At 45.0% G+C, this 72,089-nt stretch overlaps 2 protein-coding genes across 2 annotated transcripts in view; one reads left to right on the top strand and one right to left on the bottom strand.

The window, feature by feature from the left end:
• Nucleotides 1-14,535, bottom strand: part of LOC144505265 (rho GTPase-activating protein 39-like) — a 228,372-nt gene extending 213,837 nt beyond the window's left edge. The window contains exon 1 of the mRNA XM_078231318.1: nt 14,440-14,535. Coding sequence (XP_078087444.1) covers nt 14,440-14,450 — 11 coding nt within the window. The 5' untranslated portion in view covers nt 14,451-14,535. The remainder of the gene's footprint in view (nt 1-14,439) is intronic.
• A 33,169-nt stretch (nt 14,536-47,704) lies between these two features.
• c2h8orf82 (chromosome 2 C8orf82 homolog) lies at nt 47,705-71,235 on the top strand. Its single transcript, XM_078231305.1, has 3 exons — nt 47,705-47,992; nt 63,945-63,993; nt 69,738-71,235. The coding sequence occupies exons 1-3, from the start codon at nt 47,861-47,863 to the stop codon at nt 70,184-70,186; spliced, it is 630 nt and encodes a 209-aa protein (XP_078087431.1). The 5' UTR covers nt 47,705-47,860; the 3' UTR covers nt 70,187-71,235.
• Nucleotides 71,236-72,089: the final 854 nt, after the last annotated feature.

Below are 72,089 nucleotides of genomic sequence, written 5' to 3'. Positions count from 1 at the left end.
CGTTTTTCCTTCCTCTGAAACTCATTCTGCATTGCTTCTTGAAATGTTAGTATTTCATAGAAATCCCACAATGCTGAAGGCGGCCGTTCAGCCTATCCCGTCTGTGCTGATTCTCCGAAAGAGCATCCCACCCAACACCCCCCCCATCCCCAAAACCCTGCTCATTCACCATGGCTAATCCAACCACCTAACCTATACATCTTTGGAGTGTGGGAGGAAAAAGTACTAAGAAGAAAATCTAGATTTACATTATAAAACTCATAAGGTGCTACATTCCATCCGCTTTCCTGTCTCCCTCATAAACCTGGCCAGTAAGTAAAGATCTGTGGAAGAAAATCAAGGCTTTGGAAATGTAGATGTCAAAATGTTTGCTAAAAATTCTGTTCTTATAATTCCATTTCCAGAGAAGACAAATGAAGAGGTGCTTCACAAGAGCAAAGAAAAAAACTGCAAAATGTGACATTCAGAAATTCAGTATTTCAGCTGTTTGATCTGTGAGAAGCTATAGAGATCTCTCCTAGAAGAGAAAGTAGAGGGCAGCAGAAACAGGGGTCAATCCCACAGGGACCTGAGTTTGAATTCACTACATACTCATGGCATTAAAGTCTCATCTTCAGACAATATTGGTCCAATATCAAGAATGGATGATGGACGTCACAGCAGACAAACTACAGTGAGCACAAGAGGATGACACAAGACACATGAGGGTGACTACCATGATAGGTAGGGCCTGGGTGGGATTGTGGTTGGTGCAGACTCGATGGGCCGAATGGCCTCCTTCTGCACTGTAGGGTTTCTATGATTCTATGATAGCAGATCTCCTGCTGGCAGTAGCTACAAGCAGCAGAATAGAAGTTATGAGAAGACTAATCTGATCAAACATTTGGGGCAGCACAGTGGTTAGTACTGCTGCCTCACAGCACCAGGGACCCAGATTCAATTCCAGCCTCAGGTAACTGTGCAGAGTTTGCATTCTCCGTGTCTGCGTGGATTTCCTCCGGGTGCTCCGGTTTCCTCCCACAGTCCAAAGATGTGCGGGTTAGGTTGATTGGCCATGCTAAATTGCCTTAGTGAAAGGTGGATTAGCAGGGTAAAGATGTGGGGTTATAGGAATAGGGCCTGGGTGGGATTGTTGTCGGTGCAGGCTCGATGGGCCAAATGGCCTCCTTCTGCACTGTAGGAATTCTATTAAAAAAACTGACTCAATAGATTGCCTTCAACTTAAAAATGGAATACATATTGCTAATATTGAAACCTACAGAGAGAATAAACACAACACAATTTAGGTATTAATCTAACAAAGCTCAACTTGGGTACTATTAGCTCGAGAATAATCATATTCCAGGCTCTGCAGTAATTTATTCAGTGATTGTTGGAGCAAGGATTTCCTGTGTTATGGTGGATGAATAAGAAACAGTCTTGGTTGACTCCCAGTTTGTAGGGAATGATTTATGAAGGCGCAATTGGTTTCACTGACCCAGGCTAGAGAATTGGGATATCAAAAAGGCAATAGCTATCTTCAGACTCATAGCCTAAAACATACTCATGGCTTAAGTCAGGTGAAGAGAAGGAGTTAGGATAGACGCTCCAACATTGCTGACAGCCGAGGATCCTTTTATGTTACTCAGGGTAGTTTTGAAGAATAGGTACAGGTCTTTTAAAAAACAGTCTAGTGGAATGTTGAAAGCAGTTGGAAGGTGCACTGTCCATCCTAACTGCTGCTCTGCTCAAGCAGGCCCTTCAAGTATCCACTGCACTATGGACAGAATACAAATGAACATTTATTGCCCGAACTCATCTTTAATTTTCAGCCTCTCTTCACTGCAACCTTCTTGGGCACTGTTTTATTATAGAAACCCTACAGTGCAGAAGGAGGCCATTCGGCCCATCGAGTCTGCACCGACCACAATGCCACCCAGGCCCTACCCCCACATATTTTACCCGCTAATCCCTCTAACCTACACATCCCAGGACTCTAAGGGGCAATTTTTTAACCTGGCCAATCAACCTAACCCGCACATCTTTGGACTGTGGGAGGAAACCGGAGCACCCGGAGGAAACCCACGCAGACACGAGGAGAATGTGCAAACTCCATGTTTTATTCATGCATGATATTCTGTTGAACTCTTCTCTTGCTTAATCTAAACAGCAAACACATACTCTTATAAAAGCAAATTACTGCAGATGCTGGAATCTGAAACCAAAAGAGAAAATGCTGGAAAATCTCAGCAGGTCTGGCAGCATCTGTAGGGAGAGAAAAGAGCTGACGTTTCGTGTCCAGATGACCCTTTGTCAAAGCTTTGGTCCAATATCAAGAATGGATGATGGTCATCTGGAGTTGAAACGTCAGCTCTTTTCTCTCCTTAGAGAGGCTGCCAGACCTGCTGAGATTTTCCAGCATTTTCTCTTTTGGAAACATATACTCTTCCTCCATCAATGTGCTGTAATCGAGGCTTGATTTTGATTTGATTTATTATTGTCACATGCATTAAGATACAATGAAAAGTATTGTTTCTTGCACGCTATGCAGACAAAGCATACCATTCATAGAGAAGGAAAGGAAAGAGTGCAGAATGTAGTGTTAATCATAGCTAGGGTGTAGAGAAAGATCAACTTAATGCAAGGTAAGTCCATTCAAAAGTCTGACAGCAGCAGGGAAGAAACTGTTCTTGAGTCGGTTGGTACGTGACCTGACTTTTGTATCTTTTTCCCGACGGAAGGAGGTGGGAGTCCTTAATTATGCTGGCTGCTTTGCTGAGGCAGAGGGAAGTGTAGACAGAGTCAATGAATGGGAAGCTGGTTTGCATGATGGATTAGGCTACATTCATGACCTTTTGTAGTTCCTTCCGGTCTTGGGCAGAGCAGGAGCCATTCAAGCTGTGATACAACCAAAAAGAATGCTTTCTATGGTGCATCTGTAAATGTTGATGAGAGCCGTAGATAACATGCCAAATTTCCTTAGTCTTCTGAGAAAGTAGAGGCGTTGGTGGGCTTTCTTAACTATAGTGTCGGCATGGGGGGAACCAGGACAGGTTGTTGGTGATCTGTGAACTTGCTATGAGCTTGCTATGCCTTCACAGTCCACCTCCCCCAGGTTTTCAAAGCTGGGAAGTTCCTTACCAACTTTCCTCCTGCAGGCTTTAAGCCGTAACTTTGATGCCTCCTAGCTGCTGCTCCTCAATTTGCCTGACCTACACTCCAATCTTTTCAATTTTAGTGACTTACACCTGGCCCTTCAGGCAGGTTTTTCAATTTCTTTAAAGAAAATCTACAAGAAAAAGACCAGATTCTATTAGTTATCTAGAGCCTAAGTGAAGTTGTTTTATTCAAATCAATAACTGTCAGAGGAATTGGAGCAGTTGATGTACATCTGCATCACTCCCAGGTCAATGCATACGCCAACAAGATGAGATGATTGGTGCCACCATCAGATTCCAGAGAGTATGCAAATACACTCACTACACTGCTCACAGACACATTAGTAAATCCACAATTCTCTTAACCTCAAACCATCACTGAATCTGAAGTCAACAGTTGACCATGTTGACAAAATATCATGATGTGGAGATGCCGGCGTTGGACTGGGGTAAACACAGTAAGAAGTTTAACAACACCAGGTTAAAGCTGGACTTTAACCTGGTGTTGTTAAACTTCTTACAAAATATCATACCAGTAATTCAATTCATTGAGCATGCAAGCAACGGCTTGTTTGGAAACAGCCCTTAAAAAAATATGTAGAAAAACATCTTCCAATTCCACACATCAATTTTCCACATTTGTTGCTGTCTCCCTGGTGTTCAGCCCCACGGGGTATTCTGCAGTAGCATTCATGAAATACACACAACTGTCCTAAGATGTCAATATTTGAACTCCGGAAAATTTAATAAAAGGCTATGTGTATTTTGCATGCAACACGAGGCTCTCTGTTCAAAGGATTACTGTTAACACATTGCTCAGTCAGCTGTACATGACAAAAAAAAAGCTAGGAAGAATATAGACCATAGCACATTATTCCGGTCACCTTGACAAAATAAAACAAAAAAAAAAGGTAAGCATTATTAGGAGAGCGGCAGGACAGAATATTCCCTCTCCTATGGATAGTCGATAGTCAAAAGCCTTTTCCCCAGGGTGAAAGAGTCAATTACTAGTGGGGGATAGGTTTAAGATGCGAGGGGCAAGATTTAAAGGAGGTGTATGGGACAAGTTTTTTTTAAAACACAGAGGATGGTGGGTGCCTGGAACTCGCTGCAGGTGAGGTAGTGGAAGCAGATACAATAGTGACTTTTAAAGGGCATCTTGACAAATACATGAATAGGATGGGAATAGAGGGATATGTCCCCGGAAGGGTAGGGGGTTTTAGTTAAGCCGGGCAGCATGGTTGATGCAGGCTTGGAGGGCCAAAGGGTCTGTTCCTGTGCTGTAATTTTCTTTATTCTATTTGCTTAAAAAGTCCTTCAAATTTGTGGACTGCAAAATGTGACAGAAGATACAAAAAATGAAAAGAAAATATGGAAACTAACGACAGGCTGCAGTCAAGGTAGCTCTCTGATTTTTTTTAAAAAGAGAAGGAACTTTTAATTAGCAATTTAATCTTCCACATTCTAATTAGTGAATTACTGTAACACAAATTATAAAGCCAGCTGGGAGAAGAAGAGTTAGCACCTTATAGGATGTTCTAAAAGTAACATTTCAAAGGTATTAAAGTAATGACGAAAGTTCAGACATTTATTACCTTAATCTATACAGTGGGACATTTAATTAGATACCCAGTTTCCAGTAGTAGCCTAGCTTTAGACTCCAAGGGTTTTTAAGTAAAGAGTGATCTTTGTCATGCCACGTTCAATTAAAAGAACTATGCACCATAATTAAAAGAAATGGTAGCAATTTGAAATCCACATCTTGCCTCAATAAAAAAGGTTTCTAAACTGAATGATTTCACTGACCCGCCGTCTCCCCCTCATTACCAGGCAGACTGCCTTGTAATCCAAATGACTAGACTATCCCCATCGCGTGGTTCCTATTTCGGGGAGGTTAACGACTACACCAATACAATAGTGTCGTCAGTGGAAACTGAAAGGCCTATCTGGTTAATATCACATCGTGATGTGGAGATGCAGGCGTTGGACTGTGGTAAACACAGTAAGAAGTCTCACAACACCAGGTTAAAGTCCAACAGGTTTATTTAGTAGCAAACGCCACTAGCTTTCGGAACATGCTGCTCCTTCGTCAGGTGGAGTGGGAGGTCTGCTCACAAACAGGGCATACAGAGACACAAACTCAATTTACAGAATAATGATTGGAATGCGATTCTTTACAGCTAATCAAGTCTTAAAGGTACAGACAATGTGAGTGGAGAGAGCATTAAGCACAGGTTAGAGAGATGTGTATTGTCTCCAGACAGGACAGCTAGTGAGATTTTGCAAGTCCAGGGAAGTTGTGGGGGTTATAGATAGTGTGACATGAACCCAAGATCCCAGTTGAGGCTGTCCTCATGTGTGCGGAACTTGGCTATCAGTTTCTGCTCAGCCGCCTTGGAGAACGCTTACACAGACGCCATCATCTCACGTGTGAATACCATCCACGAGGTACACGGTAGATAGTCTTGCAACTCGGCCAACATTGTCTACCTGATACGCTGCAGGAAAGGATGTCCCGAGGCATGGTACATTGGGGAAACCATGCAGACGCTACGACAACAGATGAATGAACACCACTCGACAATCACCAGGCAAGACTGTTCTCTTCCTGTTGGGGAGCACTTCAGCAGTCACGGGCATTCGGCCTCTGATCTCCGGGTAAGCGTTCTCCAAGGCGGCCTTCACGACACACGACAACGCAGTCGCTGAGCAGAAACTGATAGCCAAGTTCCGCACACGAGGACGGCTTCAACCGGGATCTTGGGTTCATGTCATACTAACTGTAACCCCCACAACTTGCCTGGGCTTGCAAAATCTCACTAGCTGTCCTGTCTGGAGACAATACACATCTCTTTAACCTGTGCTTAATGCTCTCTCCACTCATTGTCTGTACCTTTAAGACTTGATTAGCTGTAAAGAATCGCATTCCAATCATTATTCTGTAAATTGAGTTTGTGTCTCTGTATGCCCTGTTTGTCATGATGTGGAGATGCCGGCGTTGGACTGGGGTAAACACAGTAAGAAGTTTAACAACACCAGGTTAAAGTCCAACAGGTTTATTTGGTAGCAAAAGCCACACAAGCTTTCGAGGTTCTAAGCCCCTTCTTCAGGTGAGTGGGAATTCTGTTCACAAACAGAATTTATAAAGACACAGACTCAATTTACATGAATAATGGTTGGAATGCGAATACTTACAACTAATCCAGTCTTTAAGAAACAAAACAATGGGAGTGGAGAGAGCATCAAGACAGGCTAAAAAGATGTGTATTGTCTCCAGACAAGACAGCCAGTGAAACTCTGCAGGTCCACGCAACTGTGGGAGTTACAAATATTGTGACATGAACCCAATATCCCGGTTGAGGCCGTCCTTGTGTGTGCGGAACTTGGCTATCAGTTTCTGCTCAGCGACACGCAGAGTCGCTGAGCAGAAACTGATAGCCAAGTTCCGCACACACAAGGACGGCCTCAACCGGGATATTGGGTTCATGTCACAATATTTGTAACTCCCACAGTTGCGTGGACCTGCAGAGTTTCACTGGCTGTCTTGTCTGGAGACAATACACATCTTTTTAGCCTGTCTTGATGCTCTCTCCACTCCCATTGTTTTGTTTCTTAAAGACTGGATTAGTTGTAAGTATTCGCATTCCAACCATTATTCATGTAAATTGAGTCTGTGTCTTTATAAATTCTGTTTGTGAACAGAATTCCCACTCACCTGAAGAAGGGGCTTAGAACCTCGAAAGCTTGTGTGGCTTTTGCTACCAAATAAACCTGTTGGACTTTAACCTGGTGTTGCCCTGTTTGTGAGCAGACCTCCCACTCCACCTGACGAAGGAGCAGCACGCTCCGAAAGCTCGTGACGTTTGCTACCAAATAAACCTGTTGGACTTTAACTTGGTGTTAGACTTCTTACTGTAATATCACATCACCAGACTCCATCCCCGTCTCAGTATCCCTCATCCAAGTCCTTATTACCTCTAAATTGGACTATTCAAAGGCATTTAGAGCGGCACAGTGGTTAGCACTGTTGCCTCACAGCTCCAGGGACCTGGGTTCAATACCAGCCTTGAGTGACTGTGTGGAATCTGCACATTCTCCCCGCGTCTGCGAGGGTTTCCTCCAACAGTCCAAAGATGTGCAGGTTAGGCGGATTGGCCATGCAAAATGTTCCAAGTGTTCCAAGATGTGTAGGTTAGGGGGTTAATGAGATAAATGCATGGGGTTACAGGGATGGGGTGGGCCAGGACAAGATGCTCTGTCAGAGCGTCAGTGCAGACTTGATGGGCCAAATGGCCTCCTTCTGCACTGTAGGGCTTCTATGATTTCTGGCTGGTCTCCTACATCGTTCCAAAAACTTGAGGTCTAACACTCGAGTGCCTGTGCTCGAAGTCACACCAAATCCCATTCACCCATAATTCTGCTTACTGACCCAAATTGGCTCCCATTTAAGCAACATCCAATTTTAAAATTCTCCTCTTTATTTACAAATCCTCCCATGGCATTGCCCCTCTGCTCTGTAATCTGCTCCAGTCCCACAACCCCAGAGATATCTGCACTCCTCTAATCCTTGCCTCTCAGGCATCTCCAATTTTAATTGCTTCAGTACTGGTGGTTTGTGCCTTCAGTTGTCTGGACCCCAAGTGCTGGAATTCCTGCCACAAAACACTCGTGTTAGTTAAACCGGAGCAGCAACATTTAGTGCCAAAACTATTTAATTTTTCCTCATGCAACTTGGATCATAAAACATTCAGCTCCTTAATAGAAGCAATTTATTCTAATATCATTTCCATATCTTTCATTCCTGCATATTCTTCCTTTTTAAATACTGACCCTTAATTTATCCAATTCCCTTTTAAATTATCATCCTTATTTCAACAGACACTTTTAAAGAATAATCTTTATGAAAAAAATCTTCAATCACCTTGAATCAACTCATGATGATCTTTGTAACTGAGTCACCAATCTATTGTTATTGATTGCTTCACAATTGTAAGCCCCTGCTATATTCCCACCACTTAACCTTGCAGCTTCCAGTAAATAAATCACCAATTGCCTCTGTAACTGCACCCTCACATTCCTGTATAGTTCTAGTGGATCTTCGCTGAATCTTTTTCCTGACTGTTATATCCTTCCTATAGTGAGTACACAACACGCAAACCGAGGGGGTCAGCAGGCCTTGGCTCAGCAGCTGCCCTTTTGCCTCAGAATCTAACTCAAAATATCCAACGGCAGGGATTTGAGTGCATACTGACGGCCAACACCCACCTTGGCAGAGGGACCATCTTTCAGATGGGACATCGAACCAGCTCCTCACCTTTTCCTCTCGGATAGATGAAAAGGATCCCACCTCACCTTCAAAAAGCAGGAGAAAACTGGCCAATATTCATCCCTCAACTAAACAGAACTCAACAGTCGTTAATCCCTGTGGTTTGTAGGGGCTTGCTACGCACAAATTGGTTGCTGCATTTCTTGCAGTGAATCACTTCAAAAAGTATGTCATTGGCTGCAATGCTTGAGGACATTGAGATTGTGAAATAAATATAAATGCAAATCATTTGATGCCTAGTACGAATTCTACTTTTTAAAAAAATATTCAATGCCTCCTCCATATAAAATCCAGAATCCCAGCTATTTTTTAATGCCATTACATACCAAGTGTCCAATGTGTTGGAGGGTCTGATGAAGGATTAAACCTGAACAATTTTACAGTAGGTTTTTCCACAAGGTTCACCCACAAGCTTGAATTTTAACAGGTGGATTGGGACAGATGATAAAATTTGAACCTTGAGCCCAACCCATCTACTTCCAGGTTAAATGGAGTCAGGGCAAAGTGCAGACAACCAACCCACTCCCAGAAAACAGGTTGGAAAGTTCACATTTTCACAAGTGGGTAACGTGTTTTCTTCAGAATTTGGAACACTGGCAGCCCAAGGGAGGCGAGCCCAGATTTGAGAAGGTAAGCATCTTTACAGCACTGCTTGTGGGCCAAGAGGAGCGGGAATATATCCCCCAATCCCCAAATAGACAACCTCAGACAGAGACTCCCAGGATCAGACATTCCCTCAGGGCATGTCTGTTAGTGCAACCTACGCCACAGTCCTCCCTGCCTGACTGGAAGGTGACCCTGTCAGTCAGGCTGACTCTGGAGTGGGGAACCTTTCAATGACAGAAGACATATCCTGTGGAGTTCAAATTCTACAGTGTGTGGGGAGCTCAGAAATTCCCACTCAAAACTCCGCCCCGCCAATAACATAACCAGCCCAGTTATATCCAGGCCATTATTTCCACAGGAACAATAAGCAGTGCAGATACAAAATGTCATTCTTCTCTTTGAAAGATGTATTTTGACTTGCTTGCAACACTCCTGTCATTTGTCAGCAGAAGCCAGTCGCAGAACAGTAGACAATAATTGTCTTAACCAACACCCACTTTAGAAATTTGCAGAGACTGCATTGAACAAAGGACACTCGTACTGAAAGACAAGTATTCTGTTCTCAAAACGCTCCAGTCTCACATCACATTAATTACACCTTCAGCACTTAATTATCATTTTAAAATTAGCGATGAAGAACCATTCACTGATGCTTTCACACAAAGCACTGGATTCTCCCAAATAACCCACCGTAAGCAATTTGCTCACTACACTTCAAATAATGAGGTGAGAATTCCTCAAAATTCGAGATAAAGTTGCACAAATCTAATACTGAAGGAACACAGGAAAAAAAACTGTACAAACAAACAGAGATACAGATTATGGAAATAAATCACCTGCAAAATATAGTCCATTGTGATTGAAGGCAACAACTTGCATTACAAATGATCTAGGCGTATGCTGCACCAGCGTGTCGTGGAAAGACATTATTTTCATCAATCCTCTCCCAGTATAAGGGCCTTGCACAAAAACTCAACTATACTCACATCATAAGCACGCTTTAACTGTGCACAAATTATGAATTCAAAGAGGCTACTGTACAAGAAAGGAGGTGATCAGCGGTGAGGTACAGTCAATCTAGCATTGTCCTATCTATTTACACCCACAAGTTGTAAAGCTGGATGAATAAATTGGCACACTCAACAGCGATTGACCCTGGGACAGGTTGGCACAAGCAACTTACTCACTGAACCTTCCAGCGAGATGCTTTCTCCACTGGTTATGTCAGACATAAAAGCAGTTGCTCCTCAGCCTGGATACAAGAAAAGTCATAAAGTGCTCCTTTGCCCAGCAAACTCATTGGAATACAAAGCTGTTTTCAAGGCGACATTTGTATAAAAGCACGTTACATTTAAATGAATAAAAGAACAGCACTGCAGCACACAGAATCTCAACTAGCTTGCTAATGATGCGACACAGCACAGTCCAAAACTACAACGCAATCAGGGAGAAGAATACACTACCAGAGACATACCAAGATACAGTCAATATGAAACATTGGCTACTTATTTCACCCACATTTAAAGTCCCTTAAACAATGGTAGATTACATTTTTACTCCATTAAACAATTTACTATTGAAGATGTGACATTTATAAAACAAAATTCTTAAAAAACTAAGATGTAGAAAAAATAAAGCAAGTGTTTACAAGTGAATATTTTTATTGCAGTGATATATTTTTTATTTGGTCTTAAACTAAATACAATATTTCTAATACACCCCACAGAATCCAATTCTAGCTACTGTGAGGGAGAATGCTTGCTGGAACTTCATGCATTGATCAGTTATACACACAGTATAACTGTACTACAATTACACAGAATATTTTAACCACACAGAGGAGGCGAGAATTAATCAAAAATGACATCTCATTTCAAAACTCCGAAAACTCAGTCACATCAGTTGGGAACACCCGAGTCAGAGTATTCTGGCTCAGCCCAGGCGACAGCAATGTTTAATTCCATGCCGAGGAAGTGGGGCGTTATCTATCCAGTTGATGCTGAAAATTGGCAGTGTCTGAATAGCAAGGCGTTCTCGCTGTCCAGGCCAACATTCCTCCCTCGGCAAACAACATTAAAGGCACATCAGCCGGTCATTAATTTCATTACTGTTATGTTTGCCACGTAAATGCACGTTTATGCCTGTGAAGCACTTGGAGATGTCAGCAAGAGATGGTGAGGCACCATATAAATGCAAATGCAATATTTATTTTCCTTTTATCATTAGGCAGATCACAGAATGGGGACACAAGCAGGAAGCTAACGAGAACATTATGTACAAAGCTGTGTGGTTACAATTGTAACATAAATGCTTAAAGTACTCAGATAATGACGACTTTGGCCACAGAAAGCAACAAAAAAAAATCAACCAGCTATAATAAACTGGATTAAACAAAAAACTCACACCACATAAAGTACAATTAGAACCATCAATCGTCATGGACAAACCAGAATTTATGTAACCTGTCTGCGTGGGTTTCCTTCCACATTCCAAAGATGTGCGGGTTAAGTGGATTGGCCATGCTAGATCGTCCCTTAGTGTCAGGGGGACTAGCTAAGGTGAATGCATGGGATTATGGGTATAGGGCCCAGGTGGTCGGTGCAGACTCGATGGGCTGAATGGCTTCCTTCTGCGCTGTAGGATTCTATGAAAGTTAATAAATGTGTCGCAAGGAGGCTTACATTGACGCTGCAATGAAGTCACTGCGAAAATCTCCTCGTCGCCACACTCTGGTGCCAGTTCGGGTACACAGAGAGGATTCAGCATGGCCAATGCACCTAACCAGTACGTCTTTCGGACTGTGGGAGGAAACCGAAGGACCCGGAGAGAACTCACACAGACACGAGGAGAACGTGCAGACTCCACAAAGACAGTGACCCAAGCCAGGAACCATGGTGCTGTGAGGCAGCAGTGCTAACCACTGTACTGTCCTGAAGAGCTATATAAAGTAATGCATTTTGGAAATAGGGAAGAGAATTACACCATGAATGGATAAAAGGTGTGTAAATATACAGATCATTAACAGCAGAAGCACAAGTACATAAGTCCATCAGAAGGCAAAATACGAAGACACCCTTGGCATCACATGAAAAGACAGTGTCAGCAATGAAGCAGGCCTTTCTGGGACAAACATGCCAAGCAGGCTACCATTCATAAAGCATAGGCAGCTTCACTGGCATGGACATGTGCACAGGATAGATGATGGCTGTATCCCCTAGGATATAATATGTGGGGAGACAGGCCATCAGGACTAGCAAAGCACCAAACTCCAGTTCAAGGACATTCTCAAAATAGACAATAAAGCCCTCAACATCAATTATTGACAAGTGGGAAACTAGCTGACAACCGACACCGGCTGTGAGCAGAAATTCACCAACGTGAAGTCGTGTGGCGCCAAACCAGACACCAGCCAGCCCTGCAAACAAGATGTCAGCAGAGATCATCCTGCACCACTGGCAAGCGATACCTCACATGTGGCAGACTTTGCCTTTCCAGAATTAGCCACCAATAGAAGTGCAGCAGATGATCTCGCCTAACCTTACCAAAGTTCTGAGACTGCATTCCCATCAATCTCAGAGGCCAATCAAGGAGGCAAAATGAATCATTGGTTTTGTGTCTAAAACACTTTGTACGAATACAAGGAGATGGTATTGAAGTGAGGCTGGAGTATCTTCTACCATTTTGAGCATTCCATTATATACTCATATTGGAAAAGAATGACAATGTGTAGATCTGACCAGAGATGAACAGTTACAGCTATAGAGACTTGATGAATTCAGGCTTCCCTTTGTGCCTCTCCCACCCCACCCAATAGAGCGGAGAAAGTTTACAGACAAACCTGATGCAGGTCTTCAAGTTTTGGAAGATTTAACAATCAGGCAAATTGTGATAACTGATTTAGACCAGAGTCACAGGAATCAAAGAGTACAAATCAAAGACAATCACAAAAAGAACAGAAATCTTTACATGGACTGTTAAAAGGTTCAATCCTCTTTGAGAAGGGTGAAGAGATTGGATTATGGGGAAGTGATCCCTATTACTGGGAATCTAAAAGGATCAGATAATATTGACAATGAAAGGCTGCTGGACCAGACCAGCAGATGCAGCGGACAAGACTTACACTTGAAAAATGGGACAGATTCAGTATTAATCTGCAGAAACATTTCAATTGGGGTCCCCTCAAGGTCTGGCAGTACTGATGCCTTCAAATACAAATTGGATATATATTAACTTCATTTTGGGATATACGAGTAATTTGGGACATGATATGCTCAGTGCAGTGTGTGTGGCAGGAATAGGTAACTTTGGACCTGGGATCCCAAAGCGCTCAGCCACTGGGATTCCCTTCCCCTCGTGTCTGGGTTTGTTGCAGAGCAATGGGTTGATTGCTAAGACTCGTGAACAAATCCATGATCATTACACCACCATTAGGTGGCTTTTGGACTGATTAGGGCTCCGATGAAGGCATTGTTAACTCTATTTCGCTCTACAGATGCTGTCTGACCTGAGAATTTTCAGCATTTTTCTGATTTTATTTCCGATTTCCAGCATGTGCGGTACTTTTACTTTCCCAATGCACAACAGGGTCAATTTGTTCTTTTTGTTCAAAAGGGAAGGTACATAGGATTATGCCAGGTGAAACCACATGGCACTTGGCTTGGGTTCAATGGCCTGTTCCAGCACTGTGATGTTCCATTACAGATCAACATGCATGTTGCAGTTTGGAGCTACAGACAGCGATAGTAGAGTCTGCAACATGTTTTCTATCATACAGCTGACCAGGAATCTCTTCCTCTTACCAACTGCGCTGAAAAGGTTTGCACCACCTGCTTTCCCGGGTAGGACTCGAACCCGGAGCCTCTGGCTCGGAGGCGGGGGGGGGGGGGCGCTACCCACTGCACCACAAACCCCCAAACCCTCATCCTGCAAAACAATCCCATTCATAACCAGCGGAACCCTGGCGCAGGCGCACTCTACTGCACCTGTTGCCAGGCCACGCATGCGCCGTATGGGAGGGGGGTGAGTATTTGGCAAGCCCGCGCCTGCGCACTGCCTCTCCCGCAGCCCAAGCCGGGGACAGGCTGCTGGCTGCACCGTTGGGGCACACTATTAGGCAGCGGGCACCGACTCCCAACATCACCAGCAATCCGAGAGCTGGGGAGGAGGGCTGCATCCCACAGCACTGACCAGCTGGGAATATATAATAAAAAATAATACCCGGCTCAAATCGCCTCCAAAGTCAGTCAGAAAACGCGTACACAAGAAGAGAAAAAATAAAATCACCTCACAGGGGAATGAAAAAATATAACATTCAACGAAAAATATTTTTGGAAAAATAAGAGGGTTTATTTTGAATTGAAATTGACCGACCTCTCTGCCATCTTGTGAGGGGGGGATACTCAGCGTGTGTAAGGTTGAGCACTAAGCAGGAACGGCTCCATCCGATGCGAAGCGCTCACCGGCTCGAGCATCATTAATATTGGAGCCGCGTTTAACCGCCGTCCCTACAACCGCCTGACGTCAGCGCGCCAGCCCCGCCCCCACACGCCCGATGTCAGCGCGCCAGCCCCGCCCCCACACGCCAGACGTCGGCGCGCCAGCCCCGCCCCCACACGTCCGATGTCAGCGCGCCAGCCCCGCCCCCACACGCCCGATGTCAGCGCGCCTGCCCGCCCGCCCCCTCCCGCCTGATGTCAGCACGCCAGCCCCGCCTCTTGTGTTACGTCAGCACGTCTGCCCGCCCCAACCCGTCGGCCGTCAGCGCGTCTGCCTGTTCCCCCACCTGACGTAATGTGCCGCCCCACCACTCCCCCGGCATCAGCGTGCCGCCCCGCCCACTCCCCCTGACATCAGCGTGCCGCCCCACACCGCCCGCCCCCGCGCCTGACGTCGGCAGGCTGGCGTTCTCTCTGTCCCGCACACAGCCTGATGCCGACGCGTCTCCCGGGGCACGCCGGGATTTGTAGTCTTTGTCCACTGTGAGCTGATCAAGCCAGAGTGCGCCCCTGCAGGCCAACATTACACCCAGCCACATTGACCAGCCAAAAGACGATTGGGTACCAGATGCATGGGAACACCACCCTGCAAACCACATACCATCCTGATTTTGAACTAAAAAGCAAAATAATGCAGCTGCTGAAGGTCTGTTGAAAGCAACTCTGGTAGCATCTGTGAAGAGAGAAACAAATTTAATTTTCTGAGTCCGCTTCAGAGGACTTTGGACTTGGACACAGTCTGAAAGACGTGCTGGTTAGGGTACATTGGCCATGCTAAATTCTCCCTCAGTGTACCCCAACAGGTGCTGGGGTGTGGCAGCTCAGGGATTTTCACATCAACTTCATTGCAGCGTTAACGTAAGCCAACTTATAACTAATAAATAAACTTTAACTGCAATGTTAACTCTGATTCTCTCTCCACAGATTCTGCCAGACCTGCTAAGTTTTAACAGCACTGGAAATTGGGAAATTTGCTGTATGATTGACAGTCAAGCATTATGCGATTGGGCAATGAATCTTTTAGTTTTCCAATCAGCGTAGGAAGGCAGTGTGCCTCAAGGATGGATGTGTTGATCGAATAATGGCTGGTGTGTAGGGGCAGACCATGCAATAATCCATTTAATCGCAGTTAGCAACCAGTGGGGGTAACCACACCACATGAACTGCAACGGTTCAAGAAGTGGCAATTAGAGATCAGCAATAACAGGGTGTCTTAGCCATGCCGTGTGAAAGAATAAATATAGTAACAGTTTTGACAACACCAGGTTAAAGTCCAACAGGTTTATTTGGTAGCAAATACCAAACCTGTTGGTATTAATAAACCTGTTGGACTTTAACCTGGTGTTGTTAAAACTGTTACTGTGTTTACCCCAGTCCAACGCCGGCATCTCCACATAAAGAATATACCAAAAATTGGGTCCCCCCACCCCATCCCACCCACCCTACCTTCACCTGCCACTTGCTCTCACCCAGATTAGCAACTTCACACATACTGGAAAGGTTGCAAACCCTCTGGAATCGTCCTCACCAGCATCTCCAGGGACTGAACCGCAAGGATTATCATAGAAATCATAGAAACCCTACAGTGCAGAAGGAGGCCATTCGGCCCATCGAGTCTGCACCGACCACAATCCCACCCAGGCCCTACCCCCACATATTTACCCGCTAATCCCTCTAACCTATGCATCTCAGGGGCAATTTTAACCTGGCCAATCAACCTAACCCGCACATCTTTGGACTGTGGGAGGAAACCGGAGCACCCGGAGGAAACCCACGCAAACACGAGGAGAATGTGCAAACTCCACACAGACAGTGACCCAAGCCGGGAATCGAACTCGGGACCCTGGAGCTGTGAAGCAGCAGTGCTAACCACTGTGCTACCGTGCCGCCACGGTAGCACAGTGATTACATTTCGTACATTTCATTTATAGTGAAAGTAAACAGCAACATATTTGTAATATCTGTAGGTTGGAATGAGATTTTTTTGAGTTGGGAACTGACAGTGTATGTGGTGGGATCGGTGGGGGGAGGCGGGGGTCCATGGGATCTTTCGCTCTGCCTAAATGGACCACAAATGAGAATCAATGATCGAATTGACTGGCAACGCATGCTTATGGGGCTGAATGCTGTAGCCTTGTTACCCCCGCTGCTTCCCCAACCCTTCCAGTGCTCTGCTGTATCTGAAGGCAGTGACTTCTCACTGGGGTGTAGTTCCCTTGGTAGCAGTTGTCCATTTTCCAGATGTACCTTTATAGCGAGTGTCAGCAGGCTGCTCAACAGCAGGAGTAGTACACCAGGTCCAAACCCATTCCCATCCAAGGTTGTATTTGCTAGCTGGAGTTGGTGACAAGGTAACGCAGACTGCTTTAATCCTCTCCTCCCCCCTAACCCACGTTCACTCTATTTAGAGTTGCAACCCTCCTGGATTGACCTGGGGTCTCTGGAAGTTAAAAATCAAGGCACTGCTGAAGAACAAATCATGAGGACTTTAAAAAAGATTGCGCTTATTTGTCATTTTCTTTGAACATTTCTCTTAATCCGATATAAAACACACTGTGTACAGTTCTAGTCACCCTATTATAGAAAGGATATTATTAAACTAGAAAGAGTGCAAAAAAGATTTACAAGGATGCTACCGGGACTTGATGGTTTGAGTTATAAGGAGAGGCTGGATAGATTGGGATTTCTTTCTCTAGAGTGTAGGAGGCTTAGAGGTGATCTTATAAAAGTCTATAAAATAATGAGGGGCACAGATCAGCTAGATAGTCAATATCTTTTCCCAAAGGTAGGGGAGGCTAAAACTAGAGGGCATAGGTTTAAGGTGAGAGGGGAGAGATACAAAAGGGTCCAGAGGGGCAATTTGTTTCACACAGAGGGTGGTGAGTGTCTGGAACAAGCTGCCAGAGGCAGTAGTAGAGGCGGGTACAATTTTGTCTTTTAAAAAGCAGTTAGACAGTTACATGGGTAAGATGGGTATAGAGGGATATGGGCTAAATACAGACAATTGGGACTAGCTTAGGGGTTAAAAAAGGGGCGGCATGGACAAGTTGGGCCAAAGGGCCTGGTTCCATGCTGTAAACCTCTACGAGAGGGGGGGGGCGGGGAGCAGGGTGGAGGTGTTGTGGAAAGGATGTTTGGTTAACAGTCAAGCATCATCCAATTAGGTGATGAATTTTTTAGCTTTCCAACTGGGTAGAAAGGCAACGATGGATGTGTTGGCCAATTAATGGCTGGAGTCTGGGGTGAAATCCCCCGGGATACAATTCACCACAGTTGGCACCCGAACTGTGTTGTGCTTCTTTCCAGCCTGCTTGCAATTACCACGTGGACTTTGTGCCACATGGTTCAGGACACTTAGCCATGGGGAGTGGTGTTGTGTGTGTGTGTGCTGTCATATCAAATTATTTCCAGTCCCTCCTAACTGGATCTGTAGTTCTGCGTTTTGATCAGTCAGAGCGAATGCTGGAGCAAGAGCCTGCCAGTAATGAACTGCAAATGGTCTCTTGATAAAGCACCAATGTTGTTGTCACAATCGTTAACACACTCCTGTGTATGTTGCCAGTGACATGGAGCCTATAGTCACCTGACCCCTACATTGACAGAAGGACAGAAACCCAGACTCCAGAGTGCGGGTTGAGGGCAGGAGGAGACACTGACTCAGTCTAGCACTTCGGAGTTCTTTTGGGCTGAGGATAAGGGCCCTCATGCACCTCCATCAAAAAGAAAGTCCTGAACAAGGGAGCCAGGAGTTAGGTGCTGTACCAGAGACAAGTCCTGGGACATGGGCAGGGAGAGGTCCCAGAGGGAGAACCCAAAGAGGGAACCCAGGGAGGGGAAACAAGGAGAAGTTTCAGTGAGAGACACCACCGGAGAAAGAGCCTCTGAGGAGAGACCACTTTTGATTTGACGTATTATTGTCACATGTATTGGGATACAATGAAAAGTATTGCTTCTTACGCACTATACAGACAAAACACACTGTTCACAGAGTACATAGGGGAGAAAGAAAGGAGAGGAAAGGTGAAAGTGACAGCCCTGGACATCAAGGCCACATTTGACTGAGTGTGGCATCAAGGAGCCCCAGCAAAACTGGAATCAATGGGTATCAGGGGGCAAACTCTCCGCTGGTTGGAGTCATACCTGGTACATAGGAAGATGGTTATGGAGGGTCAGTCATCTCAACTCCAGAACATCTCGGCAGGAGTCCCTCAGGGTAGTATCCTAGGTCCAACAATCTTCAGCTGCTTCATCAATGACCTTCCCTCCGTCATAAGGTCAGAAGTGGGGATGTTCGCCGATGATTGCACAATGTTCAGCACCATTTGCGACTCCTCAGATACTGAAGCAGTCCATGTTCAAATGCAGCAAGACCTGGATAATATCCAGGCTTGGGCTGACAAGTGGCAAATAACATTCATGTCACACAAATGCCAGGCAATGATCATCACCAATAAGAGACACTCTAACCACCGCCCATTGACATTCAATGGTGTTACCATCACTGAATTCCCCCACTGTCAACATCCTTGGGGTTACCAATGACCAGAAACTCAACTGGACTCACCACATAAACACAGTGGCTACAAGAGCAGGTCAGAGGCTCGGAATACTGCAGCGAGTAACTCACCTCCTGACTCCCCAGAGCCTATCCACCATCTACAAAGCACAAGTCAGGAGTGTGATGGAATACTCCCCACTTGCCTGGATGGGTGCATCTCCAACAACACTCAAGAAGCTTGACACCATTCAGGATAAAGCAGTTTGCTTGATTGGCACCACATCTACAAACATGGACTGCAGCGATTCAAGAAGGTAGCTCACGACCACCTTCTCAAGGGCAACTAGGGATGGGAAATAAATGCTGCCCAGCCAGTGATACCCATGTCCCACGAATAAATAAAATAAATGCCTCTCAAATCTAATATTTTCTTGCCTCTACATGGTACATATCCCTCTATTCCCTGCCCAGTCATTTACCTATCCAGATGCTTCTTGTACGTTGTTATAGAATCTGCTTCCATCACCTCCTCTGGCAGCGCGTTCCAGGCATTCACTACCCTCTGTGTGAAAAACCTGCCCCTTACATAAACCTTCCCCCTCTCTTTTCATGTTTAAGGATTGCTCAATAGTTAGGAGTTAAACTGTTTTATTTTGTTGGAGTTGCATTTAAACTATGTTATGAATAAAACATTTTTGGATTAAAAATAATCCCTAATTTGCCAACGGAATTACTCCCGAGGCGAGGCATCCATTCCTCAAATGTATGCCAAAATAGAAAGATTGTTGGGGTCTAGTCTGGCTTCATAATATACCCTCGCGTTCTGGTCTGGCAGCCTAACAGTAGAGATATGAGTAGTGTTTCTAGAAGATGCCAAAAAGGTATCCACATGACATGGTAATAAACCTTGCTCTCTTGAAGCTTTTAATGATTGTTTCAAGAATTTTACAAAGTCTTTCAACAAATCCATTGGTAAATGGATGATAAGTTGTGGATTTTATATGCTGAATTCCACTTAATTGAGATAATCCTCAAACTCTTGTGACGTAAACTGTGAACCATTATCACAACAAGCTGTTCCAATTTACCAATTCTTGCAACAATTTCATCAAGTTTTTCAATGGCTTGTTCAGTTGTAATAGATCTCATGATAACAACTTCAGGCCACTTTGAGTATGCATCAATTATGACTAAGAACATGTGACCCTCAAATAGACCAGCAAAATCTACATGGCATTTGAGGCCATTCCCAACAAAGTAAAGGAGACAATGGTGGAGTGTTTGTTATTCATGCATAGGAATGACACTGTCCCTCTTTTTCTTTCTGAGTTTAAAAATTGGCAAGTCATGTTGCAGCTTTATAGAACCTTAGTTAGGCCACACTTGGAATATAGTGTTCAATTCTGGTCGCCACACTACCAGAAGGATGTGGAGGCTTTGGAGAGGGTACAGAAAAGATTTACCAGGATGTTGCCTGGCATGGAGGGCATTAGCTATGAGGAGAGGTTGGGGAAACTTGGTTTGTTCTCACTGGAACGACAGAGGTTGAGGGGTGACCTGATAGAAGTCTACAAGATTATGAGAGGCATGGACAGAGTGGATAGTCAGAAGCTTTTTACCAGGGTGGAAGAGTCAATTACTAGGGGGCACAGGTTTAAGGTGCGAGGGGCAAGGTTTAAAGGAGATGTACGAGGCAGATTCTTTACACAGAAAGTAGTGGGTGCCTGGAACTCGTTGCCGGGGGGGGTAGTGGAAGCGGATACGGTAGTGACTTTTAAGGGGTGTCTTGACAAATACATGAATAGGATGGGAATAAAGGGATATGGTCCCCGGAAGGGTAGGGGGTTTTAGGTAAGTAGGACCGCATGGTCGGTGCAGGCTTGGAGGGCCGAAGGGCCTGTCCCTGTGCTGTAACTTTCTTTGTTCTTTGTTCTTTGTTCAATCTGAGCATCCAGCCCTAGGTAGCAAAAATGACTATGTGCTAATTCCTTCACAGATGCCATCATCTCACGTGAGAACACCACCCACCAGGTACACGGTACATACTCTTGCAACTCGGCCAACGTTGTCTACCTGATACGCTGCAAGAAAGGATGTCCCGAGGCATGGTACATTGGGGAAACTATGCAGACGCTGCGACAACGGATGAATGAACACCGCTCGACAATCACCAGGCAAGACTGTTCTCTTCCTGTTGGGGAGCACTTCAGCGGTCACGGGCATTCGGCCTCTGATATTCGGGTAAGCGTTCTCCAAGGCGGCCTTCGCGACACACGACAGCGCAGAGTCGCTGAGCAGAAACTGATAGCCAAGTTCCGCACACACAAGGACGGCCTCAACCGAGATATTGGGTTTATGTCACACTATTTGTAACTCCTACAGTTGCGTGGACCTGCAGAGTTTCACTGGCTGTCTTGTCTGGAGACAATACACATCTCTTTAGCCTGTCTTGATGCTCTCTCCACTCCCATTGTTTTGTTTCTTAAAGACTGGATTAGTTGTAAGTATTCGCATTCCAACCATTATTCATGTAAATTGAGTCTGTGTCTTTATAAGTTCTGTTTGTGAACAGAATTCCCACTCACCTGAAGAAGGGGCTCAGAGCCTCGAAAGCTTGTGTGGCTTTTGCTACCAAATAAACCTGTTGGACTTTAACCTGGTGTTGTTAAACTTCTTACTCTAATTCCTTCATCCAGACTATACAAGGATGTCCTTCGTCCTTCATGTAGTTGATCAAGAACTCTTTCATGTGGGCTAGGAGGAATGATCACTCAGATTCCCCACAATAGGCGCCCATCTTGAATGGTCATCCAAGCTTTCTGGACACATATGGACTGGAATTTTCTGAACTTGCCCGCGGCAGAGATTCTCCAGTCCCACTGCAGTGATTGGAGATTTGGCTGAGCACCAAATTTTCCATTCTCGCTGGCAGCGGTGGGGGGGATGTATGAGACCAGAGAATTCTGGCCATGGTTTCAAATCAGGATGTGTATAATACATTCCTTTCAATACCATATCCATCAGCTTCCCCATCACCAGATCATTTCTGGTATGTCTGAGAATTTGAGAAGCTGCGACAGGCAAATGATCCACTCACAAAAAAATAAAGAATATTATCAAAACTAGTTGGCGGTATCTGCGCAATAGTTAAAGGTAAGTGTGAGAATGCATTAGCATGGCACTCTGATTGAAGATACTATATAGGAGTGTGCAGATAAGATCAGTGACCATCTTTGCAATCAGTTAGCAGATAACAACGATATGCCTTTATACAACCCAACAATAATAGTTAAAGGTCAATGGTCAGTCAATAATGTGAAATGACGACCAGATAAATAATGATGAAACCTTCATAGTCAAAACTTATATGTCTGATTAGTAAGTTTGCGGATGCCACAAAGATTAGGGAGCTGCGGATAGTGAGGAGGATTGCGTAGGATATAGATAAACCGGAGATTTGGTGAGAGAAATGGCAGATGGAATTTAATCCGGACAAATAAGAGGTGGTGTATTTTGGAAGGTTTATTCTTTGTCCAATGCAGGAGGGAAGTACACAGTAAATGGCAGAACCCTTAGAAACAAGAATGCATAGAGGGATCTAAGCATACAGGTCCACAGTTCCTGAAAGTGGATAAGGAAGCGTATGGCATGCCTTCATTAGTCAAGTATAAAAATTGGCAAGTCATGTTGCAGCTGTATAGAACTTTAGTAAAGCCACATTTGGAATATTGTGTACAGTTCTGGTTGCCACACTACCAGAAGAGTGTGAAAGCTTTGGAGAGGGTACAGAAAAGGTTGATCAGGATGTTGCCTGGTTTGGAGCGTATTAGTTATGACGAGTGATTGGACAAACTTGATTTGTTTTCACTTGAACATCAGAGGCTGAAGGGCAACCTGATAGAAGTTTACAAAATTATGAGGCACGGATAGAATGGATAGTCGGAATTTTTTTTTCAAGGGTACAAATGTCAACAGAAGGGACAGAGGTTTAAGATAAAAGGGGGAAAGTTGAAAGGAGATGTGAGAGGCAGTTTTTTTTTACACAGATCGTGGTAAGTGCTTGGAATGTGCGGCCAGAGGAGGTGGTAGAAGCAGATACAATAGCAATGTTTAAGAGGCACCTTGACAGATACATGAATAGGCAGGAAATAGAGGGATACGGACTGCATAGAGGCAAAAGGTCTTTAGTTAAGAAAGGCGTCATGGGTTGGCACAGACTTGATGGACCGAATGGCCTGTTCCTCTGCTGTTCTTTGAGACTGTTGACCTGATTTTTTCATTCAAATGGCCCCAGCTGTACAGCAGAGCATCCTTTAGTTTCAAATATATCAGATTCTGTCTAGAATCTCATTCTTCTTTGATCGGAAAAACCTCTCTTTTGAAACAACACAGAATTATGTTTTCTTACTCGGTCTTCCTGCACTGGCAGTTCAATCTTTAATCCTGTTCTTGATTTTCCCCAGCTTTGTAATATTCTAAGTGTGAGGACCCACAAGTTTGTTTCACTACTTAGGACCTTTTCTCGATGCTCTCCATGAAACAAAATCCCTATTCGTCAGCAATTTTCCTTTAATGTCATATCTATGTTGTGGGTTTAAAACAAAAAGAAAAAGACATGGTGTGCACACGTAGATTCAAAGTAACACACAATAGGTTTATTGAAAGAGATGTTCTCTGCACAGAACAGAAAATGAAACTAAGGCAGAAGCCTGTGAAACACATGAATAACCTCATTGGGTGGCACAGTGGTTAGCACTGCTGCCTCACAATGCCAGGACCTGGGTTCAATTCCAGCCTTGGGTGGAGTCTGTACTTCTCCCTGTGTTGGCATAAGCTTCTTCCCACAATCCAAAGATGTGCAGGTTAGGTGGACTGGCCATACTAAATTGTCCCTTAGTGTCTAAAGATGCATAGGTTAGATGGATTAGCCATGTTAAATGTGTGGGGTTACAGGGATGGGGCAGTGGGCTGGGGTAAAAGTTTTAAAATTTATTTATTAGTGCCACAAGTAGGCTTACATTAATCCTGCAATGAAGTTACTGTGAAAATCCCCCAGTCGCCACACTCCGGCGCCTGTTCGGTTACACTGAGGGAGAATTTAGCATGGCCAATGCACCTAACCAGCACACCTTCCGGAGCACCCGGAGGAAACCCACGCAGACACGGGGAGAACGTGCACACTCTGTTGAGACAGTGACCGAAGCCAGGAATTGAACCCGGTTCCCTGGCACTGTGAGGCAGCAGTGCTAACCACTGTGCCACCCAAGTCAGCGCTGACTCGAGGGGCTGAATGTCCTCCTACTGCACTATAGGGATCCCGTGGCATGATCAAATCATGTGACGTGCTCTTAAAGCAATCATACAACCACTTCACAATATAACAGGGTTGGAGGGATTTTTGGGAGTTAGATATTTGAAGATGAAGACTGGAATCCCCTGTGAGAGAGAGTTTCAACAGGATTGATTGACTCACAATGTTCACTGATATCTGAGAAATTGGTGGACTCTGTCTTGGTCAGTAAATCTGCCATTTATTGCACAGTGGGCTGTGTTCAACCACAGCTTACCTGTTAATTTACATATACCCTATACAGGTGGCTAAGAATGTTAGAGTATAAAATATATATTGTCAAATGTTTTACCTTTCTGACCTTCTACAGTAAAGTTTATTTTATTTGTTCACTGTGGAATCTTGTGGCTTTATTTACTTAGCACCTGCTTTGAGTCTCAAACACTGACTGTGTTAAACAGTATGTTTGCTCCATGCTGGAGTTAAATGAGCAAAATCAATATAACATGATGTTGTGTTTCTAGTTTTCATTCCCAACTAGAATTTTATGAAAGAGATCTGAACATCTCCACTAGATTCCAATCTGTAACTCACTCCCGGGTATCTGTTATTTTATATATAAACCACCCAAACCCCTTGATTAGATTCCAGTCTGTAACTCACTCCCGGGTATCCATTATTCTATATATAAACCATCCAAACCCCTCGATTAGATTCCAGTCTGCAACTCACTCCCGGGTATCTGTTATTCTATATATAAATCACCCAAATCCCTCGATTAGATTCCAGTCTGTAACTCACTCCCGAGTATCTGTTATTCTATATATAAACCACCCAAACCCCTCGATTAGATTCCAGTCTGTAACTCACTCCCGGGTATCTGTTATTCTATATATAAATCACCCAAACCCCTCGATTAGATTCCAGTCTGTAACTCACTCCCGGGTATCTGTTATTCTATATATAAAACACCCAAACCCCTCAATTAGATTCCAGTCTGTAACTCACTCCCGGGTATCTGTTATTCTATATATAAACCACCCAAACCCCTCGATTAGATTCCAGTCTGTAACTCACTCCCGGGTATCTGTTATTCTATATATAAATCACCCAAACCCCTCGATTAGATTCCAGTCTGTAACTCACTCCCGGGTATCTGTTATTCTATATATAAAACACCCAAACCCCTCAATTAGATTCCAGTCTGTAACTCACTCCCGGGTATCTGTTATTCTATATATAAACCACCCAAACCCCTCGATTAGATTCCAGTCTGCAACTCACTCCCGAGTATCTGTTATTCTATATATAAACCATCCAAACCCCTCGATTAGATTCCAGTCTGCAACTCACTCCCGGGTATCTGTTATTCTATATATAAATCACCCAAACCCCTCGATTAGATTCCAGTCTGTAACTCACTCCCGAGTATCTGTTATTCTATATATAAACCATCCAAACCCCTCGATTAGATTCCAGTCTGTAACTCACTCCCGAGTATCTGTTATTCTATATATAAACCATCCAAACCCCTCGATTAGATTCCAGTCTGTAACTCACTCCCGGGTATCCATTATTCTATATATAAACCATCCAAACCCCTCGATTAGATTCCAGACTGTAACTCACTCCCGGGTATCCATTATTCTATATATAAACCATCCAAACCCCTCGATTAGATTCCAGTCTGCAACTCACTCCCGGGTATCCATTATTCTATATATAAACCTCCCAAACCCCTCGATTAGATTCCAGTCTGTAACTCACTCCCGGGTATCTGTTATTCTATATATAAACCACCCAAACCCCTCGATTAGATTCCAGTCTGTAATTCACTCCCGGGTATCCATTATTCTGTATATAAACCACCCAAACCCCTCGATTAGATTCCAGTCTGTAATTCACTCCCGGGTATCCATTATTCTATATATAAACCTCCCAAACCCCTCGATTAGATTCCAGTCTGTAACTCACTCCGGGGTATCCATTATTCTATATATAAACCACCCGAACCCCTCGATTAGATTCCAGTCTGTAACTCACTCCCGGGTATCCATTATTCTCTATATCAACCACCCAAACTCCTCAATTAGATTCCAGTCTGTAACTCACTCCTTGATATTTATTATGCTACATATAAAGTACAATGAACCCTTTGATTAGATTCTAGCCTGTTACTCATTTACATTTATCTAGTATTGTATATATAAACAACCTGAAGCCCTTAATTAGATTAGGATTCATGTATCATGTGTGTCAGTTGCTGAGACCAGCAAGATTAAGCAGTATCAGTAAATGTACAAATGAATCCGTTCAGTCAATGTACATTCCGGGATGAAAACAAGTACAAAAGAATTAAACGGTAGCTGTTATCAGGGCCTGCAATTCAGGAGATAAATCTGGGTGATTACACCGCATGGTGGTCAGCAACAGTAAAGCAGGAGGCAGCAGGTAGTCTTTGCTTTATAACTGAAACCAGGCAATAGCTTTCACAGCTCCTCCACACTCTGTCTCACAAATTGCAGCATGATGCCCAAGAACAAGTTCCAATCTCCAGCCCCATGAGAATAAATCTGTCACCAGTGTAATGATGAAAGGCCAAATCCCCAAATTGTTGGTCAGATCCGGTTAGGAATGTTTTATTTAAAGTAACCAATGATTCAAACACTTGTTTAGTGAATAAAGCCGCAAGATTCCATGGGTTTGGAACAAAAATAAACTTTACTATACAAGCTCAGAACGATAAGATAGTTTACAATATCTATCTTATACTCTAACATGCAAGTATGAGGTACATGTGAATTAACAATCAACTGTTTCCAACAAGACCTCACTACATGATAATGGGCAAATGCAACCAAGACAGAGTCCATGGATTTCTCAACAGCCTACCCAGACATCAGTAACACTGTGAGGCAATCAATCTGAATGAAACTATCTCTCCCTCATGAGGAATTTATGTTTTCACCATCAGAGATCTGTTCATCTTAACTCAAAGGAAAATGCAGATCAGAATGAGCTCCCTTCCTTAAGGTTCTCCCTGCCCCAAGTGGGGAAATTGAGCAAAATCTAAGAATATCTGAGGGTAGTGTAGATTTGTAAAAACAATAACAATAGGGTGATTATATTAATTGATTTCAACTTTCCCAACATTAACTGGGATAGACATAGTGTTGAGGGCTTGGATGGAGTAGATTTCTTGAAATGTGTACAGGAGAACTTTTTAGATCAATATGTGGAGGGTCGAACAAGGGAAGGAGCTGTGCTGGACCTGATTCTGAGGAATGAAGCCAGAAAGGTGGTTGAGGTGGTGATGGGGGAGCATTTTAGTGTAGCGATCGCAACATGGTACAATTTAAGTTTGTAGGACAAGGAAATAGACAACCTGCAAAAAAAAGGTTTTGGATTGGGGGAGAGCAGATTTTAGTAAAATAAGACAGGATCTGGCTAAGATAGAATGGGAAGAGCTACTTATGGGAAGTCTACAGAAGAGAAATGGGGGGCATTCGAAAAGAAAATGGAGAGGGTACAAGCCCAGCATGTTCCCTCGAGGGTGATAAGTAATAATAAGAAGCCCAGAGAACCATGGGTGGCCAGAGATTTTCAGGATACAATGAGAAGGAAAATAAAAGCTTTTAAAAAGTACAAGGGGAGCAAATCAGTGGAGGCATTAGTGAGGCATAGAAAGTGGGGCTTAAGTAAGCAATTAGGAAAGCATGGAGGGGATATGAGAATACTTTGGCTGGTAAAAGTAGGGAAAATCCCAAGATATTCTATCAATATATCAATGGGAAGAGGATAATCAGAAAAAGAGTAGAGCCCATTATGGACTAAGGGGGCAATCTATGGGTGGAGCCAGAGGACATTGGTAGAGTGTTGAATGAATACTTCACATCCATCTTCACCCAAGAGAATGAAGGTGATGGTATAGAATTCAGGGAGTGAAACTGTGAGGTTCTTGAGAAAATTGACATTGGGAAGGACAAAGTATTGGAGGTGTTGGCAGCCTTAAAAGTGGATAAATCTCCAGGTCCAGATGAATTGTGCCCTAGGCTGCTGTGGGAGGCAAGGGAGGAGATTGCAGGGGCTCTGGCCCAAATTTTCAATTCCTCTCTGGCCACGGGGGAGGTGTCAGATAACTGGAGAACAGCTAATGTGGTTCCGCTATTTAACAAGGGTTGTAGAGATAAATCAGGGAACTACAGACCGGTGAGTCTCACGTCAGTGGGAGGGAAACTATTAGAGAAACTTCTGAAAGGAGAGCATCTATCTCCACTTGGAGAGGCAAAGCTTGATCAGGGATAGTCAGCATGGCTTCGTCAGAAGGAGGTCACGCCTAACAAATTTGATTGAATCTTTTGAGGAGGTGATCAGATGTGTAGACAAGGGCAGTGCAGTCGATGTAGTTTATATGGATTTCAGCAAAGCCTTTGACAAGGTCTTACATGGGAGACTTATAAAGAAAGTAAATTCAGATAGGATACAGGGTACTTTGACAAAATGGATTCAAAATTGGCTCAGTTGTAGGAGACAGAGGGTGATGACAGAAGGCTGCTTTAGTGACAGGAAGCCAGTGTCCAGTGACCTACCACAGGGATCTGTGTTGGGCCCCCTATTATTCATCATTTATATAAATGACATTGATGACTATGTGGGGGGTAGAATTAGTAAGTTTGCGGATCACACAGGATTGGCTGGGTGGTTAACCAATTGGCAGGATTGGCTGGGGCGGCATGGTAGCACAGTGGTTAGCACTGCTGCTTCACAGCTCCAGGGTCCCGGGTTCGATTCCTGGCTCGGGTCACTGTCTGTGTGGAGTTTGCACATTCTCCTCGTGTCTGCGTGGGTTTCCTCCGGGTGCTCCGGTTTCCTCCCACAGTCCAAAGATGTGCGGGTTAGGTTGATTGGCCAGGTTAAAAAAAATTGCCCCTTAGAGTCCCGGGATGCGTAGGTTAGAGGGATTAGTGGGTAAAATATGTGGGGGTAGGGCCTGGGTGGGATTGTGGTCGGTGCAGACTCGATGGGCCGAATGGCCTCCTTCTGCACTGTAGGGTTTCTATGATTTCTATGATTTCTATCTATGATTAACAGTGAGGCGGAGTGTCTTGGGCTATAAGAAGATATAAACAGACTGGTCGAATGGGCAGATGGAATCTGACTCTGAAAAGTGTGAGTTGATACACTGTGGAAGGAGTAATTTGACAAGAAAGTATTCAATGAATGGCAGGTCACCAGGAAGTTCTGTGGAATGAAGGGACCGTGGGGTATTTGTCCACAGATCTCTGAAGGTGGAAGGGCATGTTAGTAGGGTGGTGAAAAAGGCATATTGCCTTTATCAATCGAGGCACAGATTACAAAAGCAGAGAAGTCATATTGGAGTTAGTCATAGAGTCATAGAGGTTTACAGCATGGAAACAGGCCCTTCGGCCCAACTTGTCCATGCCGCCTTTTTAAAAAACCCCTAAGCTAATCCCAATGGCCCGCATTTGGCCCTAATCCCTCTAGACCCATCGTACCCATGTAACTATCTAAATGCTTTTTAAAAGACAAAGTTGGCCTCTCATATGAACAGAAAAGATAGTCAGGGACGTGGCCAGTATTTCTCCCTCAACCAACTTCACTAAGACAAGAACAGATTATGTAGGTCATTACCCCCTAGCTGTGGGAGACATTTTGCGTGCATGTTGTTTCTGTTCCCTACATTACAGCAGTGACTGTACTTCACAGTAATTCATTGGCTGTAAAGAGCTTTAGAGTGCCCTGAGTCTCATAGAAACATAGAAAATAAGAGCAGGAGTAAGCCTTTGGCTTCTTCGCCTGCTGCGCCCTTCAACATGATCATGGCTGATCCTCTAGCTCAACGCCATATCCCTTGGCACCTTTAGAATCTAGAAATCCATTCCCTTCTTAACTATGTTTAGTGATTTGGCCTCCACAGCTTTCTGTGGTACAGAATTCCACAGGTTCACCACCCTCTGAGTGAAGAAACGTCTCATCCAGTGAGTGACAGGCCCAGTCAACCAATCTCTCCTCAGACGACAATCCTGCCATCCCAGGAATCAGCCTGGTGAACCTTTGCTGCACTCCCTCTGTGGCAAATATATCCTTTCTTAGGTAGGGAGACCAAAACTGTACACAGTAATCAAGGTGTGGCCTCACCAAGACCCTGTACAGTTTCAGTAAGACATCCTTGCTCCTGTACTCAAGTCTTCTTGCAATGAAGGCCAATATACCATTCACCTTCCTAACTGCTTGCTGTACCTGTATGTTTGCTTTCAATGACTGGTGTAGAGGGACACCCAGGTCCCTTTGTACATCAACATTTCCCTATTTCTCATCATTTAAATAACACTGTCATTCTGTTTCTGTGTCTCTTCTATACAGGCCGAGAAACAACCTTTTTGGCCACATTATGAAGGCACCTTCCTTGTGGCCATCAAGTCCTGAAGTGGGAATTGAACCCAGAACTTCTGGCCCAGAGGTAGGAATGTTACCCACAACACCTCTCTTCAGCAGTGCAAACAGGCAAAAAGTGACAAAGGAGTGGGTATTGGGAGGGGTGACTACAAGTAGGTTTTAAAGAGGAAAGTATGGGGGATGGGATTTAGGAAGGAATTTCATTACATTGGATCCAGACATGAAAGTAAGGCCACAATGGTGGTGGTGTGTGTGGGGGGCGGGGGGTGGGGCGGGGGGGAGGTGTGGCGGGGTGAAGGGAGTGGGAGATACGAGAGGACAGAGTCAGAGGAATAAAGATTTCTCGGTGGATTTTATGGAATTAGGAAAGGCAGATAGGAGGATGGCAGTTTTAAATTGGGATTCCAGTGACTTGGACAGGGATCATAGTTTGACAAGAGGTGAATGGAGGAGGAGAGGCCTGTGAGAAGAACATTGCCAACGTTTTCTGTGTTCATTTTATTTTGCCGCTAACGTTTGAGGCGTTTTCCACAAGTGATGGGCATCCTCAAGAACTGAACGCATTGCCCAACTGTTTATAAAATGCAAGTGAGCATTAAATTTAGACCAGAGTTAATGTTTCCAGTCAAACGTGCCTCTTCTTCAGAGTTCAAGTTCGGGTGAAGAGCCATACAGACTCGAAAGGTTAACTCTGTTTCTCTCTCCACAGATGCTGCCAGACCCATTGAGTTTTTCCAGCATTTTGTTTTCATTTCAGATCTCCAGCATGTGTAGTATTTTGCTTTTATTGAATTCAGAATGCTCCATTATCATTAAAGTTTTAAAGTTTAAAGTTTGTTTATTAGAGTCACAAGTAGGCTGACATTAACACTGCAATGATGTTACTGTGAAAATCCCCTAGTCGCCACACTCTGGTGCCTGTTTGGGTACACTGAGGGAGAATTTAGCACGGCCAATGCACCTAACCATATCTTTGACTGTGGGAGGAAACTGGAGCACCCGGAGGAAACCCACGCAGACACGGGGAGAACGTGCAGACTCCACACAGAGAGTGACCCAAGCTGGGAATTGAACCTGGATCCCTGGCGCTGTGAGGCAGCAGTGCTAACCATTGTGCCACCATGCCCATCCATCACTTTATCCTTAAGTGCAAGGCTTGTGGTTCCAGCAGTCTGCATAAAGCAGGGCACTTGCTGAGTATCAAAGCTATAACAACTAATACTGTACAGTATAGGAACCTGAAGTAAGGTAATAGGGACATCTACAAACTCGGTGTTTATCCTTCATCTGGGGGATAAAAAGACCTTCTTGTCAATTTCCTAGTCTTGAATAGTTGATTACATGTATTTGAATTGGTGTCTTACTTATTTGTATCAATATGAGGATTTGATCATTAATTACAATTAGTTATTTATTCCACGAAGGAATGAATCATTTACTATCTACTGTGTAAATATTAAAATTATCCAAGGATCAAATCTTTGCGAAAGTAATCAACGTGTCAGGGATATTAAGGGATCTGGGGAGGGGGTGGTAAGTGGCATTGTGGTTAGCACTGCTGCCTCAGTGCCAGGGACCCGGGTTCAATTCCAGTCTTGGGTGACTGTGTAGAGTTTTCACATTCTCCCCATGTGGCTCCAGTTTCCTCCCACAGTCCAAAGATGTGCAGATTAGGTGGATTGACCATGCTAAATTGCCCCTTAGTGTCCCAAAATGTAGGTTAGTGGGATTAGCAGGATAAATACATGGGGTTACGGGGATAGGGCCTGGGTAAGATGCCCTATCAGAGAGTCGGTGCAGACTCGATGGGCCGAATGGCCTCCTTCTGCACTACAGGGATTCTACGGAGTCGAAGCCCAGGATTTGCTGTGATCGCACTGAATGGTAGAACCAACTCGTGCGGCTGTGTGGGCTACTCCTGCTTCTATTCCTTATGTTACTGTGTTCGTATTCTGTGAGCGGATCAATAATTTACATTTTCCTGTCGGATTAATGAATTATTTATTAATTAATGTCAATCATTTTGTTTGTCGCAACTGATAATTATTTATTATGGCTAATCAATTTTAAAGTTTATTTATTAGTGTCACAAGTAGGCTTGCATTAACACTGCAATGAAGTTACTGTGAAAATGATTGTGCAGTTTTTGAAAAGGAGTATTAACATTCTAATTGATACTTTAAATTTCAAATTAAATCAACAGATATCCATTGTTAAAACTAATTGGTTATTGTTTATTGAAGCCAATGACTGTTTGATTTAGTCCAAAGATGTGCATGTCAGGTGGATTGGCCATGCTACATTTCCCCTTGGTGTCAGGGGAACTAGCAGCGTTATGGGATAGGATTGTTGTCAGTGCAGGCTCGATGGGCCAAATGGCCTCTAACTGCACTGTAAGAATTCTATGATTAAAAACTAATTATTGTTCATTTATTCCAATGGCGTATGTTATTTACTGAAAGTGATAGTGACAGGCAATAACTATTAGTGGAGAGAGGGACCAAGGATGGGAGGGCTGATTATTGACTAAAAGTTGTGCTTATGAACGTCTAGCCCTCTCCATCTTTCCTGACTAGTAGAGTTTAGAAGCATGAGGGGTGATGTCATTGAAGCATATTAAATTCTTACAGGGCTCCACAGTAGTCCTGGAAGCGGGGGGGGGGGGGGGGGGGGGGGTGGAACCAGCGGAACACAGTCACAATTCCAATAGTCAGAGGGTGGTGATCCTCTGGAATTCTCTACCCCAGAGGGTTGTGAAAGCTCAGTCATTGAATTATGTTCAAGGCAGAAATTAATCAATCGATTTCTGATATTAAAGATAGAGGGATATGGAGATAGTGTTGGAAAATGATGTTGAACTTGGAGATCAGCCAAGATCCAGTGGACTTGTGGAGCAGGCACGAGGGGCTGAATGGCTCCTAATTCCCATGTTCCTATTCACTGTTTTTGCTCATTAATAAAAAGCACTGAAGCCCCATCCTGCATGAACACCACAGAAGATGCTGATGCTAAAAATTCTTCTGTTCTTATGACAAGTGGAATTTTAAAATTCATTTACATGTAACATGATTAATCTTCTAAATGATCAAAGCAGTAGACCCAGGTTTATGAACAGGTATATACAAACACAGTTCATATATATCCCACAGAATCCCTACAGTGCTGAAGGAGGCCATTCAGCCCATCGAGTCTGCACCGACTCTCCAAAAGTGCATCTTACACAAGCCCTCCCTCCCTGCCGTACCCCTGTATGTTTATCATGGCTATCTTTGGACACACGGTAGCACAGTGGTTAGCACTGCTGCTTCACAGCTCCAGGGACCTGGGTTCGATTCCCGGCTCGGGTCACTGTCTGTGTGGAGTTTGCACATTCTCCTCGTGTCTGCGTGGGTTTTCTCCGGGTGCTCCGGTTTCCTCCCACAGTCCAAAGATGTGCGGGTTAGGTTGATTGGCTATGCTAAAATTGCCCTTTAGTGTCCTGAGATGCGTAGGTTAGAGGGATTAGTGGATGGATATGGGGGTAGGGCCTGGGTGGGATTGTGGTCGGTGCAGACTCGATGGGCCGAATGGCCTCTTTCTGTACTGTAGGGTTTCTATGATTCTATGAATTATGGTGGGGCAATGGCCTAGTGGCATTATTGCTCGACTTTTAATCCAGAAACTCAGCTAATGTTCTGGGGACCCAGGTTCGAATCCCACCATGGCAGATGGTGGAATTTGAATTCAATAAAAAATATCTGGAATTAAGAATCTATTGATGACCATGAAACCATTGTCGATTGTTGGAAAAAAACATCTGGTTTATTAATGTCCTTTAGGGAAGGAAATCTGCCGTCCTTACCTGGGCCTGGCCTACATGTGATTCTACAGCCACAGCAACTGCCTCCGAACAAGGGATGGGCAATAAATGCTGGCCAGCCAGCGACACCCATGTTCCACAAATGAATGAAAAAAACTAAAGGGGAAATTTAGCATGGCCAATCCATCTAACCTACACATCTTTAGAGTGTGGGAGAAAACCGGAGCACCCTGAAGAAACCCACACAGACACAGGGAGAACATGCAAACTCCGCAGACAGCAACCCAAGGCTGGAATCGAACCAGGTGCCTGGTGTTGTGAGGCAGCAGGGCTAACCACTGTATCTTTTGTCTATATCATATATACAAAGGCTGGAATTTTCCTGTCCTGCCATGGACATTGTGGGCGGACGGCATAATTTGGAAAGCTATTGCGTCTAATATTTGCAATTCTCCAGTCCTCTACATCGCCCCCAAGTCTAAGGGAGACTGGAAAGTTTTGGCCAGTGCCTCTGCAACTTCCACTCTTGCTTCCCTTAGTTTCCTCAGATGCCTCTGATCTGGTCCTGGTGCGTACTGATTCTAAGTGTAGACAGCCTAGCCAATAGCTTCTCCTTATCAATTTTAAACACTTCAAGAATCTGAGAGGAGCATGGCCTCAAAATAAGGGGGAGCAGATTTAGGACCGAGTTGAGGAGGAACTTCTTCACACAAAGAGTTGTGAATCTGTGGACTTCCCTGCCCAGTGAAGCAGTTGAGGCTACCTCATTGAATGTTTTTAAGGCAGAGATAGATAAATTTTTGAACAGTAAATGAATTAAGGGTTATGGTAAGTGGGTGGGTAAGTGGAGCTGAGTCCACGAAAAGATCAGCCATGATCTTATTGAATGGTGGAGCAGGCTCGAGGGGCTAGATGGTCTACTCCTACTCCTAGTTCTTATGTTCTTATGCCCTGGGCAGCATCTTCTTCCTCAGGCAGAAAGACAGTTGCAAAGTATTTATTTAATACTCAACCATGCCCTCTACATCCATGCGCAACTCCCCTTTTGGTCCCTTAATGTCCTCATGAGAAGAAACTGCCACCTATCTTCCCACTCCACCAACTTGTCTGTTCTTTTGATGTTCTACCTTCTCCTCTTAGTTTACAAACAAAGGATCTTGTTCAGCAACTCATTGGATAAGCTGGTTTGTCAGTGAGGGACTATGGGCTTAGTTAGTGATTTGATTTGATTTATTATTCTCACATGTACTAGAATACAGTGAAAAGTATTATTTCTTGCGCGCTATACAGACAAAGCATACCGTTTATAGAGAAGGAAATGAGAGAGTGCAGAATGTAATCATAGAGGTTTACAGCATGGAAACAGGCCCTTCGGTCCAACTTGTCCATGCCGCCCTTTTTTTTTAAACCCTAAGTTAGTCTCAATTGTCCGCATTTGGCCCATATCTCTCTATACCCATCTGACCCATGTAACTGTCTAAATGCTTTTTAAAGGACAAAACTGTACCCGCTTCTACTACTACCTCTGGCAGCTTGTTCCAGACACTCACCACCCTCTGTGTGAAAACAAAATTGCCCCTCTGGACACTTTTGTATCTCTCCCCTCTCACCTTAAACCTATGCTCTCTAGTTTTAGACTCCCCTAACTTTGGGAAAATATATTGACTATCTAGCTGATCAATGCTCCTCATTATTTTATAGACCTCTATAAGATCACCCCTCAGCCTTTTACACTCCAGAGAAAAAAGTCCCAGTCTATCCAGCCTCTCCTTATAACTCAATCCATCAAGTCCCAGTAGCATCCTAGTAAATCTTTTCTGCACTCTTTCTAGTTTAATAATATCCTTTCTATAATAGGGTGACCAGAACTGTACACGGTATTCCAAGTATGGCCTTACCAATGTTTTGTACAACTTCAACAAGACGTCCCAACTCCTGTATTCAATGTTCTGACCAATGAAATCAAGCATGCTGAATGCCTTCTTCACCACTCTGTCCACCTGTGACTCCACTTTTGAGGAGCTATGAACCTGTACCCCTAGATCTCTTTGTTCTGTAACTTTCCCCAATGCCCTACCATTAACTGAGTAAATCCTGGTTCAATCTACCAAAATGCATCACCTCGCATTTATCTAAATTAAGCTTCTTCAGCCATTCGTCAGCCCACTGGCCCAATTGATCAAGATCCCATTGCAATTGGAGATAACCTTCTTCACTGTCCACTATGCCACCAATCTTGGTGTCATCTGCAAACTTACTAACCATGCCTCCAATATTCTCATCCAAATCATTAATATAAATGATAAATAACAGTGGACCCAGCACTGATCCCTGAGGCACACCACTGGTCACAGGCCTCCAGTTTGAAAAACAACCCTCTAGAACCACTCTCTTGCTTCTGTCATCAAGCCAGTTTTGTATCCATTTAGCAACCTCACCCTGGATCCTGTGAGATTTAACCTTATGCAACAACCTACCGTGTGGTACCTTGTCAAAGGCCTTGCTAAAGTCCATGTAGACAACATCAACAGCACTGCCCTCATCTACCTTGGTTACCCCTTCAAAAAACTCAATCAAATTTGTGAGACATGATTTTCCACTCACAAAGCCATGCTGACTGTTCCTAATCAGTCCTTGCATCTCTAAATGCCTGCAGATCCTGACTCTCAAAATACCTTCCAACAATTTACCCAACACAGATGTGAGGCTCACCGGCCTGTAGGTCCCAGGCTTTTCCCTGCAGCTCTTTTTAAACAAAGGCACAACATTTGCCACCCTCCAATCTTCAGGCACCTCACTTGTGACTATCGATGATTCAAATATCTCTGCTCGGGGACCCGCGATTTCCTCCCTAGCCCCCCACAGGCTGTAGTGCTACAGTCATAGCTAGGGTGAAGGGAAAGATCAACTTAGTGACACTCTTACCTCGGATTTGCCAAGATTCTGGGTTCAAATCCCAATGTGGAGATGCCGGCGTTGGACTGGGGTGAACACAGTAACAGTTTTAACAACACCAGGTTAAAGTCCAACAGGTTTATTTGGTAGCAAATACCATTAGCTTTCGGTCCGAAAAGCTAATGGTATTTGCTACCAAATAAACCTGTTGGACTTTAACCTGGTGTTGTTAAAACTGTTACTGTGTTCAAATCCCAATCCAGAGGCTGGGGCACAAAACTCCAGGCAGGCTCTCAGTGCAGTGCTGAGGGAGTGCAGTCTTATCATTCGCATGAGATGTTAAATAAAGGCCCCATCTGTCTGATGGGTGCTATTTTGAAGAAGAGTGGGGGTGGGGGAGGGGAAGAGTCTTCACCAATCGTCATCATTCAGCCAACATCACAAAAAGGGATTATCTGACCATTATCACATGGCTGCTTGTTGGAGATTGTTACTCAAGTGGCAGACAACTGTCTGTACAATCAATTCCCACAAAGTGCAATGTGATAATGACCAGATAAAACTCTTTTTGCGATGAAAAGCACTATATAAATGCAAGTCTATCTTTTATTAATGAACGTCATACCTTTGAGAAGCGACTGAGAATGTTCCTTCCTGTGCCCTTCCCTCACCATCGTGGTGCCAGTCACACTGCCTGCCAATTACCCTGGGTGCCAGTTTCACTGGCATTCCATTACAACCCCACTGCTCAGTAACAGGGAGCCAACTACACCAGAGAAACTCATTTGCATTTAAATTGTATTCCATTCCGACGATGGCTTTAATAGGAACTCACACTGAAATATTAAGTGTGTGAGTTTTGCAAAGAAAATATATGCCAGGTTGTCAAAGGCAATTAAATAATGCACCAATTCAAGTGACAGCCAAAGCTTGTTACATTAGCCACGCAACATCTACTGACTGCATCCCGTACTAACTGCGAACAGGAATGAGGCTGCCCACACACAGTCTCTCTCTCTCTCTGTGATTACTTGTTGTCCCTGTTCTGTTGTGCCATTACCTCTCCATAAATCCTGGATGTATTGTCTCCTTTCGGAGTTTTGGTCAGTGGTGGCTGCCAGTTCTCTGATTCAGTAAGAAGTCTAACAACACCAGGTTAAAGTCCAACCCAGCATCTCCAGCATCTCCACATCAGCTCTCTGGTAGCACAGGGAAGCCTGGAGGTTGTGGATGTGGCAAGACACCAAGTGCCAAACCTTCTGGTGAATGGGCGGAGCGATTCACAGGACCTCACCCACAGCCTCATTGGTGACAGGTGGAACAGCCCTCCCACCCCTCTGGTGGAGGAACACAAACTCCAGTCATGCGACATCACAGCCCATCCTCTCCCACCCACTGACCCTGCCCCAAGCCACCCCACCAAAGAAGAGCCTGGCCAACATGGTGAAACAGGTCATCGGTTCCAAGGTAAAGTCAGCTAGGAATCATTTGGATTAGCCCGCTCTGTATCTGTGTCAATAGCGATGGCCTGTGGGACTCACTGGACAGCCAGTGTCTCCAAACGGCTGGAGATCAGACTCCACTAACACACATGGTGGCAAAATGAACAGAGCAGAGAGGGCGTGAGGCTGGGGAGCAGCTCTGGGTGTGTGATAGGTCGCTTTATGAACAACCCTCCCACCCCTCTGTGTATCAAGGTCCCAGGGTGGGGGGTCCTCAACTTCTAAGACACTTAGTTCCTGATCGAGGGACCTGACTTTGGGAGGGGGTTGCAGCCAAGAACTATCCCATTGCCCTTACTACTGACCCCCTCCCCTGTGGCCCTCACCCCATGCATGGTCCACCTTCGACCATCACTGTACCTTGGGTTGCTCCCTGTACCTGGGCCCTTGAGTGTTTTCAGCCATTGCTCAACAGTGCTACAGGGAGGCAATGTATAGCCACTGGCCTCTGATTGGTCAGCTGCTCTGAGGCAGGCCTACCACTGTCCGGCTAAGTGGGCGGCACGGTAGCACAGTGGTTAGCACTGCTGCTTCACAGCTCCAGGGATCTGGGTTCGATTCATGGCTTGGGTCACTGTCTGTGTGGAGTTTGCACATTCTCCTCGTGTCTGCGTGGGTTTCCTCCGGGTGCTCCGGTTTCCTCCCACAGTCCAAAGATATGCAGGTTAGGTGGATTGGCCATGCTAAAAATTGCCCCTTAGTGTCCTGAGATGAGTAGGTTAGAGGGATTAGCGGGTAAATATGTAGGGATATGGGGGTAGGGCCTGGGTGGGATTGTGGTCGGTGCAGACTCGATGGGCCAAATGGCCTCTTTCTGCACTGTAGCGTTTCTATGATTCTATGATTCTAAGTGCCAGACTGGCATTCAACGCCACGGCAGAGGCCAGGATTTCCAAGGTTAATACTGGGAAACATCTGAAAGCGATGGGTAAGTGCAGCTCCATGGTGGGTTGGAATCTGGGGGAGGGGCAGTTGAAGGTGGGAGCAGCGATAGGCTTTCCTGAAAAGAGGGGATGTGGGGCTCATGTTGGCTCTTCAGCTTGTGGGTGAGATTCCCCATCACCTCCATCCTGAGGGGTATTGACAGGGTGGATGTGGAGAGAATGTTTCCTCTTGGAGAATCTAGAACTCAGGGTGACTATTTAAATAAATGTTCCTTCTCGGCCTTCTAGCTAAGATCAAGCCCAAGGTGGGCTGCAATGCCTCATCTTGTTTATCCCTTTTAGGGGGACCATGAATTGGATTTTGGAGCAAGGAATGGGTTTGGGTTTTGCCTGGTCCATTCTGAAAAATAAACGTTGCTCATTTAAGACAGAGAGGAGATTTTTTCTCTCAGAGGGTGGTGAGTCTGTGGAACTCTTCCTCAATGGAAACAGTCTTTGAATATTCAAGGCAGAGCTGGATAGATTCTTGGTTAACGAGGGAGTGAAAGGTTATTGGGGATAGGTGGGAATGTGGGGTTAAATTTGCAATCCACCATGATCTTATTGAATGGCAAGGCAGACTCGAGGGGCCGAGTGGCCTACTCCCTGTTTGTATGTTTATTAAATGCTGCCTGGTGGGAAGCATTGTTTTTGTCAGCAGGTCATCAGTTTCACAATGCAGTCCAGAAACCTGAACACATCATCGACACTGACATTCCAGTACAGGACTGAAGGTGCTGTCTTTCAGATGAGGGTAGGCAGTGATAATATCACTGGGTTAGTAATCCAGAGGCCCAGGCTCATATCCGGAGGGCTTCAGTTCAAATCAGTGGCTGGTGGAATTTAAATTCTATCAATAAATCCGGAAGTGAAAGCTAGTCTCAGTGATCGTGACCATGAAACCATTGTTGATTGTTGTAAAAACTCATCTGCTTCACTAATATCCTTTCGGGAAGGAAATCTGCCGTCCTTACCTGGTCTGGCCTACTTGTGACTCCAGAGCCACAGCAATGCGATTGACTCTTAACTGCCCCTCTGAAATGGCCCAGAAAGTTCAAGGGCAATCTGGATGGGCAATAAATCTTGGCCTTGCTAGCGACGCTCACATCCCATGAAATAATGAGAGTCTGGACAGCGCGGTGGCAGAGTGGTTAGAACTGCTGCCCCACAGCTCCAGGGACCCGGGTTTGATTCCCGGCTTGGGTCACTGTCTGTGTGCAGTGTGCACGTTCTCCCCGTGTCTGTGTGGGTTTCCTCCGGGTGCTCTGGTTTCCTCCCACGGTCCAAAGATGTGCAGGTTAGGTGGACTGGCCATGCTAAATTGCTCCTTAGCATCAGGGGGACTAGCTAGGGTAAATGCATGGGGTTATGGGGATCGGGCCTGGGTGGCATTGTGGTCGGTGCAGGTTTGATGGGCCGAATGGCCTCCATCTGCACTGTAGGATTCTATGAGTCAATGATTAAGGATCTGGAATGCGCTGCCTGAGGGTGTGGCAGAGACAAATTTAATTGTGGTTTTCAAAAGGGAATTAGTTACTATCTGAAGAAAAAGAACTTGTAGGCTACAATCAAAGGGCTGAGGAGAGGGACTAGCTGATGTTTTCTCACAGAGGGACAATCTGACAGGTGTAGTCAGGGTGCCCCCTTGTGGTTTACATGTTGGTTGAATGGCTGTTTCCCAAAGCAGTGGGAAGCTTGTCCAATATGCTGTCGCCTTTCATGACTTCAGATTCATAGGATCCCTACTGTACAGGAGGCCATTTGGCCCACCGAGTCTGTACCGACCACAATCCCACCCAGGCCCTATCCCTGTAACCCTCATTTACCCTGCTAATCCTCCTGATGCTAGGGTCAATTTAGCATGGCCAATCAACCTAACCCGCACATCTCTGGCCTGTGGGAGGAAACCAGAGCACCCGGAGAAAACCCACGCAGACACGGGGAGAACGCGCAAACTCCACAGAGGACCCAAGACCAGTGTCCTCTGTTTGAACAGAGGGAAATATGATAGGATGAGGGATGAATTGGCTAAGGTAGACTGGGAGAGCAGGCTGGCAGGTAGGATAGCTGAGGAACAGTGGAGGATTTTTAAGGAGATCCTTTTCAGTTCTCAGCAAAAATATATTCCAGCAAAAAACAAGGATTGTAAGAAAAGGGAGAACCAGCCGTGGATAACGAAGGAAATAAAGGAGAGTATTAAAATAAAAACAGCTGCGTACAGCGTGGCCAAAAATAGTGGAGAAACAAGTGATTGGGAAAAATTTAAGAAACAACAAAGAGAGACTAAGAAAGCGATAAAGAAAGGAAGGATAGACTATGAAGCTAGGCTAGCAATTAATATAAAAAATGATAGTAAAAGTTTTTAGAAATATATAAAAAGGAATAGAGTGGCTAGAGTGAATGTTGGACCCTTGGAGGACGAGAGGGGGGAGTTAATAGTGGGAAATGAGGATATGGCTGAGTCTTTAAATAAGTTTTTTGTGTCGGTCTTCACGGTGGAGGACACAAATAGTTTGCCAAATATTAACGATAGAGGGTTGGCAGCAGGAGAAATACTTGATACAATTAATGTTATCAGAGAGGCAGTGCTGGGTAGACTAATGGGACTGAAGGTGGACAAGTCCCCGGGTCTGGATGGAATGCATCCCAGGGTATTGAAAGAAATGTCAGAGGTAATAGTGGATGCGTTAGTGATTATTTATCAAAACTCGTTGCATTCTGGGGTAGTGCCGGTTGATTGGAAAACGGCTAATGTTACGCCGCTGTTTAAAAAAGGAAGGAGACAAAAGGCGGGTAACTATAGGCCGGTCAGCTTAACGTCTGTAGTAGGGAAAATGCTGGAATCCATTATTAAAGAGGAGATAGCAGGGCATCTGGATAGAAATGGTTCGATCAATCAGACGCAGCATGGATTCATGAGGGGAAAGTCGTGCTTGACGAACATGTTGGATTTTTATGAAGATGTGACTAGGGCGGTTGATGGAGGAGAACCGGTGGATGCGGTGTTTTTGGATTTCCAAAAGGCGTTTGATAAGGTGCCCCATAAAAGGCTGCTGAAGAAGATTAGGGCACACGGAGTTGGGGGTAGTGTGTTAAAGTGGATTGGGGACTGGCTATCCGACAGGAAGCAAAGAGTCGGAATAAATGGGTGTTTTTCCGGTTGGAGGAAGGTAACTAGTGGCGTACCGCAGGGATCGGTACTCGGGCCGCAACTATTTACCATTTATATAGATGATCTGGAGGAGGGGACGGAGTGTAGGGTAACGAAGTTTGCAGACGACACAAAGATAAGTGGAAAAGTGAATCATGTGGAGGACGGAGAAGATCTGCAGAGAGATTTGGACAGGCTGAGTGAGTGGGCGAGGATATGGCAAATGGAGTATAACGTTGATAAATGCGAGGTTATACACTTTGGAGGAAATAATAACAAATGGGATTACTATCTCAATGGAAACAAATTAAAACATGCTACCGTGCAAAGGGACCTGGGGGTCCTTGTGCATGAGACGCAAAAGCCCAGTCTGCAGGTACAACAGGTGATCAAGAAGGCAAATGGGATGTTGGCCTATATTGCGAGGGGGATAGAATATAAAAGCAGGGATGTCTTGATGCACCTGTACAGGGCATTGGTGAGGCTGCAGCTGGAATACTGTGTGCAGTATTGGTCCCCTTATATGAGGAAGGATATATTGGCATTGGAGGGAGTGCAGAGAAGGTTCACCAGGTTGATACCGGAGATGAGGGGTTTGGATTATGAGGAGAGGCTGAGGAGATTGGGTTTGTACTTGTTGGAGTTTAGAAGGATGAGGGGGGATCTTATGGAGACTTATAAGATAATGCGGGGGCTGGATAGGGTGGAGGTGGAGAGATTCTTTCCACTTAGTAAGGAAGTTAAAACTAGAGGACACAGCCTCAAAATAAAGGGGGGTCGGTTTAAGACAGAGTTGAGGAGGAACTTCTTCTCCCAGAGGGTGGTGAATCTCTGGAATTCTCTGCCCACTGAGGTGGTGGAGGCTACCTCGCTGAATATGTTTAAAGCGCGGATGGATGGATTCCTGATCGGTAAGGGAATTAAGGGTTATGGGGATCAGGCGGGTAAGTGGTACTGATCCACGTCAGATCAGCCATGATCTTATTGAATGGCGGGGCAGGCTCGAGGGGCTAGATGGCCTACTCCTGCTCCTATTTCTTATGTTCTTATGTTCTTATGACAGTGACCCAAGGCTGGAATTGAACCTGTGTCCCTGGCGCTGTGAGGCCACCGTGGCGCCCACGGATATTCCATAGATGACAGTTTTAACTCAGACTATTGTAAAATTGGAAATGTAGTGCAAAGGAATCTCCCACAAAACAACAATAAAATCAACAATCAGAGAATCCACTGTTACTGTTGTTGGTTGCAAGATGAATATTGACCAGAACACCAGGGAGTCTCTGTGTGAATAAAGGCATTGGGCTTTTTAACATTCACCTGAATTTTCTTTCATTCAATCAATGGATCTGGCTGGACCAGAATTTATTGCCCATCCCTACTTACCCTTGAGAAGGTGGTGGTGAGCTGCCTTCTTGAGCCGCTGCAGTCCTAAAGTGTAGGTACATCCACAGTGCTGTTAGGAGGGAGTTCCAGGATTTTGACCCAGCGACAGTGAAGGAATGGTGATACATTTACAAGTCAGGATGGTGAGTGATTTGGAGGGGAACCTCCAGGTGATGTTCCTAGGTATCTGCTGCCTTTGTCCTTCTAGATAGTAGTGATTGCAAGTTTGGAAGGTGCTGCCTAAGGAACCTTGGTGAGTTCCTGCAGTGTGTGTCTTGCAGAGGGTACACAGAGCTGCCACTGTTCGTCGGTGGTAGAGGGAGTGATGCTTATGCACTGGATAGAAATCAAGTGGGCTGCTTTGTCCTGGATGGTGTTGAGATTCTCGAGTTGTTGAAAAGGTGAAGCATAAAAATGGTAAAACACATGCATCTACATTCAAACAGATTAGAAATAAGAATGGAGTCCTGGTAAGTAAATATAAATAAAAGTTTATATGGAACAGTCCTTGACTGGTGAGTAAATGACGGGTGCAGTCATTACTAAATGATTCCAGTATAATTGACTTCTGCAGATGAATAGTTGAATTTTCAAGTCCAGTTTTCTGTTGTTGGTAGAGGTATTTCAGTTCTTTTTCCAGCTGCGATCCCGCTGTTGGCTGGACTGACTTCCAGTCAGAGAGAGAGACTCAAGATATACCTGCATAAGAGGCTATTTCCCTTTCTGCAGAGGCACTGCTTCTGTCATTGTATTACACACTTTCACTGTGGCAGACCTCCAGCTGCTTAACCCCACAGCACACACAGACAGACAGGGCAGACACACAGACAGGACCTGGACCTGGACCTGGAGCTAGCAGCTAGCTAGCTTTTAATTCCAAGAGGAAACTGGAATCCACTAGTCTGTCGAGGCAATTATAGTAAGAAGTCTAACAACACCAGGTTAAAGTCCAACAGGTTTATTTGGTAGCAAAAGCCACGAGCTTTTGGAACAGGCTGTCCCTTCGTCAAGTGGGTGGGAGTTCTCCCTCCCACCCACCTGACGAAGGGACAGCCTGCTCCGAAAGCTCGTGGCTTTTGCTACCAAATAAACCTGTTGGACTTTAACCTGGTGTTGTTAGACTTCTTACTATGTTTACCCTAGTCCAACGCCGGCATCTCCACATCATGATGAGGCAATTATACCCATGGTCCTTTAGATGAGAAAGCCATTATGTTCCTTTACTGGAGATGGTGATCAGTCTTTGGATGGATTTAGAAGTAGCTTGTCTGAAAACACAGTGATGGATTCCATTGTCCCTCAGAAACTTCCTGCAGTCATTCTTGTCAGTGGCTAACTGTACATTCTTAGTCATCTTCAGGGTTTGTGTCCATTTTAAAATATAAAACTCCAATATTTGTGTGTATAATTCCATTGCTTTTTTTTCCCGTGTCAGCGTAACTATGGTAACCTCCAAGCTGTTGATATTGGGAGAATTCAGTGATGGTAATAGCATTGAATGTCGGGGTGAGGGATGATTAGATTCTCTCTTGTTGGAGATGGTCATTGGCTGGCAGTTGTGTGGTGCAAATGTTATTTGTCACTTGTCTGGATATTGTCCAGGTCTTGCTGCATTTAAATATGAAGTGCTTCAGCATCTGAGGAGTCAAATGATACTGAACAATCCCACTTCCGACCTTATAATAGGAGGAAGGTCATTAATAAAGCAGCTGAAGATGGTTGGGTCGAGGACACTAACCCTGAGGAACTCCTGCAGTGATGTCCTGGAGCTGAGATGATTGGCCTCCAATCACACAACCATCTTCCTATGTACCAGCTATGACTCCAACCAGCGGAGAGTTTTCCCCTGATTCCCGTTGACTCCAGTTTTGCTAGGGCTCCTTGATGCCACACTCAGTTGAATGCGGCCTTGATGTCAAGGGCTGTCACTCTCACCTCACCTCTAGAGTTCAGCTCTTTTGTCTATGTTTGAACCAAGGCTGTAATGAGGTCAGGAGCTGAGGGACCCTGATGAAACCCAAACTGGGTGTCACAGAGCAGGTTATTGCTGAGCAGGTGCTGCTCCTGTTCCAGTACACAGGTCATTGAAAGTGGCAATGCAGGTGGAGAAGGTAGTCAAGAAGGCATACGGCATGCTTGCCTTCATCGGCCAGGGCATTGAGTTTAAAAATTGGCAAGTCATGTTGCAGCTTTATAGAACCTTAACTAGGCCGCACTTGGAATATAGTGTTCAATTCTGGTCACCACACTACCAGAAGGATGTGGAGGCTTTGGAGAGGGTACAGAAAAGATTTACCAGGATGTTGCCTGGTATGGAGGGCATTAGCTACGAGGAGAGGTTGGAGTAACTTGGTTTGTTCTCACTGGAACGACGGAGGTTGAGGGGTGACCTGATAGAAGTCTACAAGATTATGAGAGGCATGGACAGAGTGGATAGTCAGAAGCTTTTTCCCAGGGTGGAAGAGTCAATTACTAGGGGGCATAAGTTTAAGGTGCAAGAGGCAAGGTTTAAAGGAGATGTACGAGGCAAGTTTTTTACACAGAGGGTGGTGGGTGCCTGGAACTCGTTGCCGGGGGAGGCAGTGGAAGCAGATATGGTAGTGACTTTCAAGGGGCGTCTTGACAAATACATGAATCGGGTGGGAAGAGAGGGATATGGTCCCCGGAAGGGTAGGGGGTTTTAGTTCAATCGGGCAGCATGGTCGGTGCAGGCTTGGAGGGCCAAAGGGCCTGTTCCTGTGCTGTAATTTTCTTTGTTCTTTGAATCGAATTGACTGAAGACTGGCATTGGTGATGCTGAGTACTCCTGTGAAACACTTTTGTGAGGTTTTAGTTTTTTTTACAATAAATTATATCTCTATTTTATTGTACTGGGCAGCATGGCAGCACTGCTGCCTCACATCGCCAGGGATCCAGGTTCGATCCCCGGCTTGGGTCACTGTCTGTGCAGACTCTGCACGTTGTCCCTGTGTCTCTGGGTGCTCCGGTTTCCTCCCACAATCTGAAAGACGTGCTGGTTAGGTGTACTGGCCGTGCTAAATTCTCCCTCAGTGTACCCGAACAGGTGCCGGAGTGTGGTGACTAGGGGATTTTCACAGTAACTTCATTGCTGTATTAATGTAAGCCTTACCTGTGACTGATAAATAAACTTTAACATGAAAGAAATTGGAGCTTAATTTTTTTTAACCTGAAATAACCATAAATAACCACTGAAACATCAGTGAGGATGAGTTGTCCTGTGCTGCCTGCTCTGAATCTGCAGCTTGGGTGAATTGTTGGGCGGAACCAAAGGACTGGCACCTGCTCTCCACTCGGGGGGATTTCAGCGACGGGCCGGCCACCACCATGACCACCCTAGCAACGCGCAACCCTTGGCAACGGTGAAAGGGGAAAGGGGAAAGGTGGCGGCCGCAGGGCAGAGTCCAGGCTGCGGGGATGGCGCGGCCTTTCCTGGGCTCCGGCCGCAGCTTCCTCCTCACCGTGTCCCGCTACCTGAGTTACCGCCAAGGCCAGAGCCCCGAGCCCCGGATCCGCGAGTATTTCTACTACATCGACCATCAGGGACAGGTAAACCGCCGGGATCAGGGTCAGTGTCCATAGAAACCCCCAGAGAGCGGGTAAATATCCATAGAAACCCCCAGAGAGCGGGTAAATATCCATAGAAACCCCCAGAGAGCGGGTAAATATCCATAGAAACCCCCAGAGAGCGGGTAAATATCCATAGAAACCCGCAGAGAGCGGGTAAATATCCATAGAAACCCGCAGAGAGCGGGTAAATATCCATAGAAACCCCCAGAGAGCGGGTAAATATCCATAGAAACCCCCAGAGAGCGGGTAAATATCCATAGAAACCCCCAGAGAGCGGGTAAATATCCATAGAAACCCCCAGAGAGCGGGTAAATATCCATAGAAACCCCCAGAGAGCGGGTAAATATCCATAGAAACCCCCAGAGAGCGGGTAAATATCCATAGAAACCCGCAGAGAGCGGGTAAATATCCATAGAAACCCCCAGAGAGCAGGTAAATATCCATAGAAACCCGCAGAGAGCGGGTAAATATCCATAGAAACCCGCAGAGAGCGGGTAAATATCCATAGAAACCCGCAGAGAGCGGGTAAATATCCATAGAAACCCCCAGAGAGCGGGTAAATATCCATAGAAACCCCCAGAGAGCGGGTAAATATCCATAGAAACCACCAGAGAGCGGGTAAATATCCATAGAAACCACCAGAGAGCGGGTAAATATCCATAGAAACCCCCAGAGAGCGGGTAAATATCCATAAACCCCCCCAGAGAGCGGGTAAATATCCATAAACCCCCAGAGAGCGGGTAAATATCCATAAACCCCCCAGAGAGCGGGTAAATATCCATAAACCCCCAGAGAGCGGGTAAATATCCATAAACCCCCAGAGAGCGGGTAAATATCCATAAACCCCCAGAGAGCGGGTAAATATCCATAAACCCCCAGAGAGCGGGTAAATATCCATAAACCCCCAGAGAGCGGGTAAATATCCATAAACCCCCAGAGAGCGGGTAAATATCCATAACCACCCCCCCAGAGAGTGGGTAAATATCCATAACCACCCCCTCCAGAGAGCGGGTAAATATCCATAAATCCCCAGAGAGCGGGTAAATATCCATAAACCCCCAGAGAGCGGGTAAATATCCATAAACCCCCAGAGAGCGGGTAAATATCCATAAACCCCCAGAGAGCGGGTAAATATCCATAAACCCCCAGAGAGCGGGTAAATATCCATAAACCCCCAGAGAGCGGGTAAATATCCATAAACCCCCAGAGAGCGGGTAAATATCCATAAACCCCCAGAGAGCGGGTAAATATCCATAGAAACCCGCAAAGAGTGGGTAAATATCCATAAACCCCCTCCAGAGGGCGGGTAAATATCCATAAATCCCCAGAGAGCGGGTAAATATCCATAAGCCCCCCCCCCCCCCCCCAGAGAGCAGGTAAATAACAATACAAACCCACAGAGGATGGCTGGATCATTAGTGCTCATGACGAGAGTACTCACCAGCCTGAGAGATCGTAAATGTTACCAAAAAAGGCTGAGCTCTGTGCATACTAATATAACCATGATGTGGAGATGCCGGTGTTGGACTGGGGTAAACACAGTAAGAAGTTTAATAACACCAGGTTGGACCTGTTGGACTTTAACCTGGTGTTGTTAAACTTCTTACTACTAATATACCCCCCAGAGAGCGGGTCACTATCCATATCTCTCAGCATACATCAAGACACAAATACAGCCAGTAAGAATCATGTTTATTGTTGATTCAAAATCATTTTCTTGCACTAAATCAATTAGCCAATAATTTGAACTAAACGTCACAAATCACAGCAAAGTGTGAATTTTGTGTTCAGAAAATTCATGATCCAATAACTGGAATGAAACAACTGAATTGAGGGGAATAGGTTGTACCAGGACAGTTAACTATAAATGCTTGTGAAATATGGGCTGGATTAATATCAACATAAACACTATGAGACTAGGGGAAGCATCAGTATAAAAACCCCGCAAAGGTAGATATTTAATATAATCCCAACGTCCAGCTAAATAACAGATTATTTTTTATCGCAATGCACACTGCCTGGGGCATGACAAATAAAATCTGGGTAAATATAAAAATAAACTCTTAGGGCCACCCAGTTATCATAAATCCCAGAACCTGGGAGTTTAATTTGGAGTTTAAAATGGAGTTTAATTTAGATAAATGCAAGGTGATGCATTTTGGTAGATTGAACCAGGGCAGGACTTACTCAGTTAATGGGAGGGCATTAGGGAGAGTTACAGAACAAAGAGATCTAGGGATACATGGTCATAGCTCCATGAAAGTGGAGTCACAGGTGGACACAGTGGTGAAGAAGGCATTCAGCATGCTTGGTTTCATCGGTCAGAACATTGAATACAGGAGTTGGGATGTCTTGTTGAAGTTGTACAAGACATTGGTAAGGCCACACTTGGAATACTGTGTGCAATTCTGGTCACCCTATTATAGAAAGGATATTATTAAACTAGAAAGAGTGCAGAAAAGATTTACTAGGATGCTACCGGGACTTGATGGATTGAGTTATAAGGAGAGGCTGGATTGACTGGGACTTTTTTCTCTGGCGCATAGGAGGCTGAGGGGTGATCCCATAGAGGTCTATAAAATAATGAGGGGCACAGATCAGCTAGATAGTCAATATCTTTTCCCAGAGGTAGGGGAGTCTAAAACTAGAGGGCATAGGTTTAAGGTGAGAGGGGAGAGATACAAAAGTGTCCAGAGGGGCAATTTTTTCACACACAGGATGGTGAGTGTCTGGAACAAGCTGCCAGAGGTAGTAGTAGAGGCGAGTACAATTTTGTCTTTTAAAAAGCATTTAGATAGTTACATGGGTACGATGGGTCTAGAGGGATATGGGCCAAATGCGGGCAATTGGGACTAGCTTAGGGGTTTTAAAAAAGAAAGGGCGGCATGGACAAGTTGGGCCGAAGGGCCTGTTTCCATGCTGTAAACCTCTATGACTCTGGGAACATTGACACAAATGTATGGTGACAAAGAAATATTAATATGTACGGAAACCAATAAATATTGATCAAAATGGCAAATTGTGGTGTAAATACTTGGAACTTGGTAAGTATTAACATGAAAAGACCAAGTAAATATTGTTAGTATAGATATCTCAGAAACCAGCTACATTTTGATTTAAAATTTCCAAGGCCAGGTAAATGTCAGTTGAAATCCCAGGAGCTGGTAAATAGGACTCATTAAGTATTAAACCCTGGAACTTTATAAACATAGGGCGGCATGGTGGCACAGTGGTTAGAGCTGCTGCCTCAGAGCGCCAGGGACCCGGGTCCAATTCCCGGCTTGAGTCACTGTGCAGAGTCTGCACGTTCTCTCTGTGTCTGCGTGGGTTTCCTCTGGGTGCTCCGGTTTCCTCCCACGGTCTGAAAGACTTGCTGGTTAGGTGCATTGGCCGTGCTAAATTCTCCCTCAGTGTTACCCGAACAGGCGCCAGAGTGTGGCGACTAGGGGATTTTCACAGTAACTTAATTACAGTGTTAATATAAGCTGACTTTTGTGACACTAATAAATAAAGAAATAGAACCATATGCATACAGTGAAATACTTTGTACACGTTCCCTCATTCAGTCACGTCCCTTCAGGTTAGAGGAGACCCAGTCTTAATTTTTGTGCCTCCTCTGAACTATAATTATTCCCACCACAAAGTCGCTAAGAATTACTTGGAAGAAAGCTACTATACTTGGAAGTAGTGAGTATGCTATTCAAAAGCTTGTGTTCCGAGAGACTTCGAGATCTGGAACAATAGAGATGCTCGAAGGATACATATTGTGAACATACTTTAAGCAGTTGGACCCTATCCCAGTGGCACAAATATCCATCATTATGAAGTGCTTTGAAAGGTTAGTCATGGCACAAATCAATTCCAGCCTCCCAGATTGCCTGGATCCACTACAGTTTGCCCATCGCCGCAACAGGTCCACAGCAGACGCCATCTCTCTGGCCCTACACTCAACCCTGGAACACCTGGATAACAAAGACACTTACGTCAGACTCCTATTTATTGACTACAGCTCAGCCTTCAACACCATTATCCCAACAAAATACATCTCAAAACTCCGTGGCCTAGAGCTCAGCTCCTCCCTCTGTGACTAGATCCTAGACTTCCTAACTCAGAGTGCAATCAGTAAGGATAGGCAGTGCCACCTATTCCATGATCATCCTCAACAACAGAGCCCCGCAAGGCTGTGTCCTCAGCCCCTGGCTATACTCCTTATACACCTATGAATGTGAGGCTAAATTCCTCTCCAGCTCAATTTTCAAGTTTGCTGACGACACCACTGTAGTGGCTCGGATCTCAAACAATGATGAGACAGAGTACAGGAAAGAGATAGAGAATCTGGTGAACTGGTGCGACAACAATAATCTCTCCCTCAATGTCAACAAAACGAAGGAGATAGTCATCAACTTCAGGAAACGTAGTAGAGAACATGCCCCTGTCTACATCAACAGGGATGAAGTGGAAATGGTCAAGAAAGGTGGCACAGTGGTTTGCACTGCTGCCTCACAGTGCCAGGGACCTGGGTTCAATTCCCAGCTTGGGTCACTATCTATGTGGAGTTTGTACATTCTCCCCGTGTCTGTGTGGGTTTCCTACAGGTGCTCCAATTTCCTCCACAGTCTGAAAGACGTGCTGGTAAGGTGCATTGACCCAAACAGGCACCGGAGTGTGGCGATTAGGGGAATTTCACAGTAACTTCATTGCAGTGTTAATGTAAGCCTTACTTGTGACTAAAAAATAAACTTTAACTTTAAAGAGCTTCAAGTTTCTCGGTGTACAGATCACCAATAACCTGTCCTGGTCCCTCCACACTGACCTATCGTTAAGAAAGCCCACCAATGTCTCTACTTTCTCAGGAGGCTAAGGAAATTCAGCATACCCACTACATTCTCATTAATTTTTATAGATGCACCATAGAAAGCATTCTTTCTGGATGTATCACAGCTTGGTATGGCTCCTGTTCTGACCAAGATCGCAAGAAACTATAAAGGGTTGTTAATGTAGCCCAGTCCAGCACGCAAACCAGCCTCCCATCCATTGTTTCTGTCTACCGTTCCCGCTGCCTCTGAAGAGCAGCCAGCGTAATCAAGGACCCCACGCACCCTGGAAATTCTCTCTTCCACCTTCTTCCGTCGGGAAAAAGATACAAAAATCTCAGGTCACATTAACGAACTCAAGAACAGCTTCTTCCCTGCTGCCATCAGACTTTTGAATGGACCTCCTTATATTAAACTGATCTTTCTCTACACGCTAGCTATGACTGTAACACTACATTCTTCACCCTCTGGTCTGGGTGTACAGGTACACAGGTCAGTGAAAGTGGCAATGCAGGTGGAGAAGGTAGTTAAGAAGGCATACGGCATGCTTGCCTTCATCGGCCGGGGCATTGAATTTAAAAATTGGCATGTCATGATGCAGTTTTATACAACCTTAGTTAGGCCGCACTTGGAATATAGTGTTCAATTCTGGTCGCCACACTACCAGAGGGATGTGGGAACTTTGGAGAAGGTACAGAAAAGATTCACCAGGATGTTGCCTGGTATGGAGGGCATTAGCTATGAGGAGAGCTGGAGAAACTTGGTTTGTTCTCACTGGAACGACGGAGGTTGAGGGGTGACCTGATAGAAGATTATGAGGGGCATGGACAGAGTGGATAATCAGAAGCTTTTTCCCAGGGTGGAAGAGTCAATTACTGGGGCAAAGGTTTAAGGGGCAAGGTTTGAAGGAGATGTACGAGGCAGATTTTTTACACAGAGAGTTGTGGGTGCCTGGAACTCGCTGTCAGAGGAGGTAGTGTCACACGGGGGGATTTAAACTAGTTTGGCAAAGGTGAATTAGCTGAAGGGGAACGAGAGAGTCGGGCCAGTAAGACTCAGAGAAACAGCAGGCAGGGTGGGATTGCAAATCAGAGAGGGTGTGGTGGACTGAAGTGCATTTGTTTCAATGCGAGAAGTGTAACAGGTAAGGCAGATGAACTTAGAGCTTGGATTAGTACTAGAAACTGATGTAGTTGCCATTACAGAGACTTGGTTAAGGGAAGGACAGGATTGGCAGCTCAACATTTCAGGATATAGATGTTTCAGGCGTGATAGAGGGGGATGTAAAAGGGGTGGGGGAATACTGGTTAAGGAGAATATCACAGCTGTACTCCGGGAGGACACCTCGGAGGGCTCATTCAGCGAGGCAATATGGGTAGAGCTCAGGAATAGGAAAGGTGTAGTCACAATGTTGGGGGTTTACTATGGGCCACCCAACTGCCAGCGGGAGATTGAGGAACAGATGTGTAGGCAGATTTTGGCAAGGTGTAAAAATATCAGGGTTGTTGCGGTGGGAGATTTTAGTTTCCCATATATTGACTGGGACTCACTTAGTGCTAGGGGCGTGGATGGGGCAGAGTTTGTAAGGAGCATCCAGGAGGGCTTCCTGAAACAGTATGTAGATAGTCCAACTAGGGAAGGGGCCATACTGGACCTGGTATTGGGGAATGAGCCCAGCCACGTGGTTGATGTATCAGTAGGGGAGCAGTTCGGGAACAGTGACCACAATTCAGTAAGCTTTAAGGTACTGATGGATAAAGATAAGTGTAGTCCTCAAGTTAAGGTGCTAAATTGGGGGAAGGCTAATTACAACAATATTAGGCAGGAACTGAAGAATGTAGATTGGGGGCAGATGTTTGAGGGCAAATCAACATCTGGCATGTGGGAGGCTTTCAAGTGTAAGTTGATAGGGTTTCAGGACTGGCACATTCCTGTAAGGATGAAGGGTAAGTATGGCAAGTTTTGGGAACCTTGGATAACGAGAGATATTGTGAGCCTAGTCAAAGACAAAAAGGAAGCATTTGTCAAAGCTAGGAGGCTGGGAACACACGAAGCAAGTGTGGAATACAAGGAAAGTAGAAAGAAACTTAAGCAAGGAGTAAGAAGAGCTAAAAGGGGTCATGAAAAAGCATTGGTCAGCAGGATTAAGGAAAATCCCAAGACTTTTTACACATATATAAAGAGCAAGAGGGTAGCCAGGGAAAGGGTTGGCCCACTCAAGGACAAGGGAGGGAATCTATGCGTGGAGCCAGAGGAAATGGGCGAGGTATTAAATGAGTACTTTGCGTCAGTATTCACCAAAGAGAAGGACTTGGTGGATGATGAGTCTGGGAAAGGATGTGTAGATCGTTTGAGTCATGTTGAGATCAAAAAGGAGGTATTGGGGTTCTTGAGAAACATCAAGGTAGACAAGTCCCCAGGGCCTGATGGGATATACCCCAGAATACTGAGAGAGGTAAGGGAGGAAATTGCTGGGGCCTTGAGAGAAATCTTTGTATCCTCACTGGCCATAGGGGAGGTCCCAGAGGATTGGAGAATAGCCAATGTTGTTCCTTTGTTTAAGAAGGGTAGCAAGAATAATCCAGGTAATTACAGGCCGGTGAGCCTTACAGCAGTGGTAGGGAAATTATTGGAGAGGATTCTTCGAGACAGGATTTATTCCCACTTGGAAATAAGTGGACGTATTAGTGAGAGGCAACATGGTTTTGTGAAGGGGAGGTCACGTCTCACGAACTTGATCGAGTTTTTCGAGGAAGTGATGAAGATGATTGATGAGGGTAGGGCAGTGGATGTTTCTACATGGACTTCAGTAAGGCCTTTGACAAGGTCCCTCATGGCAGACTGGTGCAGAAGGTGAAGTCGCATGGGATCAGTGATAAGCTGGCAAGGTGGATACAAAACTGGCTCGGTCAAATAAACCTGTTGGACTTTAACCTGGTGTTGTGAGACTTCTTACTCGGTCAAAGAAGACAGAGGGTAGCAGTGGAAGGGTGCGTTTCTGAATGGAGGGCTGTGACAAGTGGTGTTCCTCAGGGATCAGTGCTGGGACCTTTGCTGTTTGTAATATATATAAATGATTTGGAGGAAAATGTAACTGGATTGATTAGTAAGTTTACAGACGACACAAAGGTTGGTGGATTTGCGGATAGCGATGAGGACCATCAGAGGATACAGCAGGATACAGATCAGTTGGAGACTTGGGCGGAGAGATGGCAGATGGAGTTTAATCCGGACAAATTTGAGGTAATGCATTTTGGAAGGTCCAATACAGATAGGAAATATATGCAATAAATGGCAGAACCCTTAGGAGTATTGATAGGCAAAGGGATCTGGGTGTCCAGGTACACAGGTCATTGAAAGTGGCAATGCAGGTGGAGAAGGTAGTCAAGAAGGCATACGGCATGCTTGCCTTCATTGGCTGGGGTATTGAGTTTAAAAATTGGGAAGTCATGTTGACGCTTTATAGAACCTTAGTGAGGCCGCACTTGGAATATAGTGTTCAATTCTGGTCGCCACACTACCAGAAGGATGTGGAGGCTTTGGAGAGGGTACAGAAAAGATTTACCAGGATGTTGCCTGGTATGGAGAGCAATAGCTATGATGAGAGGTTGGAGAAACTTGGTTTGTTCTCACTGGAACGACGGAGGTTGAGGGGTGACCTGATAAAGTCTACAAGATTATGAGAGGCATGGACAGAGTGGATAGTCAGAAGCTTTTTCCCAGAGTGGAAGAGTCAATTACTAGGGGGCATAGGTTTAAGGTGCGAGGGGCAAGTTTTAAAAGCGATGTACGAGGCAGATCTTTTACACAGAGGGTGCCTGGAACTCGCTGCCGGGGGAGGTAGTGGAAGCGGATACGGTAGTGACTTTTAAGGGGCATCTTGACAAATACATGAATGAGATGGGAATCGAGGGATATGGTCCCCAGAAGCGTAGGGGGTTTTAGTTAAGTCAGGCAGTATGGTCGGTGCAGGCTTGGAAGGCGAACGGCCTGTTCCTGTGCTGTAATTTTCTTTGTTCTTTGTCGTGGAAGCAGATACGATAGTGACTTTTAAGGGGCATCTGGACAAATACATGAATAGGATGGGAATGGAGGTATATGGTCCCCGGAAGGGTAGGGGATTTAGTTAAATTGAGCAGCATGGTCGGTGCAGGCTTGGAGGGCTGAAGGGCCTGTTCCTATGCTGTAATTTTCTTTGTTCTGGCTGCACTCTAATGCACAAGGCAGCACTGAAGGAGCCTTCCCCTCACTCAAAACTTCTGAACCTGGATTTAAACTGTTGTCTAATTAACTAGCTTCAGCTGAGAGCCTGTAAACCTCCTGTTTTAAAGCTGCAATTAAACTTCACCCAATGATAAGAGCAACTTTTAGTTAATTGCTAAAAGGGATTTTCCCAGTAATTTCATTGCAGTGTTAATGTAAGCCTACTTGTGACACAAATAAATAAACTTTTAATTAAATCTGTCATACGGCACTGTATCAAACACTTTTTGGAAATCATCAAGAGCATTACCCTGAACAACCCTCTCTGTTACCTCATCAAAAAATTTAAGCAAGTTAGTGGAACATGATTTTCCCTTAACAAATCCATGCTCTCTTTCCTTAATTCACAGTTGCCCACGTGACTATTAATTTTTTCCTGAGTTAACGCTTCAAAAAGCTTCTCCACCACTGAGGGTAAAATGGCTGCCCTGCTGTTGTTGGACTTTAAATCCTTTTTTTGAACAAGGGTGACATAACTCCTGAGTCTAAGGAAGATGAGAAAATAATGGCCAGTGCCTCTGCAATTTCCACTCTCACTTCCCGCAGTGACCTTGGATGCATCTCATCAGTCCTGGTGCCTTATAGCACAGTTAACCTATCTCAACACCTCCTTATCAATGTTAAATTCTTGAGGTGTTTGAACCACCTGCTCTTTCACCATGAGCTGTGCAGTGTCTTCTTCTGCCAGTAGAGGTTGCTGTCGCTCTGCATCTCCAGAAAGCTGCAGCAGCAGAACATTGCTGCATCATCTTCCATTCATTAAATGGGCAGCGTGAATTATCACTGAACATCAACACTATATGAGGGAGATTTGCATCTAATGGGGTCCCTCAATCTCTCTTATTGTTTTAAACTGGGGGTTAGAGGCAATTAATGTACTTTAACCCGTGCTTATGAATATATCATGAAGTTATATTCCAGTGGGCGTCTAATGTCACACTAAGGGGAGAGGAATTGTGCTCTAGGTTTTGCTTTCAGTCTGTTCCTAACCAGCAGCACTTCCTGTACAACAACATAGGGCAGGTGGGGTGGGGCAGGGGGTGGGCGGAAGGCCGACAGTTCCACAATTTAAGACCATATACTCTGCTTCCATTTTTTTGTGTTTTGTTTTTCTAGTTTTCTTCCTTCCTTGGCATTCCAACGACTGCCATCCAGCCATTCATTTCTCATCTGGACACGCCTTGTGTTTCTTCACCCATTACGTTTGGCTCACATTGAACCCATATCTAAAATAGGTTATCTGGTCATTTGTCTCATTGCTGTTGGGAACCAGGTTGTGCCAAACTGAGCAGGCCCATTTCATTCCAGTGGCTGAGCTTCAATTTAATTTAATGGGTTGTAAACCCTTGGGTTATGAATATTGTACAGATGGATAGCTAACTCACAATTGTGTCTGTCAAACTTTGAGTGTGGCACTGTGAGACGTGCAAAATTCTGCCAAGCTTGTATATATTTCAGTGCTGGTGTGATGCCAGGTATGTAGGCCGTACATCCCAGGGGTCAAATTAAATGGCATGTCCCTTCATTTGTTCATAATAAGGAGAGTACTGTTTGCACTCAATCAGCCCACACATGCAAAATGAAAACAAAACCTGGACTATTTGATATGATTCTGCAATTGGGCAGCACTTGTTGGACAATCCTGAGTGCTAACCGCTACACTAATAACCCATTTAAAATAATCAGTCGAACTTGTAACATGGCTCATTTATGCTCACTAGAAGTGCCATATGTTCATGCATAGAGACCCATTCTCTGCAAACAAAAGGAATATGTTCAAGCCTTGCACATTTTTTGAATTACCCAGGAGCTTGGAGAGCTTACTTTCTCCATGGCAACGTCTCAGCCAATCAGAGTCAACTTTCCAACAAATCAGCACCCTTTTCTCCTGTAGTATAAATTGTTGTGATTGTTTGAAATTTGGTATTCTTGTGTTTGGCATGATGAGTGCAAGATGAAAAGCTTTGGCAACATGTTTCTCTTTTCAGCAAGATTCAAGTTCTGTGCTACTGAGTGAATATGTGTATACATAAGAACAAAGTATTTGTAAATCTAGTCTGTAACTGTATTGATGTAGGCACAGTGACTTTTTAAAGCAACTTCAGTGGTTGTATTTAAAGAGATGGGAAAGCAGTCTGGCCTCTCATTGACCTGAGCATCTGCTCTAACTGATTAGCCTCTAACTGATCTAAGCATTGTCCATGACTAGCAGTGTGCTACTGAAGAGACACAGCAGTTTGTACACTGCACATTAAAACCAGGCTAATAAATATTGCACCATGATATGATCTGCCTGTCTCTATAAACTAAGACGCACTCAAACCTATTGGGAATAAGACTCTGGGAGAACCTTCAGTATCAGGTGTCAACTGTAGCTCAGTGGGTAGCATGCTTGACTCTGAATCAGAAGGTTTAAGCCCTGCTGTAGACACGTGAGCACAAAAAACTGGGCTGGCACTCCAGGGAAGGGGGCTTCAAGGCCATTGGGATGGAGATGTTCAGCAAAGGCTCCTTGTAGACTTTCTCTGGTGGACACCAAAGATCCCACAGGGCTTTTAGAAGAAGAGCAGATCGAGTAATCTCCAGCCCCAGTGTGTATTTAGCAACATTTATCTCTCAACCAGCATCTGAAGCAGCCGTGGTGGGTGTTATCTCATTGTTGTGGGATCTTGCTGTGCACGTGTTGGTTGCCACAGTGTCCGTACTTCAAAACCACTTAGTGATTTCCATTATCTCAGGACATCCTAATTGTGTAAATGTATCTTCCATTCTTCTTTATTTACAGAGTGCGAATACAGTATGCTGGTGTAGTGGGAATGTGACCCAGCCAGTAATCCACAGGACCGGCCTAATGTTTTGGGAGCACAGGTTCAAATCCCACCCCGGCAGCTGGTGAAATTTCAGTCCAATCAATTAATAAAATCTGGAATTGAAAGCTGATCTCAGTAATAATAACCATCGATTCTCATACAGTCCTACCTGGTTCAATAATGTCCTTTAGGGAAGGGAATCTCCCATCCCATGGCTTACGTGTGACTCCAGAGCCACTGCAATGTGTTTGGTTCTCTGAAATGGCCTTGCAAGCCATTCTGTTCCAGGACAATTAGGGATGGGCAACAAATGCTGGCCTTGCCAATTATCTCCACATCCCATGAAAGGATTAGAAGGACTCTTAGATGTAACTTTTAACCTCCTAGACATTGTAGTTAGTGTTAATTTTTTTAAATTGCAATGTCCAAAGGGGGTCTTGCAGTGGGTTAGCTTCTGAGCCAGAAGCTCTGGGTTTGAGTCCCAGCCCAGGACCATTAATTGTTTGATTTGATTTATTATTGTCACAGAGAAAAGCACACAGTGAAAAGTATTGTTTCTTGTGCGCTATACAGACAAAGCATACCGTTCATAGAGAAGGAAAGGAGAGAGTACAGAATGTAGTGTTACAGTCATAGCTAGGGTGTAGAGAAAGATCAACTTGCAGGACCTGATGGTCATGGAAGGTGTATTCGTAACGCTACCAAACAGGTTCAGTTTGTCAACCTGCAAAATCCCTCCAACACACCAAAGGCAGGCAGTAAAAGCAGAGAGAGACTTTTGGTCAGCCATCCTTGATGTGGAGTGGCGCCCCTCTGGCGACAGGCATCATGACCTGTTCCAGCAAAGCTAGCTGTGGACTCAGATGGAAGTCTGCCTTGCGCACCATTTGGTGCGGGAAGAGAAACAGCAATAAACGATGTGAGAAAGAGCATGTGTAAAGGGAGGGGTAAAAAACAGTAAGAGCTGTGGGAGAACCTGGACAGAGAGCAATGTGGGTGACTCTCAACTGCCCTCCAAGGCCAACTAGGGATGGGCAATAAATGCAGGCCAGCCAGCGATGCCCATGTCCCATGAATAAAAAAAAATCAAGGACCCCGGACATGAGCAAGAGGCGAGCTGAGGAGGAAAGTTCACCCGCCCGAGGCAAGGATCCAGAATAAACCCTGGTTGGCGAATCCTGCCCCCCCTTCTCGGCCCACCATCGTCCCCGACCGCCAATGGGGCAGAGATCATGTCTGAGGGAGACCTCTCGACTCACGCCAGCTGCCACCCGACACAGAGCTAACCACCCAAAGGCTGCCAAAATGTGTAATCTTTTGAATAAACTTGACTTCTGGATTTAGCCCTTTGTGTTCTGGACCATCAGCCAAGGAAAGGGAGGGACAGAGACAAGTGGCCAGCACTGGGATTGACTTAATTTCCCAGTAGCCTCGTTCAGAGAGATGCAGAACGGTCTGGAGCTAGTCTTTTAGCATCATCCTGTTATAGTGAACATGTCATCTGCCTCCAATGATTATCTGCTTTGATTGCCAGGCTTTCTGACACGTTAGTTCATCTCTTTCTTCTTTTGACAGCACCTGTCAGGGTTTGTTACTCCCTTCCTTCGCCACTCAATCAATCTCCTTTTCTTTCACACCTCTTGTTTTGTGCCCTCCCCTCCTTCCTCCCAAAACCAGTCATTAACTTGCCTTTCTTACTATCTCATTCTGATGTACAGTTGCTGCCTACTTTGACCCTGCTCCATGTCTGTTCTTTTGTCTCTTATTCAGCACACGGGAGCTCCTAACAAGGCAAAACCTTGTTATGGCGGCACAGTGGTTAGCCCTGCTGCCTCACAGCGCCAGGGACCCGGGTTCGATTCCCAGCTTGCATGTTCTCCCCGTGTCTGCGTGGGTTTCCTCCGGGTGCTCTGGTTTCCTCCCACAGACTGAAAGACGTGCTGGTTGGGTGCATTGGCCGTGCTAGATTCTCCTTCAGTGTACCCGAACAGGCGCCAGAGTGTGGCAACTAGGGGATTTTCACAGTAACTTCATTGCAGTGTTAATGTAAGTCTACTTGTGACACTAAGAAATAAACTTAAAGAAAACCATGCAAAGTTGGAGGAAGAAGCCCAGCTTGTTGTGGGGGTTGGGGAAAGGCTGGATGAAATTTGTTCTTAAAGCAGTATTTTTACTCAGAGAGTGGTTAGAATGTGGGATTTGCCGCCACAAGGAGCTGTTGAAAGAATAACATAGAGCATTTAAGGGGAAGATAAGGCCAAACAGGAGGATGGAAAGCACACTATCGTGATAGTAGGTTCAAGACGGTCTGAAAGGAAAAATACCAGTTGGGCCAAATGGCCTGTTTCTCTGTCTTGCATTCTTTCTAACTCAATGCAGCACAACTCCTTAATGAAGAGGGAAAGGCTAGGTGGGACATTAATTTTCCTTTAAGAAAATAAAGTATTGAACATTACTCAGGAGAGGGAATCCCTTCCAAATGTGGAATATCTCAGTGAGGGAATCTATTCCGAGTCTGGAATATCTGTGGCATGCAGTATGTATGGTCTTCTTGTGTGAGACATGGTGTTGACACTGCCCTGTGTTTTGCTGTGTGAGACTTGTTGACACTTATCCTGTGTTTCACTGTGTAAGACGTTTTACACTCTCTTGTGTTTCTCTGTATGAGATGTGTTTACACTGTCCTGTGTTTCTCTGTGTGAGATGTGTTGACATTGTCCTGTGTTTCTCTGTGTGAGACGTGCTGACACTCCTGTGTTTCACTGTGAGACATGTTGACACTCCTGTGTTTCACTGTGAGATGTGTTTACACTGTCCTGTGTTTCTCTGTATGAGATGTGTTGACACTGTCCTGTGTTTTTCTGTGTGTGATGTGCTGACACTGTCCTGTGTTTCTCTGTGTGAGACATGCTGACACTGTCCTGTGTTTCTCTGTGTGAGATGTGTTTACACTGTCCTGTGTTGCTCCGTGTGAGATGTGTTGACACTGTCCTGTGTTTCTCTGTGTGAGATGTGTTGACACTGTCCTGTGTTTCTCTGTGTGAGATGTGTTTACACTGTCCTGTGTTGCTCCGTGTGAGATGTGTTGACACTGTCCTGTGTTTCTCTGTGTGAGATGTGTTGACACTGTCCTGTGTTTCTCTGTATGAGATGTGTTGACACTGTCCTGTGTTTCTCTGTATGAGATGTGTTGACACTGTCCTGTGTTTCTCTGTGTGAGATGTGTTGACACTGTCCTGTGTTTCACTGTGAGACATGTTGACACTGTCCTGTGTTTCACTGTGAGATGTGTTTACACTGTCCTGTGTTTCTCTGTATGAGATGTGTCGACACTGTCCTGTGTTTCTCTGTGAGATATGTTGACACTATCCTGTGTTTCTCTGTGTGAGATGTGTTGACACTATCCTGTGTTTCTCTGTATGAGATGTGTTGACACTGTCCTGTGTTTCTCTGTGTGAGATGTGTTGACACTGTCCTGTGTTTCACTGTGAGACATGTTTACACTGTCCTGTGTTTCACTGTGAGATGTGTTGACACTATCCTGTGTTGCTCCGTGTGAGATGTGTTGACACTATCCTGTGTTGCTCCGTGTGAGATGTGTTGACACTATCCTGTGTTTCTCTGTATGAGATGTGTTGACACTATCCTGTGTTTCTCTGTATGAGATGTGTTGACACTGTCCTGTGTTTCACTGTGAGATGGGTTTACACTGTCCTGTGTTTCTCTGTATGAGATGTGTTGACACTGTCCTGTGTTTCTCTGTGAGATGTGTTGACACTATCCTGTGTTTCTCTGTGTGAGATGTGTTGACACTATCCTGTGTTTCTCTGTATGAGATGTGTTGACACTGTCCTGTGTTTCTCTGTGTGAGACGCGCTGACACTGTCCTGTGTTTCTCTGTGTGAGACGTGCTGACACTGTCCTGTGTTTCTCTGTGTGAGACGCGCTGACACTGTCCTGTGTTCCACTGTGTGAGACGTGTTTACACTGTCCTGTGTTTCTCTGTGTGAGATGTGTTGACACCTGTCCTGTGTTTCTTTACAGCTCTTCCTTGATGACACAAAGGTGAAAAATTTCATTACGTGTTTTAAAGGTGAGTGTTATTCTCTCACAGGAGACGTTGTGGTTTTAGCTGGAACTGAGAAGTAAAAATTGTCATGCAAAAATCAGATAACATGGACAGTTACATCTCACATCTGTTGTGTTCACAAAACATGTAATTTTCATAAGCAGATCAAAACTCCTATGATATGAAGCATCTCCTTATGTGTGCCATGTAAGAATTCACATGCCTAGGATTACAATATGGGACGGCAATCCCCTGACTCAGAGTCTTTACATAATGGGGGATGGTGTCGTGGTAATGTCACTGGACTAGTAATCTCAAACTACAGCTCCACGGCAGCTGGTAGAGTTTAAATTCAATGAATCCAGCTGCAATATAAAGCGAGTCTCAATAAGGGTGACTGTGAAAGTCTCACTGATTGTGATTCACCAATGCCCTTTAGGGAAGGAAATCTGCCGTCCTTACCTGGTCTGGCCTACACATGACTCCAGAGCCACAACAATGTGATTACTCCTTAACTGCCCTCTGCAATGGCCCAGCAAGTCACTCAGTTCAAGGGCAATTAGGGATGGGCAATAAATGCTGGCCTTGCCAGCAATGCCCGTAACCCATTGCAGTAATGAGGGAGGCTATTCGGCCCAGTGAGTCAATGCTGGCTCTCTTAGAGCAATCCAATCAGTCCTATTCCCTCAAGTCCCGCAAGTTTAGTTCTCTCAAGTGCCCATCCAATTTCCATTTGAAAGCAGGCTTCATCCCATTTCCACCACCTTTGTAAGGCATTGATTTCCAGCTCATTACCTTGAGTAAAGAAATTTTTCCTCGCATCTCCCATGTATGTCAAGTCTAAAGCCTTAAATCTATGTTTGCTAGTCTTTGTGTGATCAGCTAATGGGAATAGCAGTTCTTTGTCTCCCTTTATCACAACCTTGTACACCACAGTCAGATCTCCCCTAAATCTACTTTGCTCCAACTGAACCTTGTAGCTAATTTCCATCATCCCTGGAACTATTTTAGTAAATCTCCTCGACACCCTCTCAAGGACATTCACATCTTTCCTAAAGTGTAGTGGCTAGAATTGGACACAATGCTCTAATTGTGGCTTCCCCAGAGCTTTAACAAAGTTCAGCATGACTTCCCTGCCCTTGTAAAAATAAACAGACGAATTAGGAGCAGAAGTAGGCCATTCGGCCCCTCCAGCCTGCTCTGCAATTCATTGAAATCTTGGCTGATGTGGTTATGGCCTGAACTCTATTTTCCTTCCCACCCCCATCCTTTTGATTTCCTTATTCAATGACCCTGCCTCCTCTGCTCTCTGGGGAAGATGTGGTGTTGACAGAGCAAGCCAGCCTTTCTCCTCAGCTCCATCTTAAATCAAAGACCCCTTGTTTTTAACCCTTGTCCCTTCATTCTAGCTCTACTGAATATCTTTATTTATGAAGTTTAAAATCCCATATGTTTTGTTCTCTCAATATATCCTGCCATCTTCAAAGATAGATCTATCCACATGAACCCTCAGGTCCTTAACTGTTGCAGATGCTTCTGTCCATTACAATATTAGTAGAAATGAACACCCCGCAGTCCTTGTGGTGATAAGTCCCATCTTTATACTGAGGCTACCTCCCATCATGTTGTGTGGCACTACCACTGAGTTAAATCAGTAGAACAAATCTGGGTATCCATGAAGTGCCGTAGGCCGTCAGCAACAGCTGACTTGTACTCGACCACAATCTGTAACCTCATGGCCCAGCATATCTCCCACTCTACTGTAGTGATTGTGGTGCCTGTCTCTTTAAGACAGCACAACAGAAGAGGACCAAGGGGAACCAAGAATGGGTAATCACCCCAGAGGGTGGAATCCTCTCTTGGGCAGAGAATACACCTGGAAGCCATGTAGTAAGCATGCAAGGACCAGAGCATCAGGACTGCAAACCCCTCAACTAAGCGTCCCTTATTCAAGAAATACCTTTTGTTCCTAACAAAGTCTGAAATCTCTTGACGACACCTAGACATACTACTACATAACACCTATCAATACCATCAAGCCAGGGGACCAGCCCTAGTTCACTGAGGAGTGTGTGCACTCGGCATACCTAAAAATGAGATGCCATCATATTGAAACTACAATACATTTTAGACAGTGGAGGCAACATACTGTTACCAGAGCTAACTGATCCCACAACCAACAAATCCGCTCTAAGCTCTGCAGTTCTGCCACATCCAGTTGTGCATGATGGTGGACAATTAAACAACTCCCTGGAGGAGGAGACTCCACAAATATCCCCATCTCTATGATGGGGGAATTCAGTACATCAGTGCAAATAGCATTTGCAACAATCTTCAGCCAGAGGTGCTGAGTGGATGACCCATCTCGGCCTCCTCCGGAGGTCCCCAGCATCACAGATGTCAGTCTGCAGCCATTGAATTCACTCTGCATGATACAGGGTGGCACAGTGGTCAGCACTGCTGCCGCACAGCACCAGGGACCAGGTTCAATTCCCAGCTTGGGTCGCTGTCTGTGTGGAGTCTGCACGTTCTCCCCGTGTCTGTGTTGGTTTCCTCCGGGTGCTGCAGTTTCCTCCCCCAGTCCAAAGATGTGCTGGTTAAATTGATTGGCCATGCTCAATTGACCCTTAGTGTCAGGGGGACTAGCAGGGTAAATAAGTGGGGCTACAGGGATAGGGGCTGGGTGGGATTGTGGTCGGTGCAGACTCGATGGACCGAATGGCCTCCTTCTGCACTGTAGGGTTTCTTTGATCTATGATATCAAGGGATGGCGGAATGACCTGGGTATGCCAAGACTGTGGACTCTACAATAATCAACATTGCTTTCATGGTCATCATTAGACTTTTAATTCCATATTTTAATTGAATTCAAATTCCACCACTTACTGTCACCATCAGCAGCAGCAGAATTGTACTTGATCACAATCAGTAACCTGATGGCCCAGCATATCCCCCACTCCACCATTACCACCAAGCCAGGGGATCAACCCTGGCTCCATGGAGAGTGCAGGAGGGTATGCCAGGTAAAACACCAGACATACCTAAAAATGAGGTGTCAACCTGGTGAAGCTACAACACAGGACTGCAGACTGCAAAGACTCTGGGCCCTGACAATATTCCGGCAATAGTACTGAAGACTTGTGCTCCAGAACTTGCTGCACCCCGAGCCAAGTTCTTCCAGTACAGTTAGAACATGGCAGGAATCTCTGTGGGGAGTACAGATGTGAATATATGTTCTTTACTGAGCATGTTCTAACAAATATTCAGTCACTGCTTTCTAAAAATATAGGGTGAAAATTGTCCTGAATCTCACGTGTGTAAGCAATTAAAAAGAAATCCCTTCCAAAAAAAAATCTTGTCCCTTATGGCAAATACTGCCAATTCTTAGGAGTTAACATATTTCTGCCTTTAACAGCTAGGCTCTTCATCCAGCTCTTGTATGTTAAGTGTTACCATTTAGATGAAGGACTAAAACTCTGTTCACCAATAGCTCCATCCTTAGAAAAGCTATAAACTCCCTATTTCCCATGTTAATATTCCCTTCACAACTGACAGCATTATAATAGATTATAGAGTTGGAGCAAGAATTGGTGTTTAATCTGTGACACTCCTAAGTAAAATAAAATCAGTCTTTGATGGGAGGTGTTCTTCAGCCAGTTGGCCTGAGCCAAATGAAAGCCGAGGTCTAGAGGCGAGAGTTGAAATTCTAACAAATCTACCATTCAGTCTCTTTGAGATTTTTTTTATCTTTCACTGTAAGCTCAATCTTTAAAGGAGCCCTGTTACTGATCCACCCTCCGCAAACCAACAAAACTCTGACTCAGGCGAGAGTGAGACTCCTGAGACAGCAGATCACTTTCGATGGGGCATTAAACATGGATGGGTTCCACACCATACAGTGTTCATCAGCAACATAAGAAGGGAGGGGGGCGGCATCTTTATTTTTTGGCTGCATTTTTACATTCCATGGAACTCTGTGTGGCGCGTGACATTGAAAAACACTTTCTCATGAGTTGGCATTCATCCCAAGCTGCTGATGCTAACGTAACCCGGTGTTAATTCAGGGTTGATCCACTAGGAAGCAACAGTACCAGGTATAGCCCTGCCACACTCAGACCGCCATGTCCACAAAATCCAAACAGGATAAATCAGCAAACAAATCTTTGTGAAAATAGGATCAGCTTTTCTGAGCTGTGAAAACTGAATTTCTAGTGCTGAGCGATAATAAGGAAATGTGCAGGAAATGCACATTCTCCTCATGTCTGCATGGGTTTCCTCCAGGTGCTCCAGTTTCCTCTCGCAGTCCGAAAGATGTGCTGGTTAGGGTGCATTGGCCATGCTAAATTCTCCCTTAGTGTACCCGAACAGGTGCTGGAGTGTGGCGACTAGGGGATTTTCACAGTAACTTCATCGCAGTGTTAATGTAAGCCTACTTGTGACTAATAAATAAACTTATAAAGCTTATATAGACGTATAAAACTGATAGGTGTCCTCGAGCTGTTTGAGTAGCCCTGCACCATCAAGGGAGAAATTAGAGCACAGTTAATTTTTTTTCATATTCATGGGTGTTGCTCACTGCGCCCATCCCTAATTGCCCTGGAACTGAGTGGCTTGCTGGGCTATTTCAGAGGGCAGTTTAGAGTCAGAGGTTTACAGCATGGAAACAGGCCCTTCGGTCCAACCTGTCCATGCTGCCCTTTTTTTAACCACTAAGCTAATCCCAATTGCTCACACCCCTGAATACCCATTTTACCCATGTAACTGTCTAAACAGTTTGTCTAAAAGACAAAATTGTACCCGCCTCTACTACTACCTCTGGCAGCTTGTTCCAGACATTTACCACCCTCTGTGTGAAAAAACTGCCCCTCTGGACCCTTTTGTATCTCTCCCCTCTCACCTTAAACCTATGCCCTCTAGTTTTAAACTCCCCTACCTTTGGCAAAAGATATTGACTATCTAGCTGATCTATGCCCCTCATTATTTTATAGACCTCTATAAAATCAGCCTCCTATGCTCCAGGGAAAAAAAGTCCCAGTCTATCCAGCCTCTCCTTATAACTCAAACCATCAAGTCCTGGTAGCATCCTAGTAAATCTTTTCTGCACTCTTTCTAGTTTAATAATATCCTTTTCTATAATAGGGTGACCAGAATGGTACACAGTATTCCAAGTGTGGCCTTACCAATGTCTTGTACAACTTCAGCAAGACATTCTAATTCCTGTACTCAATGTTCTGACCAATGAAACCAAGCATGCCTTCTTCACCACTCTGTCAACCACATTGCTATGGGTCTGGAGTCACATGTCGGCCAGGCCGGGGAAGGATGGCAGGTTTCCTTCCCTAAAGGGGAAAGTGAACCAGCTGGGCTTTTACAACAATCGACATTGGTTTGATGGTCATCGTTAGACTTATAATTCCAGATTTTTATTGAATTCAAATTTCAACATCTGAGATGGTGGGATTTGAACCTGGGTCTCTAGATTACTAGTTCAGTGACAATACCACTATGCCACTGCGTCCCCCTGCTTTACCTCATCTCACTCTATCACCATGTCCTATTCCTTCCCCCCTCATGTATTTATGTAACTTCCACTTAGCTATATCTATATTACTTGCCCCAACCACTCGTTGTGTTAGTGAGTTCCACATTCTCCTGAAGTTTTTCCTGAATCCTATACTGTGTTTCTTGGTAACTATCTGTCTTACAGCATTTTGGTGGAAATTCCCCTCCATTTAATTGAACTGTTCTCTCTATTGGTTATCAAACAGATAAACAGTTCCTTGTTTTCTTCTTCAAGCAACTCAGGAAGAACTCCACTGGCCGCTACCAGGAATTCCCCTACGTGTCGCTGTGCGGACGCGAGCGGAACTTTGTTCGCTGTGATGATCTGCCCATTGTGTTCACACACCTGATTAAAGGGGAGGGCTTGGAGGGAGAGCTGCTGTCCTACTGCGGGGGTGGTGACAAGTTGGCCGTGCGGTTTGAGCCCGAGAGGCTGTTCATGCCGGAGAACGGGCGGGTCTATCACCCAGCCCCGGAGAGGTCAGGCAGCGTGGGGCTGGTCAAGTCTTCCCTGGCCTTTGAACTCAGTCCTCACTTTGAATACGCTGCCAGCAGCCCCGAGAACAGCCCACCATCGCACTTCCACTGGAATGGTCAGCGTTTCAGACTGTCTAATGAACTCGCCTCGTTCATCCAGAACGAAGAGCCCACCTAAAAGTGAGCCAGCATCTCTGCTGCTGGGATGGGAATGAAAGCTTGTCAATGAAATTGCAATGGGGGTCTTGTAATGTTGAAAATGTTGTAATTATTAATCCTCCCACCCATCACAGCGAAGCTACTTCAATGTGAAAGGACCTGTAACAATTCAATCTGCTGCCTAGTCCAGTTGGGACCATGACCTGGTGCGAATACAATCATCCCTCACCTCCCAATGGGCCACCTTCTGACTGATCATTGGCACCACAGGGCGCTCAATTTATATTCCTGACTGGGCCTGAATTGCTAATAACAGGCCAGCAGCACTGCATCCTCACTAACTGGCGAGTGATTACCCAGTGGGCATGAAGAGAAACACGTCTCCCTCCCCCAATCCAGTGCTTGTACTTACAACCATTCACCCAGAGTGAGTGAGCGCTTGACAGCGAGATAAATTAGATACCTGAATTTGTTTTCTAAACCTACCTCCTCATCAGTGTACTCACTGCAGCTGAATGCACAGCAAAGCCCTGGTGGAGCTGTGACAGGGCCGGCTGATTCTTATCGTTTGGCCATGAAGTTCAGGGGCGGGGTGAAACCTGCACAGTTTGACAGGTTTACACTGAGGCAGGCACAGACCAGGGATTGAATCTGGGATCTCCCAGTGCCTACATCATGGTGTGTCATTCTAATTCCCAACGCTAAATAATTCCTCGGCACCTCTTAAAGAGTTTGACTGATGGTTGAGCGCAGAACCATATAACACTTGGCATTGCAGACCTGGATTTGCTATGAACTAGACCGAGACTGTCAACATTAATTTCAGTTGGAAGCCTCACAGGTTCATGAATTGTGGAGGGAGAATTCGATCTCGCTGTGGATTTGCAGTCAGGTTCTTTGTTCACCGATCGTGCTGTCTGTTCAAGCGCCAACTGAAGTCAGTCACTGAGGAAGAGTGCTCATCCATGTAGCAAGAGGAGATAAAAGTATTTTCTCGCAACTGTTGTCTGTTGAGACAATGCTTTGTAACGCTTCATTCCATCACTGCAATAAAGGAAATCATTTTAACATTGAATGCAACGCTAATTTATTTACTCAGTGATGCACAAAAAGTATATTTTCTTGTAAAAAAAAATGAGCAAAGTGGCATTAAGTAATTGCTGGAGCTGTGGCATTTGTGTGTTTGTTCCAATTCTCTTACCTTTGCTCCTGTGGGTTTGGGAGAATCCTTTTAATAATTGGCACCAGTTTCCCCCCATCTTGGCAGTTTTAACAGGTTTCTCTTTTTGAATGTTGTTCTATTGGATCTTGATCCGAACACCACAGTGATTTTCCAACCCACAAATACTCCGTTTTGGTACATGAATATTGAGGATGTTTATTTTATAATAAACTCACCCGATGAAGGGGCAGCACTCCGAAAGCTCGTGATTCCAAATAAACCTGTTGGACTTTAACCTGGTGTTGTGAGACTTCTTACTGTACCCACCCCAGTCCAACGCTGGCACAACGCTGGCACAGTAGCACAGTGGTTAGCACTGCTGCTTCACAGCTCCAGGGACCTGGGTTCGAATCCCGGCTTGGGTCACTGTCTGTGTGGAGTTTGCACATTCTCCCTGTGTCTGCGTGGGTTTCCTCCGGGTGCTCCGGTTTCCTCCCACAGTCCAAAGATGTGCGGGCTAGGTTGATTGGCCATTCTAAATTGCCCCTTAGTGTCCTGGGATGCATAGGTTAGAGGGGTTAGTGGGTGAAATATGTAGGGATATGTGGATAGGGCCTGGGTGGGATTGTGGTCGGTGCAGCCTCGATGGGCCGAATGGCCTCCTTCTGCACTGTAGGATTCTATGATCTCCACATCACATTTATAAAGTCACTGGTGAGTGGTTGATGTCTTCATTGGGATGCACTGGGATAATGCAGTG

The sequence above is a fragment of the Mustelus asterias genome, chromosome 2 (assembly GCF_964213995.1).
Source record: "Mustelus asterias chromosome 2, sMusAst1.hap1.1, whole genome shotgun sequence".
Taxonomy (NCBI): Eukaryota; Metazoa; Chordata; class Chondrichthyes; order Carcharhiniformes; family Triakidae; genus Mustelus; species Mustelus asterias.
Note: the sequence above shows the minus strand (reverse complement) of the source record. Positions and strands in the feature narration are given on the sequence as shown.

What these genes read in the sequence shown, in the direction of transcription:
- c2h8orf82 (XM_078231305.1), top strand. Translation starts at nt 47,861, where the DNA reads ATGGCGCGGCCTTTCCTGGGCTCCGGCCGCAGCTTCCTCCTCACCGTG. An exon ending in ACATCGACCATCAGGGACAG is followed by an intron (nt 47,993 to 63,944) that starts GTAAACCGCCGG and finishes GTTTCTTTACAG; the next exon opens with CTCTTCCTTGATGACACAAA. An exon ending in TTTCATTACGTGTTTTAAAG is followed by an intron (nt 63,994 to 69,737) that starts GTGAGTGTTATT and finishes GTTATCAAACAG; the next exon opens with ATAAACAGTTCCTTGTTTTC.